We start from the raw sequence: 72,089 nt of genomic DNA, 5'->3' as shown, positions 1-72,089 counted from the left end.
TACCTTGGCTATAAACATCTGGTCATAGACCAGGCAAGTGCTTATAAGTTCTTCGACCTTAGGGTCGGTCCCGCACTAATGCCATGGAGCTATTCAATGCGTGATCATCGACCTTAGGGTCGGTCTGGCATTAGTGCTTTAGAGCCACTCAATGCACGATTCTCGACTTTAGAGTCGGTCCAGCATTAATGCCATGGAGCCATTCAATGCATGATTCATCGACCTTAGGGTCGGTCTAGCATTAATGCCATAGAGCCATTCAATGCGTGATTCTTGACTTTAGAGTCGGTCCCTGACTAGTCAGTGTCATACACAAGTAAGTCATGCCACCAATCATATATCACATGTTCCGTATCCATAACAAGGCATTCAGCATGCTTACTAAACAGGTATTCGTACTATTAGGACCATGCGTAAACACAGAGGCTCAAGCTCTGAACAATATCATACTCGGTATATAAAGCATGTCCTAATCACATGTTTCTCATGCATCATATGCAATATCCAGCAATCCAGCATGCACCAATAACAATCATGCATGTCACGTTTAATAGTCAACCAACATGCATCAAGAATAGCCATGCATGTCATACATAATAAACAACCGACATGCATCAATAATAACCACGCATGTCATACTCATTAATCAACCAACATGCATCATAATAACCGTGCATGTCATACATAATAATCAACCGACATGCGTCAATAATAACCATGCATGTCTCATATACACAGGGTGCAGTTTTCTTACCTCAAAGTCGAGCTAGAACGATTTAAAGAACGACCCTTGAGAGCGATCAACTTCTAGTCCATTAGCGGTCACCTAGTCATAACCAAATATTAAACCTCATCAAAATGAGTAATTAAATACTTCCAAACCCAACCCAAGCCTCCGGAATATCAAATCCCACTCAACTAGGTAGTAGGATCGATCCTAGGCCCTTAGAGTTAAGTTTCCATCACAAAAACACACTTTTGGGAAATTTTTCCCTTAAGGGTCGCGGCCCTACATGGACCATGCCGCGGCCCGCCCCCCTGTCAGAGCCTTCACCACCTTCTTCAAGCTAGGGTCGCGGCGCCCAAGAACAGGGCCGCGGCCCAACTTCGCACCAGCCATTTTTCTTCGTTTTTCCACTTCTAAAACCTTCCAAAAACCCATCTAAACATCTCCAAATCATCAAATCAATATTACCAAACTTCTCAATGGTCCAAAGCCACCAAAACCTGAAGCTCAAACCAACCAAAAACTCAACAATTCACAAAGTCCAATCCTAAGCTTAAAAACTTAAGAAACTCAAAACTTAACTCAAAAAAACAGAGCACACCTTAAATTCATAACTGGAACTCACCTCAAACACGGTTTTGAATCCCCTTTAATGGCTGTGACAAGTTCCCTAGCTTCCCCCTTTGATCTCCAAGCTTAACTCCTCAAGGTGGCTCTCAAAATTCAAAGAAAAGGATGAAGGAAAGTTTGTACGGGAGAGAAAGGAAGAAAGGATGAGGTTAGGCTCTGTTTTGCTCTGTTTCTACAGCCTTCCAAACCCCCAAAAACTGATATAAATCCTTAAGGTCAAAAGACCATAATGCCCTAAAAGCTTCTAAACACTCCCAAGGGTAAATTCAGCATTTCCAACTATACCGTTAATTATAATTAACGCTCTCCAATTCCCGCTAATCTCAACATTCCCAAATACCAATAAATCATATCCCATTACCCTTTAATTCCCGGTAATGCTCTAATCATTAAATTCACCCCGAGACTCACCCCGAGCCCCGAACTTAAACCCGTTATGACTAGACCGAACACTTACATCTCATGATCGTCTCATGTCGATAGCTCGAACCAATCCACCTTATAGTGTGGCTATATTAATTAATCACAATCATGCACCCAAAATATACAATTACGCCCACAGTGGCCAAATTACCAAAATACCCTCACAATAATAAATTCTCCCATATGCATGCATCCACCATCATATAATAATATAATTCACGTAAACATGCATATAATCATTAAATACTATAATAAATCAATTATGGCCCTCCCGACCTCCTAATCAAGGTCCTAAACCTTATTAGGAAATTTGGGGCATTACATTCTCGGCGTACGGACTTCGTCTATGTCAAAATATTATCATCACCAAGACAAGGTAGTCGACATAGATATCAGGGTAGGTAGTTCAATGACAACCTACATACTTCCAGGATCCCCACAAGATTTATAATTAGATACAAGAATCAAGCAAGTATGGTCAAATGGAGAAAGAGTATTAGCACTAAACCAGAGAGGTGTCTTCGTTTTCTATCACTATAGCTTAGATTACACATGCGTAATTGGGGACGTTCTACTGCCATCTATATGACACATTCGTACAATCAACACATCTCACTTGGTTAACCCCATCTTTCATGCAAACAATGACGAAATAATACTTTCTTCATCAACTAAGGCGCCAATGTGGTCTGTACTTTAAACCTATGTATTTTAAACTAAATTCCAAGTAAAGTTACAAAAGTATAATACGAATAATTCATCAATTAAGCATCTTCTAAATAAGGTGACATTAATTTTTTTTAATCGTTAACTTACACAGAATATTAGTTGCAACTAATGACGCCTAAAAAAACGGTCTAAAAGTTTGCATAATGATTTGCTTTAATAGAAAAAATATATTAGTGAAACTCATAGTGCATTATTTCTTTGTTTTATGTCTTATCGGTTGTCTACACCTTTGCCTCTTAATTGATTAATCAATTTCAAATAGAAAAAAGATAAGTTCTTTTTATATTGTTATTTGTGTATAACAATATAGATGGTAGGATTAAGATTTGATCATGAGCGCATTCCAAGGGATCAAATGTTGATGGGGTTGTACTTCTATAACTCAAAGTCTCATCTTTTTACTGTGTCTATATAATGTATATGTGTGTTTCCCCTATAATAGTTAGCAATTTCATAAATATATAGTCACATACTCTTTCTCATGTTAACTTTCATCTTTTATTGATCATTTTTTTCCTTTCATTTTTATCATTACTCTCATCGAGTTTTATATTGTTTAACTAATTTGACTTGAAATTATGTACATTGTGAAATTGTCTTTTGGCTCTGTCCAGAGTGTGCACTAATGAACAGTTTTGATGTACAAAAAATACAAATTAGATGCAGTCTGCATTCCTCTACATCAACTGATTGGACTAAAACTCTCATCATTGTATCGTGTAAGGTTAAAATCTCTTAACCTACTATTTGCTCCCAAACTTTCTAAAATTGGACTTAAGCACAGTTCAACTGTCACAATAGAAAGCAGTAATAACTGCAGTTTAAGTATTTGCCAATTTTAGTGGTTCAAAATGATCTTTAGACTCAAGCTAGTAAATAGACTCATCTTAGATCTCATCTTGTATTCAACATTGACAAATATTGTTCTGGGTTCTTGTATTATGTTGGTGAGAGTTTGAAAATTAAAAACAAACTTCTTATTCAAATTATATAACTTTGTATTGATTTAGATTTGTGCTTACTAAAGAGTGTTAGTCCCATCCAATTGATTTAGGTCATACTTGTTTGAACCAAGTAAATTTCTTATGTTGTTAACATGAGTACCATTTATCTTATTCTCATTTGGTCTAAAAATGTATTACTAGTGCAATGTTGTCAACATGAGTAATGCAGTCAATAAAGCTCTCTATGATGATCATGAGACAACTAAGGCTCATGAGGTGTGGTCATTGAATTCCAGTCATTGTTGGATTTTTTACTTTTTTACTTTTAGCTACAACATTATTACTCACCACTCAATTAAATATTACTTAGTAGCATAAAAATGTTACTTATACGCAAAAAAAAAAAAAAAAATTACTTCAAGGTTTTTTACTTTTAGATACAACGTTATTACTGACCATTTCATTAAACATTACTTAGCCGCATCAAAAAATTACTTACCCAATATCATAAATAAGTTCAAACACAATAGATATTTTATCTTATTGCCCTCGATTGTACAATTTTTGGACTGCAAATTACTTTATTGTCCTTACTTTTCAAAGTCATGCCAGCACAACTTCTTTGATCCGGTTTACATAACCGGTTCATCAAGTATAAAGTTTAAAAAAGAAAAACACCAAAATTGTTCAAAACTTGACAATTGGAAAATTAATTGGATCCTACTATAATTTTGTAAGTTCAAAGCTTAGATTACACAATCGTGATTGAGGATGTTCTACTACCACCAATAAGACATATTCGTACAATCGACACATCCCAATTACTTGACCCCATCTTCCATGCAATCAATAACAAATTAATAATTTCCTCGTCAACTAAGCCGCCAATGTGGTTTGCAATTTAAACCTATGTACTTCACCGTACATGTCAAATGAACTTACAAAACTATAGTACGAATGATTCATCAATTAATCATCTTTTTATATTGTATGAGATTACATTTTTATTCTCCATTTATGACAGAAATATTTCAATCACACTTTTTTTTACGAAGTAGTGACTCCTAATCGAGCAACCATATAATTATTATAACTTAAATATGGTACGTTTAGTGGTATTATTATTATTATTATTATACTCTAATTGCGTTACACATAAGGGGATTATAAAATTACTTATGCAAAGGGAAAGTCTTACATACCAAATACCAAATACCAAATACCATATAATGGCCAAAATTTAATCTAAATTAACTATACAACCTAAAGCTACATAATCAATGACAATTCATTCTTCTAACCATTAAACAAGTCAAAACGGAGATATTCACTAAGACAATTCATTTGTTACTCGCAAAAAAACAAACAATAATTACTTTCGATTTTTTTACTTTCAGCTATTATATTATTACTAACCACTCTATTAAATATTACTTACCGACATCAAAAAGTTACTTATACGCAAATAAGTTACTGAGAAATTCATTACTTTTAGATACAACATTATTCCTCACTACTCCTTTAAAAATTACTAAGTGGCCCCTAAACATTACTTTTCCAATATCGTAAATATGTTTGAACACAATACTAATTTTACCTTATTGCCCTCCACTGTAGACTTTTTTTTACCTGCAAATTGCTGTTTTGCCCATACTTTTCAAATCATGTTAACATATTTTTTCACAACTGATTTTCATTACAGGCTGATCAAGTATAAAATTTTAATAATAAAAATATCAAAAAATTTAATAGGTTCACACTTGACGAGGACTAAAGAATTTGCAAAAAAAAAAAAAAAATAAGCATGAAATAAATTTATAAAACAAAAAAGGTGTTGCAATCATTTATATTATTTTATGAGACTTTTCTATTTGTTTTGTGGAGCAAGAACTTGTATGGATGGGGAACAAGAAATTCTAAGGCGTTTTTTTTGTAAAGCAAGAGTCCTTTTACGTATATCTAAAATATAAAGACTAATTTCAGGAACGAACGAACAAAGAAAAAAGAAAAAAGATCTCATTTCTCAAACCAAAGTTTCTCATAGTTATCGCTATCGTCATCGTCACGACAAGTAAGTTTCAGTGACTGTCCTCTTAACTGTTTTTTCTGATTAGGGTTTTGAAGATTATCATTTCTTACTTTATTACTTCCCGAAAACTTAAAACCCTAAAAACCCTCCTTTTCCCTCCTTCGTTTTCTGTCATTATAGGGTTTCTGGGATCTTCGAATCGGTAGCCCTTTACCATGGCCCACCTCGGCGGTGGTGCTGAGGCTCACGCCCGATTCAAGCAGTATGAGTACCGGGCCAACTCCAGTCTGGTGCTCACTACAGACTCTCGCCCGCGCGACACCCACGAGCCCACCGGAGAACCGGAATCTCTTTGGGGCAAAATCGATCCTAAAAGCTTTGGGGACAGGGCTTACAGGGGGAGGCCACCGGAGTTGGATGAGAAGCTGAAGAAATCCAAGGAGAAGAAGAAGAAAGAGCGTGACCCGCTTGCCGAACCCGGTCCAGCTCGTCAGGCCAAGAGACGCCGACTTCAGGAGGAGAGCGTCCTTACTACCACGGAAGAAGGCGTTTACCAGCCCAAGACAAAGGAAACTCGAGCTGCTTACGAAGCCATGCTCAGCGTCATTCAGCAACAGTTGGGTGGGCAGCCCCTGAGCATTGTCAGTGGTGCAGCGGATGAGATTTTGGCTCTTCTCAAGAATGATGTTTTCAAAAACCCTGAAAAGAAAAAAGAGATTGAGAAGTTATTGAATCCCATTCCCAACCAGGTATTCGATCAGTTGGTTTCTATTGGTAGGCTTATCACCGACTTCCAAGATGGGAGTGATGCTGCAGCTACTGCTGTAACCAATGGCGGTGATGATGCTCTCGATGATGATATGGGTGTTGCTGTAGAATTTGAAGAGAATGAGGATGATGAGGAAGAGAGTGATCTTGATATGGTCCAAGAGGAAGATGAAGAGGATGATGACGATGTGGCAGAGCCAAATGAATCAGGGGCTATGCAAATGGGTGCTGGGATTGATGATGATGATATGCAGGAAGCAAATGAGGGTATGACCCTAAATGTCCAGGACATTGATGCTTATTGGTTGCAGAGAAAAATTTCTCAAGCTTATGAGCAGCAGATTGATCCACAACAGTGCCAGAAGCTTGCTGAAGAGGTGCTTAAGATTCTAGCCGAGGGTGACGATCGGGAGGTTGAAAACAAACTGGTGCTGCACCTCCAGTTCGACAAGTTCCCTCTCATTAAATTTCTGCTGCGAAATCGGCTGAAGATTGTGTGGTGTACCCGTTTGGCGAGGGCCGAGGACCAAGAGGAGAGGAAGAAAATCGAGGAGGAAATGGTTCAGTTGGGTCCTAATTTGGCTGCAATTCTGGAACAGTTGTATGCGACCAGGGCCACTGCTAAAGAGAGGCAAAAGAACTTGGAGAAGAGTATTAGAGAGGAGGCTCGAAGGTTGAAAGACGAGAGTGGTGGAGATGGTGACAGGAGCAGGAGGGGCCTAGTAGTTGACAGAGATTCAGACAGTGGTTGGTTGAAGGGTCAATTGCAGCTCCTTGATCTTGATAGCCTTGCACTTCAACATGGTAGACTTTCTTCGAATCATAAATGTATCCTTCCTGATGGATCATACAGACGCCCAAGTAAAGGGTATGAAGAAATTCATGTACCAGCGTTGAAGCCGAAACCATTTGATCCCGAGGAGAAGCTTATAAAGATATCTTCCATGCCAGAGTGGGCACAACCGGCTTTCAAAGGTATGACCCAGTTGAACAGGGTGCAGAGCAAGGTGTATGAGACTGCCCTTTTCAAGGCAGACAACCTTCTCCTTTGTGCTCCCACTGGTGCAGGAAAAACTAATGTTGCAGTGCTCACCATTCTTCAACAGCTTGGGTTGCACATGAATAAGGAGGATGGTACGATAAACCACAATGATTACAAGATTGTATACGTTGCGCCTATGAAAGCTCTTGTTGCTGAAGTTGTTGGCAATCTGTCTAATCGTTTGCAGCATTATGGTGTGACGGTGAGGGAGCTCAGTGGTGACCAGACTTTAACTCGCCAGCAGATTGAAGAAACTCAGATCATCGTCACAACTCCTGAGAAGTGGGACATCATTACAAGGAAGTCAGGTGATCGTACGTATACACAGCTTGTGAAACTTCTGATTATTGATGAAATTCATCTTCTTCATGATAATAGAGGTCCTGTGCTTGAAAGTATTGTAGCTAGAACTGTCAGGCAGATTGAAACCACAAAAGAGCATATCCGGTTGGTTGGTTTATCGGCTACGTTGCCAAATTATTTAGATGTGGCATTATTCTTACGGGTTGACCACAATAAAGGACTGTTCCATTTTGACAATAGTTATAGGCCTGTCCCGCTTTCTCAACAGTATATCGGAATCATGGTAAGGAAGCCATTGCAGAGGTTTCAATTGATGAATGATCTCTGTTATGAAAAGGTGATGGCCGTAGCAGGTAAGCATCAAGTTCTTATATTTGTCCACTCAAGGAAGGAGACAGCCAAGACGGCTCGTGCAATACGTGATACTGCACTTGCTAATGATACACTTGGTAGATTTTTAAAAGAAGATAGTGCCAGCCGTGAAATTCTCCATACACATACAGATCTTGTAAAAAGCAATGATCTCAAAGATCTTGTGCCTTATGGTTTTGCAATTCATCATGCTGGTTTGAACAGAACTGACCGACAGCTTGTGGAGGATCTCTTTTCTGACGGACACATACAAGTTTTGGTCTCCACTGCTACTCTTGCTTGGGGTGTGAATCTTCCTGCCCATACAGTGATTATTAAAGGTACACAAATTTATAATCCGGAAAAAGGAGCCTGGACAGAACTAAGTCCTCTGGATGTTATGCAGATGCTTGGTCGTGCCGGAAGGCCCCAATACGATTCATATGGTGAGGGAATAATTATTACTGGACACAGTGAGCTTCAATACTATCTTTCTTTGATGAATCAACAACTTCCTATTGAAAGTCAGTTTGTTTCCAAATTGGCTGATCAGTTGAATGCAGAAATTGTACTTGGTACTGTTCAGAATGCCAGAGAAGCTTGTAGTTGGCTTGGGTACACTTACTTATATGTCCGCATGATTCGAAATCCCACACTGTATGGTTTGGAAGCTGACGTTCTCAAGAGGGACGTAACATTGGAAGAGAGACGAGCTGATCTGGTAAGTTTTACTGCTTTTTATTTACGCATGAATAGTGTTATTCAGGGAGTAGGTTCCTTATCTTGCAGCAGGAGTAAAAAAAGGTGGCCAGGGAATGATATTTGTTTATAATTTCTTGTTATAGTTCTGTTTATTTTGTCTATTTTCTGTGTCATTTTTTTTTCCTTAAGAATCACCGAGGTCTTTGATGTATGTGATTTTTCAGCTTAATATCCTGTCACATGTTCTATTTGAATACGCTCTCACTTTTTGTTGTTGTTGTGATTCTTTGCAGATTCATTCTGCTGCTACCATCTTGGATAAAAACAACTTGATCAAGTATGATAGGAAAAGTGGATACTTCCAGGTTACAGATTTGGGTCGCATTGCCAGTTACTACTATATAACACACGGAACAATAGCTGCATATAATGAGCATTTGAAGCCTACAATGGGAGATACTGAGCTTTGTCGTCTGTTCTCACTCAGTGAGGAATTTAAATACGTGACTGTTAGGCAGGATGAAAAAATGGAATTAGCAAAGCTTCTCGATCGTGTTCCAATTCCTGTCAAAGAAAGCCTGGAAGAGCCTAGTGCCAAGATTAATGTTTTGCTGCAAGCCTATATCTCTCAGCTGAAGCTTGAAGGGCTTTCATTGACATCCGATATGGTGTACATAACTCAGGTTTTTATCTTAGCCTTTGTTTTAATTTATTTGTCTCTTATTACCAGAAATAAAAGCTAGAACTGGCAGCAGATTGTTATTTTTCCTTTTCGGTTTATTATTATTTATATATATGTTTTTCTTTCTATTTATAGAGTGCTGGGCGGCTTCTTCGAGCTCTTTTTGAAATAGTTTTGAAACGAGGATGGGTGCAAGTAGCAGAGAAGGCTTTGAACTTGTGCAGGATGGTAACCAGGAGAATGTGGAGTGTACAAACACCCCTTCGCCAATTTCATGGAATATCAAATGATATTCTAATGAAGTTGGAAAAGAAGGACTTGGCTTGGGAAAGGTACTATGATCTCTCATCTCAAGAGCTTGGGGAGCTAATTCGTGCCCCAAAGATGGGAAAAACACTACACAGGTACATTCACCAGTTTCCGAAATTAAACCTTGCAGCCCATGTTCAGCCAATTACTCGCACTGTTTTGAGGGTTGAGCTCACTGTTACACCCGACTTCCAATGGGAGGACAAAGTTCATGGATATGTGGAGCCATTTTGGGTAATTGTGGAGGATAATGATGGTGAATATATTCTTCATCACGAGTATTTTTTGCTAAAGAAGCAGTATATCGATGAGGACCACACTTTGCAGTTTACAGTTCCAATTTATGAACCTCTGCCACCCCAGTACTTCATTCGAGTTGTGTCAGATAAGTGGCTTGGAGCACAAACTGTTTTGCCTGTTTCCTTCAGACATCTCATCCTGCCTGAAAAGTATCCTCCTCCAACAGAGTTGCTGGATTTGCAACCATTGCCTGTGACTGCTTTGAGAAATTCGTTATATGAAGGTCTTTATGAGGGTTTTAAACATTTCAATCCTGTTCAGACTCAGGTTTTCACTGTTCTCTATAATTCAGATGACAATGTATTAGTAGCTGCACCAACTGGGAGTGGGAAGACCATATGTGCAGAGTTTGCCATATTGAGGAATCATCAAAAGGGGCATATGAGAGCAGTGTATATTGCACCCATTGAAGCTCTTGCTAAGGAGAGGTACCGTGATTGGAAGAACAAGTTTGAAAAGCCTCTAGAGCTGTCTGTTGTTGAATTAACTGGGGAAACAGCTACAGACTTGAAACTGCTTGAGAAAGGAAATATTATAATTAGTACTCCAGAGAAATGGGATGCTTTATCACGCCGCTGGAAACAACGGAAGCATGTCCAACAAGTTAGTCTGTTTATGATAGATGAACTTCACTTGATTGGAGGTCAGGGTGGTCCTGTCCTAGAGGTTGTAGTTTCTAGGATGAGATACATAGCTAGTCAGGTTGAGAATCAGATTCGAATTGTTGCTTTATCAACCTCTCTTGCAAATGCAAAGGATCTAGGGGAATGGATAGGAGCTAGCTCCCATGGCCTTTTTAATTTTCCTCCTGGTGTGCGTCCTGTGCCATTGGAAATACATATACAAGGAGTGGATATAACAAATTTTGAAGCAAGGATGCAAGCTATGACAAAACCAACATACACTGCTATCGTCCAGCATGCCAAGAATGAAAAACCAGCTATAGTGTATGTTCCTACCAGAAAGCATGTCCGGCTCACAGCTGTGGATCTGATGACTTACTCAAATGCTGACGGTGGAGGAAAGCCACCATTTCTATTGGGTTCATTGGAAGATCTTCAGCCCCTTATTGATGGACTCCATGATGAAATGTTGAAAGTGACCGTAAGTCAGGGGGTTGGTTACTTGCATGAAGGCTTATCCAGTTTGGATCAAGAAGTTGTTTCTGATCTTTTCCAAGCTGGACGGATTCAAGTGTGTGTCATGAGTAGTTCAATGTGTTGGGGAATGCCATTGTCGGCTCATTTGGTGGTTGTGATGGGAACCCAATACTATGATGGCCGTGAAAATGTCCACACAGATTATCCTGTCACTGATCTGTTGCAGATGATGGGTCATGCTAGTCGGCCGTTGCTAGATAACTCCGGTAAATGTGTGATTCTCTGTCATGCACCTCGCAAAGAATATTACAAGAAGTTCTTGTACGAAGCATTCCCAGTTGAAAGCCATTTACACCACTACTTGCATGACAATCTAAATGCTGAAGTTGTTGCTGGAATTATTGAGAACAAGCAAGATGCTGTGGATTACCTTACATGGACCTTCATGTACAGGAGGCTTGCACAGAATCCTAACTATTACAATCTTCAGGGAGTTAGCCACAGGCATCTTTCTGACCATCTGTCAGAGCTTGTGGAGAATACTCTGAATGATTTGGAGGCAAGTAAGTGTGTGGTTATCGAGGATGACATGGATCTTTCTCCTTCAAATCTTGGCTTAATTGCCTCATACTACTACATCAGCTATGCTACTATTGAGCGATTTAGCTCCTCTTTAACTTCCAAGACAAAGATGAAGGGTCTTCTAGAAATTCTGGCTTCTGCTTCAGAGTATGCACAACTTCCTATTCGACCTGGTGAAGATAATCATGTTCGGAGGCTAATCAATCACCAGAGATTTTCTTTTGAAAATCCCAAATGTGCAGATCCTCATGTAAAAGCAAACGCTCTACTTCAGGCCCACTTCTCAAGGCAACCTTTGGGTGGGAATTTGGCTCTTGACCAACGAGAGGTGCTCCTTTCTGCGAGTAGATTGCTACAAGCAATGGTTGATGTGATTTCTAGCAATGGATGGCTCAACTTAGCTCTTCTTGCAATGGAGGTTAGCCAGATGGTGACACAGGGCATGTGGGAACGTGATTCCATGCTTTTACAACTTCCTCACTTCACAAAGGAGCTGGCGAAACGATGCCAGGAAAACCCAGGCAGAAGTGTAGAGACAGTCTTTGATTTGGTAGAGATGGAGGATGATGAGAGGCATGAGTTACTCCAGATGTCGGATTCACAGTTGCTGGATATTGCCAAGTTTTGCAATCGTTTTCCCAACATTGATATGAGTTATGAAGTATTGGAGGGTGATAATGTGAGAGCAGGGGATATAGTTACATTGCAAGTGACTCTTGAGCGGGATCTTGAGGGGAGGACAGAGGTGGGGCCAGTAGATGCTCCGCGGTATCCCAAGGCAAAAGAAGAAGGGTGGTGGCTTGTAGTTGGTGATACGAAAAGTAATTCGTTGCTTGCCATTAAAAGGGTTTCCCTCCAAAGGAAGTCTAAGGTGAAGCTTGATTTTACAGCTCCCACTGAAGTGGGAAAGAAGAATTACACTCTCTATTTCATGTGTGATTCCTATTTGGGTTGTGATCAGGAATATAGTTTCAGTGTTGATGTGAACGAAGCAGGGCCTGATGAAGAAGATTAAAGCTGTCATTCTGGTTTTTGTATCTTAAACCCCCATAGTAGTCTTTTTGCAGTGAAGACAACTTTTGACACTACTGTTTTCTTTGATTTAAAGGTGTAATTTTCTACTAGAACTAGTGATGCAACCTTGCACTAAATGATTTTTCTTATACTTTTGCAATATGTTTCTTGCTCAAGAAGATAGAATGGAAATCTCAGTTTCAACTAGCTGACTGATTTGTTCTCTCTTGCTGTGCATGAAAATTAGCGTTGCCCTCCCAGTAATTTTTTAATGTTCTCCGCCAGTTTCATAATTTGGAGGGAATAGTGACAAGTACAGCTAACGAAAGTTGTCCAGAGGACCTTGCTTGAGAGAAACTTCTACCAGATCTTTTATACTCGTTATGAATATGGAAAACTACTATTATTATTATTATTAGGTAAGAATTATAACATATCACTATTCTTTTCCTGTGTTACGTTGGACATTCTTACTAACTGAACTTGATTGTGTGAACATAAAGAATGCTACATTTTCTGTCATCTTTATCATCAAAATTTGATTGTGATTATTCTTTATGTATGTTCCAGGGCCTTGTCATGTACAACTTCCTTTTTTTCCAAGATGCGACTTAATATAATCACATTGTGGTTTTAGTGAACAAGTAATGGGAATTTGAATCTGGTGAATAAGTAGGGTTGTGGTTTGTTGTTCTAATTAATGTATGTTTTCTTTTTTACTTGGCAGAACTAATAAAAGTACATGTTTTTTTATAATTCAATTTATTCTCATTGCATAATGTTGATCATTTTGATCTTGTATTATAATTTACAATAGCCTCTATCAGAAAGATACCCTCAAAACGGTGGAATTAAAACCCTGATTACTGTAGATTTGAAAGGCAAAGCGTATGAGTCTACTCTATTATCTTATAACGCGATATGTATGATAAAGAAGAGAAGTTGATACTGTAAATTTTTTGTTTCGTGATGGAGTTGCTTATGCAAAATGCCACTAAATTTCTCATTTATGATCTCTTCATGGAACACTCCATCAGGAGTTCAGGACCCTAAGACTGAGCATCTAATATAATATTTGTCACATTCTGTATCTGAAAATCATCTACCTTTTAGCAATTTTGGTTAATAGTATTGGGAAATGAGTTAGATTTCTCATGTCCTTAATACTTAAAATTGTACAATTTAAAATGCCTTTCCAAAACTACTCGTGATAAATATCGAGCCATCATGTCCTTTCATCAGTTTTTTTTCTTTCACTTTCACCACAATAAGCAAAAGCTCCATTCTCTCTCCTTCACGTTCTCACTCTTTCCCTAACATTTTCTTTTTGACTCTCCCTCCCCGTGTAGTTACGTCATTGAAGAAGCTCACAAACTTTTTTTTCCATAAATCAAAGAACGACGAGGAAGAATACAAAGTTTCTATTTGAATTTAAGCAATTATCTAGTTCATTTATCATCTTTTCAATCAATTATATTAACATTTACACGTGAATTTGTGAACCTAGAGTAAAAAAGATTGTATTACAAACATGTGATTCATGTGAACCATAAACATAATATATAAAGGACATATGCATAAACATACAAATTATAGGCATATATATAAATATAAGTAGCACAGATATATAAATTTCATATTACCGAGATGTGCACCACAAGTATTAAAATATAAACTAAAGTATAAAATGTGAGCCAAAAACTATGCGACAGAAGCCGGTGAAGAAAACATGAGAAAAAGAAAACAAAGAAAATAGTGTATAATATTAGGGAATGGAGAAAATGAGGGCTCAGTGAGAATTTTGCATTAAAATATAGGATACATTGGGGACAAACGATGAGTAATCTTTCATAGGGCATGTAGCAAATTCATACCAAAATCATAATTCAAGGAGTTAAATGAAAACATATTAGTCATTAAGTGGCCCTAAAAGAAACAAATAATTAAAGCTAGGGCAATTTCATACCAAGGCAAAAGTAAGAAGGTTAAAAAAAAACAGTTTTGCAAATTGGGGTCATGTAGAACTGGGCTTTAGAGAGCAACAGGTTTCTTCCCAAGTTAAAATTCTATAATAGTTTTATTGGTAGCAAGGAATGGTCATGTAGATGTGGTAACATTTTTGAGGTAGCAATCGATATTAATGATTCTAACATCAACAAAAATTGTCATTCTGACCCACTAAAATATTTGAATAACATGTCCTTTAAAAAATGACTAAATAGGACACAAGCTTGGTTTTCAGATGGGGTATTCAATGCTCTTACTTTTTGCCAAGTTGATGCAGGGAGGTTTTCCATGCAATCTTCCCTGTTTTTTAGTCTCTCTACAACTTCACATGACCAAAGCTTCCCCTGAATGAACCATAAAGCGGCCGTGACCTTCTGAAACTGAAGATATCATCAATTCTGACTGAGCCGGGCTGTGCAGGTTCAGTTTTATCTGTTTTGTAGTCGGAAGAATGGAGGTTCCCAGACACTCGCACACTCAATTCCTTCTTCTGAGGTGCCCCGACTTTTACATTTTCATTGAAAAAATCTATTAGTTCTTGTCGTGTGAGCTGCTTTAGTGCTGCAACCTGTTTCAACACCAAGGAAAAGATTTAACCAAATTATAATACTTTTGTTCATGTTCTTAAACGAAATCTTTCTGTTCTACAGCGTAAATTCCATCTGTGTGCACATCACGTATGATATCAAATAGAAGTTCTTACCTCAGCTTCTCTTCGATCGAACTTGAGGGTCCCATCTGAAATCTCTCGCCAGTAAACTCCAGATTCTTCCCTTAAGTTCTTGTGTTTCTCAAGCTTCATATCAACTAAAGCATTTACATTGCTCTGTAACAATCAAATCAGCAATTATTTTACACCCCATAAAATGACCAAGCTTTCTCTGATGCATATCATTCCAAAATTACCATGCTGATCATCATAAAGATGATAACACCCTATATCCACCTAGTTTTTGACAAAATATGGACCGAGGATCAAATACCACGATGGATTATAATCTCACCTTGAATTCATCATCGGTCATTTCATAGAGTTTAGTCTCAAACATCTTGAGGAAAGCTTCTACTCTTAAATCTATTTGTGCTGGACCCTGTCAAAAGGAACATATATTTTACGAGATATTGTAACAGCAAAACCAGTCATAAAAGTTTGAGTATGCGATATAGTACCTTCGCCGTGGATTGGATAATGAACTGTAATCCACGAACACCACTATCATTCCTGCATTAAAAATTGTCAAATTTTCACTTTATATTTTAGTTTTTTACTCTTCATTTCACAGAGAGAGAGAGAGAGAAGAAATTGTGTCCACTATGTGTGTGATGATAACAATAAACTATTACAAATTACAAACCTTGAAAGCAAGACAGTGATGTAACCAAGTTGCTCAACTGATCTAAGCTGGTGGAAGGCTGGTTGCTTTGCAATTAGCGCAAATAGCTGAAGTTTCGCATTCATTCTAAAATCATCTTGATGAACCTATATTTCAAGATGATTGAATTAGAAATATATATATATATATATTTATATGGAACCTCAGAAACAGTGTGCCCTTTAAAAAAAATTTGTTCATCACTTCTTAGATTCAGAACTGGGACAATGATCTTCTAGAATTAAAACCTAATCATGTCTGATTTAGCATGAAGAATACAATGTCTTAATGTAGCGCTATTTTTTTATTTATATATTTTAGTTTTAAAATTTAATGAATATGAAAACGAGATAATTGGTTTCTAATGTAGACAGACGAAAAACCTGAATATAATGGACAAGAGCAGAATTATCATCACTTGGATTAAGGCCTTCCACAGGGTAGAAGTAACTTGTGCCATTTTCAAGCTTCACAATTCTGCTTGTCAAATGTTGGGATGGGAATAAAGGTCGGCAAATAGGATTTGAATCCTTGAACAGAACATCCTCTATGTGCAGGACCATTGACTCAGCTTCACTGCGTTCAATATTTCCTGAAAAATGGAGGGAGGTTAGGGAGTGTATTTTAAAATCCGAATAATAAGGTGTTTAATAAGAAAATATTTCTGTGAAAGTGAAAGTATGTACCTGCTATGTAACACTCAAAGAAGGCTCTTGAAAGCAGTAAAGGAACAAACTTAACAAGATCATCAGCTTGCAGATGAGGAAGAATTTCAAGTTCTTCCATCCACGGCCATGTGCCATCTTGTAGAATTAATGAGCAATAGTACATAGCCTGCTGATAGGGCTGTTGAAACTTCAAATTTTGGTACTCTTTTGTTACCATTTCCTGATAAGAAAGAGAGATAATTATTGATACAACTTTCTAAAATTATTCAGCATTTCTGTTGTTTCTTTAAATTAGGATCTTAATGTCTAACTCGACTATCACCATAACAAAAATTAATCATGATGCTCAAAAGTCAGAATGTAGCAATATAATATAAGTAGCATTCAAAATAAAATTTGTACACAAAAAAAATAAGCTTTACCTTAATTACAGAGAACCTGTCCGGTTTCACTTGGAAACTTGCAATCTTTCCAACCACAGTTTCCAGTAAGATCCGCAACTTGTGATTATAACCAACTAGAGTTACCTGCACAAGTGACAGTTACAAGAAAATAAATTCATAGATCATCCAACCTCAGACATGAGATTATTTGATTGAGAAACTTTGTTAAGATGCCAAAAATGTATATCTGGCTTTGGCACAACCCCCGTCAACTTTCAAAGTTTCGAATACTTTCAGGCCAGATTCTGACATAATTACATGCAAAAACATACACCTCATTATCACTTTCACAACAAAGGATAACGAACTCTTTACTTGGGAAGTTAAGACAAAGTTTACTTCATCAAATAAATATCATACTTCACACCTCAATTACGTAAAGTTTGTTTTATCTTTGTTGAAATTCTCAGATTATGCAGGAAATCAGTTATGAATTAATTCTTGGCTTATTATTTAGTTATCCAGCCTGTAAATACTAAACATAATATTTGTAAATTATTTGCTTCCCTTTATTTTTATTTTCTTTTCTTCTTTCGTTCTTTCATTTCAAAAGGTACGAAGAAACAAAAATTATGGCAAGTGGCAGCCATGGTCATCTGTTGGCTGATTTGGTTAGAGCATAACAAAAAAAAAAAAAAATTGAACATACAGAGGAGAATTTTCCCAAGCTGTGGGATAAAGTTAGATATTTGATAGCTTTTCCGGTTTTCTATGTAAAAGAGTTGAGGGTTTATTTTTTGCTGATTTAGCTAGTAGATATTAGCGTTCTTTTTTATGCAAACTCTGTTGTTGCATAAGAATTTCTTCTTGTAAACTCTTTTCTTTAATCTCAGACTCGTTTTCATTTCGATTAATACAAATTCAGTTTCTTTTCAAAGAGAAAAAAAAAGGTTAGAATTAGGAGATCTAGCTCCTACTTTTTTTTCCCTTCTTAGTTTGTTTTATTTTTCTTGTTTCCTGCTTGTATTTTTCTCTATAAATTATGATGTGTAACATCTGCTCTAATGCAACACAGAGATTATTGTTCTTCATACCTGTAAAACATGGTTTAATTTCCATTCACAAATACCATAAATTTATAGCTTTAGAAGACATAAACAAGAAGATACCTGGAATCCACTATCCGTGTGGCTTATTCCATAATAAAGCCCAGCAACACGAGCATAATAAGCTGAAATAGAAGTGCTCAAATAAGATTTTTTATTAAGAGGGTAATGAATACAAATAATAAAAGTGGTCAGCTGAGGCCATTGGAAATACTCCTTTTAAGGAGAGGTTCAAACCAACAAAAGTTTCCTCGTCTTACCATATTCATTCAAGTAGTCCATCAACAACTCTGTAAAAATATTGCTTAGAACTTCTGCTTCTGGGGAGTCATTAGCATGGGGACAGCTGAAGTCTATCTTAACATAAGCTTTAGGAGTAAGAAACACCGTATCAGGTTTGTACCACAATATCGAATATGGCGACTTTCTTACGAGAACTGGATATTTGACCTGTTTAAAAGGTCAATTTCATGAGATCATAATAGTCAATTGTGTTCAATTTTAATTATATTTTCATATGCTAATTACCTCTTCATGCACATCTTTAATTGACAAATCAGTTGGGATAAAGACATTAGGGGCTGGTAGATGCAGTTCTCCATTAGGAGCAGAAAGCATCCATTCCTGCAATAGGATTTTGAAGATTATACCATATTAAGAAAAAAAAAGTCTGAATTACCTATTTAAGTTAGAAGAGAAAGTTCCATAAAAAAATGTTAGAAGAGAACGCATCAAAACAAGATTTAATTTTCTATGAACACGCAGATCCCTACAATGTCATTTCAACACTGATGAATACATACTAAAATCACTTAGGATGCAAAAACAAACCTGAATCATGGAGCCAGTAATTTTCTCAATGGAATAGGCAGTTGAATACCATGGCTCAACTTTATCCGTATGGTTTTCAAAGTTCTTTGACTCCCAGAAAATTCTGTAGAATGGATCCCATGTTACAACATCTACCAGAGTTTATATACCAAAAGGAATTCTGATAGACTACTAAACCCATACTACAAGTTTAGAAAAGTTCATTATCTCAGGTTTATTGATTATTCAAACTAATTCTTACTATATAGGTAGTTCTCTAATAAGCTAAACCAAGCATATCATACTTAAGTTTGCAATAAAATAAAAGGCAAATAAATAAAAACATAATCAAACTGGTATATTGACCAGTTTAAGGTTCATAATGATTAGTTTATAGCAACCAGCAGTGATAATCTTACCGCACATTGTTTGGAGTAAGATCATCCAGCACCTTCTGAATAATGCTTGGACTGAATATAGACGGCAATGATGAACCCACAAGCCAATCTTTGGGGGGATATAACTGTAAATCATTTAAAACCATCACACAAGAAAGCAGCAAGCAAGAAAAATGTTTCACCTAAAATACAAATGCTAGAATTCCTATTGTCCAAACCCCTCAAAGTGTATTCTTTTGTATGACTTATAATTTTAGACAAAAATACAATACTGCTACAAACTGAAAACCATGAAGGAATTAATTTAAAGTGTCGAACAATTTCATAGAAATATGGGAGTTTGGAGCTCTAATAATGCACACTTTCACTTTGATCAATCGGAAAACCTAAAAATTTCACAAAAATGGATCCCAACCCCTAACCCCACCAGCACCTTCCACTCCACCCAAAAAAACCACTATTCATTCTTCGTAAGTCATACAAATTATGTATAAAAAAAATGTAAACGTAATCATCATTCAGATTTTTTTTTTACAGAATTAGATTCAAATTAAAATATGCCTGATAATACCTCCATATTGGTTGAAATATTGACGACATAATCAATAGGACGAATCTTGTCTTGATAATGAAAATGTGTCTCAGAAACAGCTGCAAGCTTCATTAAATAACAAAAAACAAAAAACTCAGAATCTTCTAAAGAACAAGAACTTTGAATGTGAATATAAAAACAGAAAGAAAACACAATTCATACCAGCTCTATACACAAGAAAAAATCAAATCAAATCAAATTATACTGTAAATTTTGCAAATGCATACCTCCTCAAATACCCAACTGCAAACACCAGACTGCTGTACTAGAGCAATATATTTGAAAAGCAAACCTATTATATCTTGTGTGTGCTCTGCAATTCAGTCAAAAGACATCCAAGATGGTCCAGAAAACAAAACAAGTACAATGTCAACCACTCTAAAATGAAAAAGTCAGATCAATTAATTTTCAACACTAGGCTACTATTTAAGACAGCATTGGCACCATTGAACGAATCTATATAAATATATAAAAAAAACTAGAAAGAGAACGAACCTTGACCAGCATCAGTAAGATCAATCCCTACTTTAAAGAAAGAAAAATCCAATGACCAATCCCCTTCACCTGCAGACAAACCAGTTGCCCATCCTGCAGTGTTTTCAATAGCAATTGAATCAGGTTGATGTAGGATTATTAATTATGCATGCACATTATTTCAACCCTCCTATACTCAAAATTGAAAGTTAAACAGCAAAATATATGTTCCAATTGTCACTGAACATTTTTGTCTCTTTTTCAAAACAAAAAAAAAAATAATTGTCACTGAACATCTCAATTATAGACTTCCATCAACTTCTCAACCAATTCAGTTCTAAAACTTGCATTAGCTTCCTTGAAGTGTTAGATTAGTCCATTTCTACATTTTTGCACCACCATCTAATCCACATTTTCAGATAGTATAGGAAACTTTCATGTTCAGCAAAAAATTCCGAACTGCAGATTAATCTTGGTTATCATATCAACCTCAATTACCGCTACATCTTTTCAGCCTAACTTAATTGCTAAAAAAACCTCCTTAATTTATGTACTATTTAAATAATCAAGCTGAGAGTCAAAACAAATGACCAAAGCATACGTATTTACATGTACAACAGTTGGAAAAAACAACAAAGAGAAAGAGCGAGTATGAAAGTTGAGCAAGAACATAGTATCTTAGAAAACAAAAACTGACAAAATGTGACTGAAAAGAGAGACAGAGACAGAGAGAGGAAGGAGAAAAAAAATCAAAACATACAAGCTACCCAAAAGGTTACCATTACAAATGACGAAAAATAGAGAAAGAGCTTGTACTATACTATCAAACACGAGGAAGAAACAGTGTAGCAAATGAACTAAAGCTCTACTTAGAAGTCACACAGCAATTTTTAAACACAAAACGCACCCAATGTTTTTAAGATGTAAAACAAAGATCCCTCTCCTTCATGGCCAATAAGATGACCAAGATACCTGCAAGGCCCTTCCTTGTAATGGTGAATTTCTGGAGTAATGGGCCACACAATTCTCAACTTATGACCTTGCTTGATCGGGACAACTTTAACAAGAATCTGAAACAAATAAAACAAACAGCGCAGCAAAATTAATCATTTAATATTTTCACAACATAGAGCATAATTTTGTCATCAAAGCTTTCTAGAAATGTGGCCGGGCAATCATTCAGCTAAAAAAATCAACCGTACCAGTCATACCTGTAGGTGTTCTGATGAGCAAGGGTGGCCAGGATAGCGGGGGCTGCTGCGATCTTTGTTTTTAATATCTAAGAACTTTTCCTCCACAAGGGCTTGAATTTTGTCCAGGTTATCTGACAATATACGTGATCCAATTATATTAGTACCATAATCATCATAATTCCATAAAGTTACCCAAGCTACAAAAGCCTTGCTATTATAATAAATAAAGCTACTAACCTTTTCCATATACAACCAGATGCATGAGGTTCGCTGAATAATTTTCTTCATATAGTTTAATCAGCTCCTGTCTAGTATCCAGCCCTTTTGCTTTTGGACGGACCTCCAAAGTGTCCCAGTTCCCTATATAGGTGAGAAAATGTGGGAATTGTAGACATTTTAAACCAGATCCAACAATGTTACCTCATAAGACTAAGTCTTACTGTTAACAGTCAGAAAATAAAAAACAAAAATCAAAACATTACCAAAGGATGGTTCAGCTTCCTCGTCTATAGGAATTCTCTTTTATTGTATTTATGTTGTATTAAAGATGGTTTGATATGGAAAACTGTATATAAGCTCAATTTCTAGGTTGTAAATTTACACAGGAATAAGAAAACATTTCTTTTTCCTCACCATTTTATATGGTATCAGAGCCGTAAGGCTTTTTTCTTCTTCTTGGCAATTTTTTTTTCTGTCCAGCTTCGGTTGTCCTCTCCGGCGCCGGTAGCTTCTGTTCAGCGGCACAGCTCTCCTCGGCAGTCTCCAGGCGCAACTCTCGGCAGTACACTTCGGCGTCTTCTCCCGTCGCACAACCTCCAACGGTTGTCTGAAGTTCTCAGCCAGGCCAGTCTCCAATTTAGTCTCCGGTCGACCAAGCCAGTCTCCAGTCCACTCTCTAGTCGGCCAATCCGTAGCCTCGGTTGTGTCTTTCTTCAAACAGAAAAAAGGGCACAAACTGCCTCAGTCTGTGAGCCTAGGCCCCTTGACATACAAACTGCCAAAAATCCCTTTGACAGATCCATCCCCACTTGCCAGCCCTAGCCATGTGTCAGCATGTCAGGCAGTGAAGAAATCTCCTCTCAAACTAGTGGGCCTAACTCAATTCCAGCCCAAACTCAGGCTCAAAGTCAGTCCTTTGGCTCCATTTATAGTCATGATACCAGCTCTCTCCACATCACGACCCACAAACTCGATGGTAGGAACTATTTACAATCGGCACAGTCACTAAAGTTAGTCATTTGTGGACATGGAAAACTCGGATATCTAACCAATGACATTCCTGCCCCTCCACTGACTGACTCAACCTACAAGGTATGGCAGGCTGAGAATTCTATTGTTTTTGCATGGCTTACTAATTCAATGGATCCAAAGATCAATCGCAGGTATTTATTTTTTAAATCTGCTAAGGAAGTATGGGATGCTGCTAAAAAGATGTACTCAGATCTTGGGAATCCCTCTCAGATTTTGAAATTCGTACTATACTCAAAGAAATCAAGCAAAGTAATCACACTGTTACCCAATACTTTTCAGACTTACAAGACCTGTGGCAGGAACTCGATTTGTAACTGGATACCATTCCTTTATGTGCTACCTGCACCACTCTTCAGCGCCAACAATTAGAAAATGAGCGGGTTTTTGAATTTCTTATTTGGTTGAACAGTAATCTTGATTAAGTTTGGGGTCGTTTGGTGAGTCGTTCTCCGTTTCCTGACACTGAAGAAGCTTTCTCTGAGGTCACACGTGAAGTAGCATGTCGTCGCGTCATGCTCACTACTCCAGAATTACTGCTCGTAGAGAGTTCAGCTCTTGTCTCAAAGTCTGGTCCACCACCGTTTGGCAGATCGAATCCTGATCCTCCACCTAATCGCAAGGGTGATCGACCTTGGTGTGATCACTGTCAACGTCACACTCGCTCCACTTGTTCGGAAATTCATGGTAAACCACCAAATTGGACTCCCCGTCGCCAAAATAACAGAAAGGCCTACCAAACCCAGATTGAGAGTAGCCTACTCATAGTGGTACTGCTGCCCCTTCATTCAGTAAGGAACAACTCGAACATTTATACACACTCCTTGGTCAATCCTCCATAAAACCAAAGTCTGGTCCCGATTCTCATAGTGCTTCTGTTGCACACTCTGGTAATTTCTCTTCCGCTTCCCGTACACCATGGATCATCGATTCAAGGGCGACTGATCACATGACAAGTTTACTTCATTTGTTTGATTCTTATAGTCCCTGATCTACTGCCTCTAGTGTTAAGATTGCAGATGGTAATCACTTACCTATTGCAGGAATTGGCACCATAAAATTGTCTGTTGATTAATTTCTTAAATCAATTCTCTTTGTTCCTTCTTACAATGCAACTTAATCTCTGTTAAAAAATTAACCTCTGATAATCGCTGTCTTGCTAAATTTATGTCTGATTCTTGTCAATCTCAGGATCTATCATCGAGGAGGACGATTGGCAGTGCTAGGATTCGTGACAAACTTTATTTCTTTCAGCACCCGAACAAAGAGTTGCCTTATCTGCACTGTTTAACTTCAAGTTCTATTTCTAATTCATCTTTGATTCAACTTCGCAAAAAATTATGTTGTGGCATTGTCGACTTGGACATCCAAGTTTTTTATATTTAAGACATTTGTTTCCTTCTTTGTTATTAAATAAAAATGTTGCTGATTTTCAATGTGATATTTGCCAAATCACTAAACATACTCGTGTTTCATTTCCTCACAAACTGTATACACCATCTAGCCATTTCTCTCTTATTCATGGTGACGTATGGGGACCATCCAAGGTCACGACTTCTTCTGGTAAGCGTTGGTTTATTACATTCATTGATGACCATACACGAATTACTTGGGTGTACCTTCTTAGGCACAAATCTGAAACCTGTCAGGTATTCCAAAACTTCCACAAAATGATCCAAACACAGTACCAGACTTCTATTTGGACACTTCATACAGATAATGGTATTGAATACTTCAATACCACTCTTGGTCCCTATCTTCTACAACATGAAATTGTTCACCAGAGCTTGTGTGTGGATACTCCACAACAAAATGGAGTAGCCGAAAGGAAAAATTGTCACCTCTTAGAAGTAGCCCGTGCTATCATGTTCAACATGAATGTTCCAAAATATCTTTGGGGTGATGTTGTACTCACTGTTACTTATCTAATCAATCGCCTTCCCAGTCGGCCTATTCAATTCAAGACACCATATTCTATTCTCCAGTCTCTATATCCTCACATTTCCATAATACTCTGCCAGTCAAAGTCTTTGGGTGCACCACCTTTGTCCATGTGCACTCCCAACACCGGAGTAAACTTGATCCTAAAGCCATAAAAACAGTTTTCTTAGGATATTCTCCTACACAGAAAGGCTATCGCTGTTACTATCCCCTCACCAAGAAAATCTACATCTCCAGCGATGTAAACTTTTTTGAAAATACTCCATACTTCACTCCCACTTCGCTTCAGGGGGAGCATATTCATCACGAGCAAGAAGCTCAGTGGTCGTGGGGTTTAGAATTACCCCTAGACTTATCCGATCCTCTAGAGAATGAAATCATTCCTGAACCAAAAAATCTTCCACCTTCTTTTCCATCTTCTCATGGCTCTCAAGATCAAAACATGTAGAAGAAATTCGGGTGTATACCAGAAGAGAAAGAAATAAACAAGTGACGAATTCTCATCACAGTCAAGAGGCTGATCCAGTTAAAAGACTGGGCTGGGTCAGTTGATGATAGCAAATTTACATCTGGGTATTGTACAATTGTATGGGGCAATGTGGTAACATGGCGAAGTACAAAGCAAACAGTGGTTGCAAGAAGTAGTGCAGAAGCAAAGTATAGAGCCATGGCCCATGGAACATGCAAAGCGATATGGATCAGACGCCTGTTAGGAGAACTGAAGATTGAATATGAAGCTCTCATTCAGCTTTACTGTGATAATCAGTCTACCATCAGAATTGCACACAACCCTATACATCATGACAAAACTAAACACGTGGAAGTAGATCGTCACTTTATTAAAAAAGAGAAGATTGATGGGGGAATTGTCAACATCAAATATGTTCATACGGATCAACAGTTGGTTGATATTCTCACAAAGGGGTTATCCGAGCACGTATTTGATTTCCCAAGAAAAAAAGCTTGGACTCATCAATATCTATAGTCCAGCTTGAGGGGGAGTGTCAACAGTCAAAATAAAAAACGGAAATCAAAACGTTACCAAAGGATGGTTCAGCTTCCTAGTCTATAGGAATTCTCTTTTATTGTTTTATGTTGTATTAAAGATGATTTGATATGGAAAATTGTATATAAGCTCAATTTCTAGGTTGTAAATTTACACAGAAATAAGAAAACATTTCTTTTTCCTCACCATTTTATACCTACAGAATTTAAATATTTTATTAAAAAAAAAAAGAACAAACACAATTAGTTACAAATAGCAAAAAAGTGAAAGAAAAGAAAAATGTAGCAAATATATACTGACAAAATGGTATCAAGCAAGCTTCAGAAGTAGATCAGATTGACATAGCAAGAAATTACAAGCAAGCTGAGCATGATTGACAACTTTGCACTAGATTAGGTTAGAATTCAAATCTATTGGATTTAGACAGTTGGATATCAATACGTTTATTTAAGAGTCCTAGATGCACTCTTCCAAATTATCAAAGCAAATTAATTTCTTTCATCAGTTATCAATATGGTATTAAGCTAGAAAACACTTAAAACCCTGGGCTTTTATGTTTTCAAAATCTTAGCCACAATTTTTTTTCGACATTAACATGTAGAAGAAAGCCTTTATTGGTTCAACTAATGATGGTCCTTCAACCAAAGACCTCACCTTCTCCTACACCCACTTCACTTTTTATAACTTACAATGACACTGGTTCTCTTCCAATACATATGCTTCATAGTCAAAAAAATTTCCAATGGTTCTAGTCAACTATGATTTGCCCTACGACAAAGGCAAGTTCACTATATAGATGGCTCTATACCTCCACGAAGAAAGGAAGACCCCACATTTCATTCCTGGAATTCAAATAACCATATGGTTATGCCTGCACTTATTAATTACATGGAGGAAGAGGTTAGCCAAACCTTCTGTACAAATCTAAGACCAGTATGGGTGGCAGCTAAAGGTCATGTATTCCGATTTGGATGATATTGTTGAGGTGTTTGAGATCAGGAAATGGATTCGAGGTGTTCCCCAAGGAGATCTTGTTGATAATATTTCAATAATTTGACAAAACATTGGCAGGAACTAAGGGCTTGCTTGGATTCATTTTTTATTCTGCTGTTTAATATTTTTTAAAACAAAAATTTGGATGTTTTCTTTAAAAGTATGCTTGGCAAGCTCTATTTCTTTGAGTATGAAGATGTTGAGAATAAACAACCCATCACCAATTTTTTTACTCTTTAATTATGTTTTCTACAAATCCAGGATGAAAGTATGAAGACATCATAGGTTACAACATCTTAGCTTTCTATCCTTAAAAAAATCACCCCAACTTATTTAATAAAAATCACATTTTTCAGTGTGGAGTTTGTGAATTCACCAACCATTCTCAAGTTTCTTACTCCTTTAGTCCATTTAACAGTCTGTGATGTACTCTTCCAGATTACCAGTGCAAATTAATTTCTTTCCTAATTACCAACATCTTTCATAAAATTCAAGTTACGCCGAACTTGACAACTGCATTTGATGAAATTATTAGACCATTATTTGTTTGCAGCAAGAACTACGACCCAATTTGTAAGTACAATAGATGTTTTGGCTATATGGGGAAAATGGAAGAAAACATATATATATAAGATAAAAAGCTACGGAAAAAAATAAAATAAGGTGGAAATAAGAGTGAAGAACATAGTAGCCTTAGTAGTTAATGTCCCCACTCAAATTAATTTCTGGCACCTAGATATTGCTTTCAACTTTATATTAATAAAACATAATTTTGAAGCAAAAAGGCTACATATGTACCTGTACTGAATTTGTGGAATGGATGACTTTCTGAACTCAAATGTTTCTGGAGCTGCACCCAATCAAATTAAGTCATAGGTAAATTTGATATAACGTCACTGAAACAAGACATCGCTTTCAATAGAGATAGTGTAATAGCCCTAATGGGTTTATAACATTTTATACTCCTGAGTCTTAGCTAAATACCACATACAACACTGTTTTTTAAAATTCCACAATAGACCCTATGATTGTCAAAACGAACAAGAGATAACCTTTGACATGAATCTAGTTAACTTATAGATAAGGTTTTAATAAAAATCTCAAAATACCTTTATTTAAATTATATTAATTGATTATTTAAATTAAATTAATATTAAACATAATAACAAAATAATTTTTAAATAAAAAAATCAAAACTATAATTAAATATTCAAACATTTATTTATAATTTATTTAAAGGTTGCTTTGGGGGTTCTCATTAAAATATTGTCAAAAAATTGACTAGAATTAGGTCAAAAGTTACATTGGTTTATTTTGGTAATCACAAGGTTTGTTGTGAAATTTTTAAAACATAAGGTTACGTTTGGTATTTAGTTAAAATACAGGGGTATAAAATTGTTATAAACCCTCCACAAAACGATAACTGGTTTAACATTTCATTAAAAGCAATATAAATACCAAAAAGCATGCGCAGTTTAGAACATGAGAAACAATACTTTACTATGACAAAAAATTAAAAAAAGAAAAAGAGATTTATTTCTCATAACCGAAAATCCATGAAAGGACAGTTCTATAGGATACCAAAATGTAGTAAGTAATCCATAGGAAAAACACTCTGTTACAACAATGTTTTTATCACAGCTGTTAAGTTAGTTAGTTTTTTCTGTTTTCAGTTATTTTGTTGTACACCTAGCTTTGTCAAGTGGCTATATATAGCCGTGTATCACTTTGGATAATTGTAATCAAAATCTTAGGAATGTAATAGAGGGCAGAGTAGAGAGTAGAGAGAGCAAGGGACTGTAATACTCAAGTTGAAGACCAAGATTTTTGTTCTTGGAGCACTCATTTTGAGTTGGTATTTGTATGGAGTTCTCTAGTGTGATCTGAACATTGGTGTTTGTACTTCTCTTATGATTAATGAAACAGAGTTCTTGAGGGGAGCAGCTGGAAGTAGGCCATTACTGTTGAGGCCAAACCACGATAAAATTTCTTGCCTTTTGTTTTTACTTTCTGTTTTGATTCACAAGTTTTAGTTCATTTGTTTTGATCTAACCATTAACAATTGTTCTGTTCAAAGTTAAGTTTGTGTTGTGGATTTACAACACAAAAAAAAACAAACTATGTTACCATAGCCAACTTCACTTCCATCTAACAAATGAGCATCCACCTCTATTGTCTTAAACATGCAGTGTATTAACAGCCGCCGAAACATAAATGTTGAAAAATATTGACAGACTATTTTAACATTTACCATACCAAACATAAGGTCATTTTAAGAAGCATACACACAAAAAGAACAGTAAATAACTAAAATAAATAAAACTGAAAATACATTTCATGACATTAACTTAGTATATTTGACAGTGTTCAATGTCACAGAAAGACTCCATAGAGAATCACGACCAAGGAAAAACTGGTACCTGGTAGATTCTCCAAGCATCAGACAGCAAGTTTTTCTGATTTTCTGGAACATACAAATCATAAATTATTTAATTATCTGTTAGCCATCATATATCACAATTGCTTATACCTTAAAACAAAACAAACTAGAAAAACAAAAAAGAACAGACAATTAATCAACAAAAGGAAATAAAAGATTGAACATGATCAGAACATAAAAGCTAACCCGAATCAACAGCTTTGATTTCCCTTGTTGTAGCATCAGCAGACATCAGAGGTTTGATAAAGAACTGAGCAAATCTGAACATAAAAACAGAGATACTTCTAGATCACTATTATCATGGTTGCACTACAATATTAACAATATGAAAATGATTGAAGCATCAACCTGTCCACAGCCTCTTCAAAACAATCAGCATTCACGTCAAAATAATAGTTGGTGTGCTCACTAGCTGTGAAGGCATTTGTGCTGCCCCCGTGCTTTATTTGTTTCAAGAAGAAATCACATAAAAAATACAGAACAAAACGATGAGTTGGCAATATACAAGTAGATGAGCACACATGCACTAAAAGACCAATCAGAGATTTTCCCTGTTTAAGCTTATATTGTATATGGATACATTAAGGGATCAAGTACATGATACAAGTCAAAATCTAATTACTTAACTAACAACAGTAATAGTATTAGTAATAATAAGAGCCATGACAAAATAAATTGAACTCAAAATAAGAAAAAGAAAGGAGTCAATCTGCTTAAGCGCATCTCCAAGGGAGCTCTCTATTTTTTTTTAGTTAAAATAGCTAGTGACTTTTGGAATACCCACTCCAATCACACTCTCTATTTTAGTTAAACATAGATTATTTTAAAATTACTGTTGAATTTTCTTAATGTAATTTATCCAATAAACTTTACTTTTTATTTTATGTCGCGATGTTAAAAAATAATATTTGGCTAGTCACAAAATCTCTCTACATTTGTAAAATTAAAAATGTTATAGTTAAAATGGCTAGAATATAGTTTAGTCCATTGGAGTAATAATAATTTTTTTTAAAAAAAAAAGTCATATTTTTAATATTTTAACTAAAAAAGAATATAAGAGCAAGTCCAATAGGGCTAGCCACACTCTATTTTTAAGTTAAAATAGCTAAAACTATTACTTATTTATTGAATGAAAAATACTGAAATAATTTCTATTTTGTTTAAATAGAGTGGGATTTGAGTGAGTGGTTCACACAAAAGTTACTAACTATTTTAACTTTCTAGTTATTTTAGCTCAAATTTAGCTAAAAAAAATAGAGTACCTTGGAGATGTTATAACTAGTCCCTATGGATTTGCTCTAACATACTAATATTTGTGTAAAGTCCCACTTCATACTTCAGGAATTCCTTCCAAGAAATAATATTCTTTAGATTCGTAAACGACCCCATAACTAGCACACTGTTTCAAAGGATAACTTAGTGACAACTAAAATTTCATGTTCTAAACAGAGTAAGCATATGTGATCATATTTTCGCAAGAATTTCCACCCCTACATTAGCAATGAAACCTTGGTCTGGGGTGGATGCCTGTTCTATTATGATTCTACTTTCAATTCTCTAAAATCAAAACTTTTCAGTCTTTAAAAGTCAAACTATCATTTTAAATAAAACACTGACAGAACAATCTATGGCCTTCCATATACATCAGTTAAATTGTAGACAAAAGTAGAACAAATTATCTGTGAACAAAAAAAAAAATCTGTGAATTTTGAGAGTAAGCACCTCAGTAATGTACTTTGAGTAACTGTCCTCCAAAGGATACTTTTCACTAGCATAAAACAGCATATGCTCTGCCAAACGAAAATCAATATCAATCAATAAACTCCTAAACCTTGTGGTTCTGATAATACGCAATCAAATAATGGTGTTTACATATCATACATAATTGAAACCAATACAAATTACCATACACTCGTAATTAATCCAAATATCATGTATTTCAACATGAAAATTTTCATCATAGACCAAAACTACTACAGAAAAAAAGAAATTTAAGTGAAAAATACTCACTTTTAGAAGTGATATTAAAAAGAAAAACTCACAAAAAAATAAGCATGGTCTACTAAATTTGAGTTTTTATGCTTAATGAGGTGTCTTGAAGCATAAAAAATATTAGGTCTTCAAATCATTTTAAAAAAATGTCAAATCTTTTGCAATTCCAAAACTACCCCTCCTATAAATTTTCTCGTCCACTTCTCTCTTCTCCAACTCATTCTTCTCAACTCTGTCTCTAGAAAAAAAACTCATGGTTACAATCAAATATAAGAGAACTCAATGTAATAGCAAGTATTCGTCACTTAGGATACTAAAATACTGCATTTCGAACAGATATGAACATGAGTTTTGAGTTTTTTTCTTCAGATCTGAAATTTTGAAATCTGCAGAAAATCGACGTGTTTCGATAGTGCTCGATGTCAGCTCAATGGGGCCTTCAAAATCAAGATTTTCATGAAAAACTCAATAGTGGTTCGATGCGATTCTTGCAACATACGTAATTTTTCACTCGAGTGTACGTTTGAAGTGATTTTATTTTATTTTAGGTATTGTTTCAAGATATGTGTATATATACATTTGGGAAATGTAAATCTTGAAAAAAAATGCAAAATGCAAAACATACCTCATGTTCAAGATATGTTTTCAAGTTCTAAACTTTGAAAATGTGTATGAATATCTAAAACGTGTAGATCTTAAAAGAATACCCAAAATAAATAAAAAACCACCCAAACGGACACCAAGTGAAAAATTATGTCTCTCACAAGAATTGCATTGATCCACCATCGAGCAACGTCGATTTTTTCATGAAAATCTTGATTTTGAAAGCCCCATCGAGTTGGCATCGAACACCACCGAGTAAAGTCAATTTTCTACCGATTTCAAATCTGAAAAATAACTCAAAAATCATGCCCAACTTGATGGTGTTCGATGCCAACTCGATGGAGCCTTCAAAATCAAAATTTTCATGAAAAAATCAATGTTGCTCGATGATAGTTTGATGGTTGCTCGATGGTAATTCGATGGTGGTTCGATACAATTCTTGTAAGAGACATAATATTTCACTCGAGTGTGTTTAGGTGATTTTTTTTTTATTTATTTTAGGTAATTTTTTGAGATCTACACGTCTTAGATGTTAACATACACATTTTCAAAGTTTAGAACTTGAAAGCATACCAAAACATATCTTAAACATGAGGTATGTTTTGCTTTTGTATTTTTTTTCAAGATTTACATTTTCTAAATGTGAATATACACATCTCAAACGTATAGATCTTGAAAAAATACAAAAAAAAAAAAACTATTCCAAACAGATAGTCGAGTGAAAAATTACGTTTCTTGCAAGAACACCATCAAACCACCATCGAGAAACATCAATTTTTTCATAAAAATCTTGATTTTGAAGGCCCCATCGAGCTCACATTGAGCACTATCGAACCACGTCAATTTTATGCCGATTTCAAAATTTCAGATTTTAAAAAAATCACAAAAAAAACCAAAAAATGAAGCTCAAATCTATTCGAAATGCTAGTGTCCTAAGTGAGAGAAGAGAGAAGAGAGAAGAAGAAGTGGATCGGAAAAATTATATTTTGGGTATTGTCAAAAAAAAATTTCGACATTTTTTTTTTATTGATTTAAATGCTCAAACATTTTTTTTTTGAAACCACTCATTAACTCATTAAGCATGAAAACTCAAACTTCCCTTCCCAAAACTATGAAAACAAAGAAAGCTCTAAATCAAAAATCATACAACCAACAACAATTCATTTTCAGCAATCGTAAATATTTTGGTTATTATTATTATATTTTTGAATTGTAGTTGTCCACTTTTTCCCCTGCTGTACCCCTCTCTTTCATAAGAGACCTTTTCTCCAATTGTATTTGTAGATTACACTGTAAATCTTCATTTTCGGTTCAGAAAGCAAGAAAAGCAAAAATCGAATAAAAATACCAAGGAAATGGGCGAGGCCTTCGAGGCCATCGGGGTCACAGAACGATCCAATGCGAACATCCATGGAAGCAGCACACTACAACGCAACACAACCAAACAAAATTATCAAAAAGTTGAATCAAAATATTGAAAAGCAAGCAAAAATAATTTCGAATTCTCTTGAAAATTCAAGAAAAAAGAAGTTGAAAATTGCCTTATCTGTATCAGGATCGCTGATTAGGAGAACCTGGAGAGAGTTAGGGAGGACGATCCTCCTGTACTCCCTCTTGTCCGTACGTGCTTTCACAATCTCCCCTATCTCTCCCTTCCCAACCGCCATTTTTGTGTATCTCTTCGTTCTTCTGGTTCTTGGTTTGGAAAATTTGATTGGTTTCGTAGACTCAGAATGACTTTTGTTTTGCTTTTGATACCTGCCCTTGTTTGACCAGAAGACCTGCCCTGTTACGATTCTCTGGGTAACGTCTTCCTTCGTTACTGTAGAGGCGTGTAGAGGCGCTGCAATGTAAGCTCATGCTCAGCTAAGCATGCCACATTTTTTTTTTTTATCTCAATTATTTTTAGGTTTTTACACATTTAAATAAAAATATTTTATTTAGTTTTTAAAGTAAAAATTGTGTAATGAGTGAAAGTTTTCATAATATTACCTTGTTTACCAAACCTTTTTTTTAAAATATATATAAGAATTTAGAAATTTATTAACAAAAATTAAAACAAATTAACCTAATGATCAAACTATTTGTGGGTCCATTTTGGTTGTCCATCTTATTTGTTGGTGAGTTGAATCTGGTTTGGGGCTTGGCAATGAGTGTGAATTTGTTTGCGAGGTTGGGGGTACAAATCTAGTTTGGGGTCCCAGTATTGGGTTCGATTCTGGTTGGATTTCGAATGGTCAGCATGGTGGTGGCTGGGAGTGCGATTATGCAATGTGATAGTCTTTCATCATCGCATTTAGAAAAGACCTATTGATTTAAATATTTGTGGCATTTGATCTGTTGGTGGGTTCGTTTTGGCTGAGGCTTTGATATGTTGGTGGGTTGAATCTGATTTGGGGCTTGACAACGAGTGTAGATCTATTTGCGAGGTTGGGGTACAAATCTAGTTTGCGTTTGAGTATTGGGTTTGGTTTTGGTCTTTTGGTTGGACCTTGGATGGTTGGCAGATTAGAGTGGTTGCAAGTGTTGTGGTGCAAATGGTGTGCGATGGCCTTTCTGTTGGATTAGCTTATACAGGATCTTTGTTTATTTTCATGTATATCTAATATTAAACAAATTAATACGAGATAGCCTAAAACATGTTTCTAAAATTGAATTCAAGATAAACAAAGAATAGAATACTTACAGTATACGCAGCGGAATTAAGAGTTCTTCTTTCAATTTCTCTAACTCTTGTATCCTTTCTGTCGCAGAGTATTACCAAGAAACTGAACCGATCTTCTATTTTCTTCACGATCTTCCAATGTATCCTTAGAACCACCTAGACTAGTGTGGGCAATTCTCAACACATGAGATAGATATAGAGAGAAGAAGAGAAAATAACAAAGAGGCTTAGAAAATGACTTGTGTTTAGAGAGAATATAAAACTATCAGAAAATCTGAGTTGTGACTTATCTGTCATCTCTAAAATCTTCTCTCTAAGCACTCCTTTTATAGACTCCTTTTATTAAAAAAATCAATAAAATAACAGCCATTTTGAAACCCTAGGTCGAAATTATCATGGGCTATAGGCCCGTGAAATTTCCCATTTGATTATAAGCCCATTGGACTTAAAATCAAGGTCTGTATTATTTTCTATTGATTTAATTAATTAAATAATTATTTAAATCCCTTATCAAATTAATTATTTATAATTTGAACCTTGATTTAAATTTATTTATTAATTTAGATACCAATTTATCTTAGTTAATACATCTGCCATAATTTATCTTTTCTTCTCAAAATTACACAACTCTGTGAAACTATCCAAAATTGACCTGGTCAACTTTGATAATTCTAATTGATGATTAAATCAATTAATTGAGACTATCTAGATGATTTTATCCAAGGTACAATGGGGACCATGGGCCTATGAAATCAAGCTTCAATAAGTTATCATAAATCTAACAAATAAATTTACTAACTTATTAATTCATCGTGACTCCACTATAGACTTGGAATTGCACTCTTGAATTCATAGAACGCTCTATAACAAATATAGATACGCTATTAATTATCCATTGTTACAACCATAATTGTCACTCAATCCTCTATAGACAGTCTACAATGAGATAGGACTAAAATACTGTTTTACCCCTCCTTGTATTTTATCCTTAAAACACTTAGTTCCTTGTAAATGATATTTCAGTAAACTAATTTAATTACTGAAATGAGATCTCTATCATTTAACACCTTGAACCAAACTAAAAGGAAACTATCGTTTCACTTCTTCATCAGAAGATATAGATGTTCATATCTATGATTAACACTCCCACTCAATTATACTACCGAGTTCCCAAGATGTAAGTATGGGCTAGTCCGTAGGGTAAGCTGGTAACGAACAAGTCAAAGAACTCAAATAATACAATCAGTTAGAAACTAACCACTCAGATTTGAGATTGAATTGACCTATGGTCAACTATATGATATGACTAGAATAGATAATAACGGTATGTTTACTTATTGTAATGCCCCAAATTCTCCGTTGTGTTTAATGGCATGAATAGTAGGCCGGGAGGGCCATACTTGCTTAATTATGTTATTAATTGATAAAATGCATGTATATGTTGATTATATTATGATATGATGTGAAATGCATGCATGTGAGTCTATATTTCTTAATACAAGGGTGTGATGGTAATTTGGCCCGTTGAGGGTAAATTGATTATTTGAACGCATGTTGGTGATATATTTTGAGACCACATTATGATGTGGGTTTGCTCGAGCCATTTGGCATGAGACGATCAAGGAAATGTTAATTGTCGGTTTGGTCATAACAGGTTTAAGCTCGGGGCTCGGGGTGAGTCTCGGGGTGTTTTAATGATTAGAGTGTTACCGGGCATTTAAGGGTAATGGGATGTGAATTATTGGTGTTTGAGGATATTGAGATTAGCGGGAATTGGGAAGCGTTAATTATGATTAACGGTATAAGTGGAAAGTGCCAAAATTACCCTTGAAGTGGTTTTAGAAGCTTTAAAAGACCTAGGGGTATATTGGTCATTTGGGATTTGGATATATATGGTTTTAGATGGCTGTAAAAACAGAACCAAAAACAGAGTTTTCTTCATCCTTCCCGTACTTTCATCTCTCTCATTTTCTTCTTTGGAAGTCTTGAGCTCAAAGGGTGGAATTAAGCTAGGGAACTTAAAGGTTGAGGTTGTAGACTTGGTTCAGCCATTGGAGAGGGTTCAAAGCTGGTTTGAGGTGAGTTTTATCCTTTTTTTTTTTTTTTTTTTTTTTTTCTGGTTTTGCCTTATTTTAATGTTAGTTTTCAACTTGTGTTTTATGGAGGATTGTTGGAATTGATGGAGGTTTTAATTGGGGTTTGTCTTGGGTTTTGCTAAGGGTGTGATATAGAACAAGATTAGGGGCTGTATTGGAGGTTTGAGTGGTGTTTGAACTGGGTTTGATGGGTTGGTTCCAAGGGAAAACGCAAGGGAAGAAAAACAGGGGTTTTGGCTGAACTGGAGGTTGCGCCACGACATGACCAGGGTGAGCCGCGGCCCTTGGGGAATGCTGAGTTTGGGCGCCTCTGTTTAAGGGGCGGGCCGCAGCATGGCCAAGGAGGGTCGCGGCCCTTAGTGGCTTTTTGGCCAGAAATGGCTTTTTGGCTCGAGGATGCAATCCTAAGGCCTCGGGGTTGAACCTACTACCCGGTTGAGTAGTGTTTAATGTCCCAGAGGTTAGGTTTTGGTTTGGGAACCTTTTATTGTTCATTTTATTGATGGAATCCCATAATTGGTTATGACTAGGTAACCGCTAAAGGACCAAAAGGTTGATCGTTCTCAGGGTCGTTCTTTTATTCATTTTAGCTCGAACCAGAGGTAAGAAAACTGCACCCCAAGTGTGACATGCATGGATATTCGTGAGGCATGTTGGTTGTGAAAATATGGACATGGATTGAATACAGAATGCTTAGCATATATTGCTCACTTGTGCATGTCCTTACTCAATAGTCAGATTTGGCAAAGGTGCTAGTATCAACTGTGAGGCTGTAACTCATTAGTCAGGTTCAGCAGTGATACTGGGCACTGGTCATGTTGTACTGACTCATCAGTCAGAATTGGCAAAGGTGTTAGTGTTAACTGTGAAGCTGTGACTTATTAGTCAGGTTCGGCAGTGATACTGGACACTGGTCACGTAGCGCTGACTCATTAGTCAGAACGGCCTTAGCGTGTATCACGCAAGTCAACAGAGATTAGATCTAATCGACTATTAGCATTGAATGACTCAAGGAGCATTAATGTCAGACCGACCCCGAGGGTCGATGAATGAAATAAGTGCTTGGAGGCTAGTGGCTTACCTAGCAGCCACTCTCCCCCGCTAGAATCATGTGATGTTCACTCGCTTGTTTGAAAGCTTTATGTTCAGTGTGATTATAATGATAATCATTTGACAATGTTTATGAAAAGTGTTATGTTTTCTTGCTGGGCTTTGGCTCATGGGTGCTATGTGGTGCAGGTAAAGGGAAAGAAAAGCTCACCTAGCCTTGAGTGGAGAGCTGATGTGATGATGTGTACATATGCGGCCGCTTGACCACCACGGCCAAGGAGTTCTCAGAGGAACTAGGGGGTTTACTCTATTTTTGCCGCTTAGGTCGGCGTGATTGTAACTTTACAACAATAATGACCATTTTGTACTGAGAACAACTTGTAAATGTTTTGTTTAGCTCTACAGAGCAGTTTGTAATGAAAATCCATTTCCTTTTTATTGGTTTTATGCCTTAACCTGTTAATTACACTTAGAGCACGTTTTTTACCAAAGGACTCGGGTAGCGAGTCAAATTTCTGGTCCACCGTTTACCGTAACTGTTCTGGGGTAGCCAGGGCGTTACACTTATCTTATCAACTGTCAATATCGGTCCTGTCCGATGTAACAAATACATCTGATCTTATCTACTTTGCTAATGTTCTGGAAAGAACATAACACTGTAATGTGTATGTAGATCATATCGTAGATTGGCAAGTCAGTGTAAATCCAGTGCACTGACTAATCTTAGGACTAACTTATTTTGAACATATAATCATATTTATATTCCACTGTGATTACGTCACTATAAATAAGATTAGCTATATGCTCGGGATTTAATAGAAGTTTATATTAAACAAATAATCATGAAAATAAAACATGTGAGCAAAGTGATTGACCAAGTCAAAAAATGATTTCTATTCTTTTATTGATAAAAAAAATGAGATTACAAAGAATTTGAGTTTTAATTAGGGCATAAAACCCCAACACTTTCCTCGTCGGAGTTCGATACTAGCTTCAGGGTTTGGGGTATCCTATGTTGGTTTTGTTGTTTGTTTTGGTCGTTTTAGTTCTTTGTTTTGTTATGTTCATTCATAAGGTGCCCCTTTGTCGGTGGCTGTAGACGATTTTAATAATGTCATTTATACCTACTGTCTTTGATAGGATGGTAGTTTTGTTGCTCTGTCAACTTGGCCCTTGTCATTGTTGGAAATTTATGGCTAACACTTTCTAAATCAACAATGAATAATGATAATAAATCAATAATACAAAACCTAGATACTAATCAAGAATCACATGCATTGTATGAAGGCAAATATTGATATTGAAATAACCATATTCAAACTATGAATGCAAATCTTGATAATCAAAGATCAAGTAATTAAATGACTATAATATAAATTTAGAAACATTTAATCATCAATACTAACAATAATAAACACAATTAAAGAAGTAAATCATAATAGAATAACACAATTACAAAATTAGATTTTAGAGAGATACAACCTTTATTTTGGAACCAAGGCTTGCTACTATAAGTATATTGTTGTCCAAAATCTTTATTTCAAGCCTTCTTTTAGTTGCTTGAAGCTTCACCAATGTGGAATGAGAAGTGGGATTAAACAAGTCTTGGAATGCATACAAGTTAAGCAATGCTTAATGAGTTTCTTGGAGAAAATGAATGTTCTTTGAGAGCTAGAGAAAGAGAGAGAGAGAGAGAGAGAGAGTTGTAAAGTATGATCAAGACTTTACAACTTTGATCACACTTTACAACTTTAAAAACTCTTATTTATAGTATAGGAACCATCATTAAGTCTAACCAATAAGATTAGAGCTTTGAACACATCATTTGAAGCTAAAACCACGTAATTGTATGGACACGTCAGGCGATGCGGGTAGGCTATGTGTCGCCTCCCTGTAGGCAATTCATCGAGTATTTCACACTTTAGACGATGCATCGCCTACAAGGAGGTCTAACTTCTTAAAAGTGACGTTAAACACCTCCAAATGCTCCCAAACTTTTTAGGCATGCTTAGACACATCATGGTATCACTTTAGACCCATAAAAGTCAATTATAGATGCCTACAATAAAATCTCACATTTTCACTTCAACTTAAGTTAAAAATATTTAGTGTTTGCACCACATTGTGTAAACAACTTAATCATTATATATAATCAATCTCAATGGTTTGCTCCCCATGGAATTAAGTGGTCCAATTCATTAGAAATTTTTCATTTTAAAGATGTCTTAGTATTCGAGATGAGTACACATTTCTGTCACTAGATGAGATTAATGATTGTAATACCCATTGGGTAAATGAGGCTTTGCCTCTTTAATCTATCCAACTATTTGTGCAGGACTTTAATCTCATAATCCTATATCAAACAAAAAAAATTGCGACAAACCAACAACGATGTCAAGTACTCTGAGGTCGAGTTTGGATAGGTTACATTTATATAGTAAAATTAGATAGTATTTTATTAGATTAAAAAAATCTAAGAGAAAAATTATATAAGATTGAATAAGTTGATCATTTTCCAACCATAAATTAGAAGAAAATAATTTAGATATAAAGTAGGGAAAATATCATTTTGGCCCCTGTGTTTTGTCTGAATACTCGATTGGCCCCTATGTTTTGTTAAATGACAAAACAGACCCTTTGTTTTGTAAAATGGAGAAATATGATACCCTGAGCTCGATTTTGGTCAAACAACTTTTCAATATGACTAAAATGCCCTCAATTGTTTTAATTCCTTTAATGAATTTTATTTTTTCTAATACATAAAAATAATTTATAAAATATCTTAAATAAAAAGGAAATATAAAATATAATTGAAAAGTAAAAAGTAAAAAATCTATCCCACTTGTCGAACTCAAGTAAGCTTCTCCTTCGTCTTCAGGTAGTCATCGAACATAGATGAAGGTCTAAGGCAGTCGTCTTCGTCTTCGTCTTCACGCAGTCGTCTAGGGTGTTTAAGATTTTTGTGTTGATTTAGGGTTTTCAATCTTAAGCTTTTTGGTAACAAGAGAATGACCTCCTACAGCTACAACTTAGTGGGCGAAAATGGTGTAAGATTTAGAAATAGGAGATGCAGTTGTGGTAAAAAATGTCTTGTGAGAATTAGTGAGTCAATAACTAATCCAAATTGTCTTTACTTATGTTGTCCATTTGGGGAGAAAGGGTGTAATTATTTCTCATAGCGGGGCGATGGCAGTTTTGGGAAAGAAGGTTTTGAGAAGGAAGAAAGAGAACAAGAAACAACTTCATATCGACATGATTCAAATGCTCAGAAAAGATTACAGAACTTGAAAACCAAGTTAGCTGCTGGGAAATTGTTGTTGAAGATCTTGGGAACAATATGTTTGTTTTTTATGTTCCTAGTTTTGTGTATGGTAATGAAGATGTAATATTTAGTCTTTCTTGACTTAATTGAAGAAATTATTGTCAATTTGGTTCCATATAAATTTTTCTTTGTTTCAATTTGTTGTGTTAGACATAAGTATTATAAACCAATGACTAAAACATCATAAAAGACATAAAAAAGGCATAGATAGGTTGTTTATGTTCAAAAGGCATAAAGTAACCTCCTTAATTTCAGTGTCAAAGCACTAACCAACATAATACAAGTTGTTTACTTTGCAATGGCATACATAAGTCTACAAAATTAGTGTCCAAAGCACTAACCAACAAAATACAAGCACAAATTAAGTATCAAACACTACTACAAAAACATGCTTTTATGACACTTTTCAGGGCACTCACCTAGATGTGAGCCCTAAAAACATCTCATGGACTTTTTAGGACACTCATTGTGAGTCCTTAAAGAATCTATTTTAGGACACGCGGTGCGAGCCCTAAAAACTGACGTGTGTCCTAAAAGTTTGAATTTTTTTAACAAAAGTTCCTGGATTTTTTGGACACTCATTGAGAGTCCTTAAACAATTTATTTTAGGACACGCAGTGCAAGCCCTAAAAACTTATGTGTGTCCTAAAAGTTTGAATAATTGTTTTTTAACAAAAGTCTTATTATATATTAAATTAGAAAAGAAAAAAAACACTCAACCCATTATATATCTCTCTCATCCTTGGATTCCCTCTCTCTTCCCCCATTTCTCTCTCTCTCTCTCTCTCGCAAGCTTGCTGCCCAGCCACGAACGGTGGCTCTCTGGCCACCCCCCACCTACACGCGCCGCCCCACCGTCTTCCCCGGCCCCCAAAACCCCCAGCCCTGCGAGCCTCTAGCCTCACGCGCCCCTAGCCCTCTCGACGGAGCCTCCAAAGTTCGGCGACCATGTGGGTTTCCAAAACATTTTAGGCATTTTCTGACCACCTTGAGCCACCCCGAGCCAAATGACCACCACCACTACTGTAATGCCTCGAAATCCCTAATGCGGTTTAATGGATGGATTAGTAGGCCGGGAAGGCCATAATTGTTTTATTATGCCATTAAATGATTATATGCATGTTTATGTGAATTATATTATAATATGATGTTAAATGCATGCATGTGGGTCCACATTTGATTATTAGGGTATTTTGGTAATTTGGACCGTTGATGGCATATTTGTGTATTTTGGTGCATATTGTGATTTATGGATGAGATCCCATCATTATGGGGATATATTCGAGATATTCGGCATGAGACGGTCTTATGTTGCAAATTAGCAATTTTGTCATAATGGGGTCAATTATTGGGATATTAGATAATGAGAATGGTTATTTGATGATATATTGGGAGTTATTGAGATCAGGAGGAAATTTTGGGAGTTTTGACTATTTTTTCCCCGAGGGTCTTTTTGGGACCCCGAGCATTAGGTATTATTTGAGGTTACTTAAGCCTGAAGTAGTCTAACAGAAAGAACCTTACGTTAAAAACATGTTCTCTCTCTCCTGTTAACCTTTGTGACCATTCGTGGCAATTTCGAAGAAATCTTGAGTTCTAGGAGTCAGAATTAAGTGAGGATCGAGGCATAGCGATCCTAAGAAAGATTAGAAGCTTCTTGACCGAAGGATTTAATGAGAAACAACCCAATCAAAGGTAATCCAAGCTTTAAGTTTTGAGTTTTAGAGTTTCTAAGCTTTGATTTGGATTTTGTATATCGATGAGTTTTTGATTCGTTTGAGCCTCGGGATTTGGTGATTTTGGATCATTGAGAAGTTTGGGAACTTTGATTTTTGGATTTGGAGATGTTTAGGTATGTTTTTGGAAGGTTTAAAATGTGAGAAATTAGAGTTATGGTAGGTTTCCCAGGTGGGGCCGCAGCCTTGCTCTTGGGCGCCGTGGCCCAAGCTCGAAGCTGAAGGTGGTGGGTTTTGTGTGTGCTGGGGGCGGCGGCACTGGGTATATGTGCCGCAGCGCTTGCTCCTAGTTTGGCTGGGGGTCGCGGCTCAAGGTTTTGGGGCCGCGACTCATGAGGGTTTTTTAGGCCAATTGGGTGTTTTGATCATGGGAACTCAATTTTAGGCCTCGGGATCATTCCTACTACCCGGTTTAGTGGGATTCGATGTCCTGGAGGCTAGATCTTGGTTTGGGAACCTTTGTTTTTCATTTTATTGATAGAATCCCATAATTGGTTATGACTAGGTGACCGCTAAGGAACTAAAAGGCAGATCGTTCTCAAAGGTCGTTCTTTTATTAACTCTAACAGAAAGAACCTTACGTTAAAAACATGTTCTCTCTCTCCTGTTAACCTTTGTGACCATTCGTGGCAATTTCGAAGAAATCTTGAGTTCTAGGAGTCAGAATTAAGTGAGGATCGAGGCATAGCGATCCTAGGAAAGATTAGAAGCTTCTTGACCGAAGGATTTAATGAGAAACAACCCAATCAAAGGTAATCCAAGCTTTAAGTTTTGAGTTTTAGAGTTTCTAAGCTTTGATTTGGATTTTGTATATCGATGAGTTTTTGATTCGTTTGAGCCTCGGGATTTGGTGATTTTGGATCATTGAGAAGTTTGGGAACTTTGATTTTTGGATTTGGAGATGTTTAGGTATGTTTTTGGAAGGTTTAAAATGTGAGAAATTAGAGTTATGGTAGGTTTCCCAGGTGGGGCCGCGACCTTGCTCTTGGGCGCCGTGGCCCAAGCTCGAAGCTGAAGGTGGTGGGTTTTGTGTGTGCTGGGGGCGGCGGCACTGGGTATATGTGCCGCAGCGCTTGCTCCTAGTTTGGCTGGGGGTCGCGGCTCAAGGTTTTGGGGCCGCGACTCATGAGGGTTTTTTAGGCCAATTGGGTGTTTTGATCATGGGAACTCAATTTTAGGCCTCGGGATCATTCCTACTACCCGGTTTAGTGGGATTCGATGTCCTGGAGGCTAGATCTTGGTTTGGGAACCTTTGTTTTTCATTTTATTGATAGAATCCCATAATTGGTTATGACTAGGTGACCGCTAAGGAACTAAAAGGCAGATCGTTCTCAAAGGTCGTTCTTTTATTAACTCTAACAGAAAGAACCTTACGTTAAAAACATGTTCTCTCTCTCCTGTTAACCTTTGTGACCATTCGTGGCAATTTCGAAGAAATCTTGAGTTCTAGGAGTCAGAATTAAGTGAGGATCGAGGCATAGCGATCCTAGGAAAGATTAGAAGCTTCTTGACCGAATGATTTAATGAGAAACAACCCAATCAAAGGTAATCCAAGCTTTAAGTTTTGAGTTTTAGAGTTTCTAAGCTTTGATTTGGATTTTGTATATCGATGAGTTTTTGATTCGTTTGAGCCTCGGGATTTGGTGATTTTGGATCATTGAGAAGTTTAGGAACTTTGATTTTTGGATTTGGAGATGTTTAGGTATGTTTTTGGAAGGTTTAAAATGTGAGAAATTAGAGTTATGGTAGGTTTCCCAGGTGGGGCCGCGGCCTTGCTCTTGGGCGCCGTGGCCCAAGCTCGAAGCTGAAGGTGGTGGGTTTTGTGTGTGCTGGGGGCGGCGGCACTGGGTATATGTGCCGCAGCGCTTGCTCTTAGTTTGGCTGGGGGTCGCGGCTCAAGGTTTTGGGGCCGCGACTCATGAGGGTTTTTTAGGCCAATTGGGTGTTTTGATCATGGGAACTCAATTTTAGGCCTCGGGATCATTCCTACTACCCGGTTTAGTGGGATTCGATGTCCTGGAGGCTAGATCTTGGTTTGGGAACCTTTGTTTTTCATTTTATTGATAGAATCCCATAATTGGTTATGACTAGGTGACCGCTAAGGAACTAAAAGGCAGATCGTTCTCAAAGGTCGTTCTTTTATTAACTCTCGCTTGAATCAGAGGTAAGAAAATTGCACCCCATATGTGACATGCATGGTTATTCATGAGGTATGTTGAATATTTAAATGTGGACATGGATTGAATATTGAATGCTTAGCAAATCTTGCTCACTTGTGTATGGCACTGACTGAATAGTCAGAATTGGCAATGGTGTCAGTATCAACTGTGAAGTTGTGACTCTTTAGTCAAGTTCGGCAGTGGTACTGGGCACTGGTCACACAGTGTTGACTCATAAGTCAAGAACGACCTTAGCATGTTTAACGTAAGCCAACAAAGATTAGATATAATCGACATCTGCATTAAATGACTCAGAAGAGCGTTAATGCCGGCCCGACCTCAAGTTCGATGAATACTATAAGCGCTTGTCTAGCCAAAGGCTAGTTACTTAGAGCCACAGTGATTATTTAGTCACATGGTAGTGGGTGCCGAGCCCCGTAGTGACTTACCCATCAGTCACTCATCTGTTAAAGCTAGTGACTTACCCACCTGTCACTCATCTGTTTAAGCCAGTGACTTACCCATCAGTCACTCATTTGTTCAAGGTAGTGGCTTGCTTGTTAGTCACTCATTATGGTTTACTAGAACCTCAAGTGCTAAATCACTCATCTAATTGGGCTATAAGCTCCTTCATGGTTGGTGTAACCACAAAGTGATATTCACTCATCTGTTTAGAGCTTTAAGCTCTGTGTGATTATAATGATAATCATTCGATAATATTTATATGCATTATTGTGTTTTTTTGCTGGGCTTTGGCTCATGGGTGCTATGTGGTGCAGGTAAAGGGAAAGAAAAACTCACCCAACCTTGAGTGGAAAGCTTAGGTGGTGCTGTGTACATATGCGGCCGCTTGACCATCACGGCCAAGGAGTTCTCAGGGGAACTTGGGGGTTTACCCTATTTTTGCCGCTTAGATCGGCGGGTTGTAAGTTTTCAAACTGTAATGACCATTTTGCATTGTAAATAGCTTGTAAACCTTTTTATGGGCCCATGAACAATATTATGTTTTAAATAAAATATATCCCTTCCTTTTGATTGGTTTTCCACCTTAACCTGTTAATAACACCTAGAAGCACGTTTTTAGCCAAAGAACTCGATTAGCGAGTTAAATTCACGGTTCAACGTTCACCGTAACGGTCTTGGGGTAACCAGAGCGTTACAACTTGGTATCAGAGTGTGCCAAGGTTAGGGTTCCTGTAGACTGGTTGGGCATGTACACTCACCACTGAAGACAAGCTCAACTCATGGTTTGGTAACTATTTATGTAGTTATATGTATAACTGCTTAAATATAGTATAAATGCTTTACCTGTTTACATGAGACACCATGCTAAGACTGTGCCCTGAATAATGCATCTTCATGTGTGCTAAATAGTACTGAAATTGCTGGAACATACTCATTAGTATTGTTCATTGTGAATTATTATGTGATACATGCTAAGTGAAAAATGTTATAATCATGTATCCATTTGTGTATTTGTATAACTGTGGAATTTGGTGATTATTTGTTGATCTTGGACCGTAAGGCGGCAAGAGGTTTAGTTATTACTACCTGACTGGCCGTATTGACTATTGTTTCAGCAAGGTATAAGTTGATAAGAATGAATCCACGACAGACAGATACATCAGCTGGCTAGAGTGATCAAGGCCAGAATAATAATAACCAGGGTCAAGAGAATGACTAGGGACAGATTTCACAGCCAGCTCCTGCAAACTTGCAGCAGTTGTTTAATGATCTGCAGGCTACAGTGTTAAGACAGGGAGAAGAACTCCGCCTCCTGAGACAATAGCAAGCTCCTGCAGTAGCCAGTGTATCTGAGGCACCTCCTGTATCGGTGCCAGCAGATGAGAAGCTGCCAGAAGTTGGTAATAAATGAGAGCCTCTCTATGAAAGGTTTAGAAAGCAGCAACCTTCAGTTTTTAAAGGCAGTGCAGATCCTGCCAAAGCTGAACAGTGGATGAGCATGATTACCACCATCTTGGACTTCATGAGGGTGGCTGGTAATAAAAGAAATTACAATTAATGCAAATATTACAAGATTGCACATCCAAAAGGAAGTAAATGAAAGTATGCGACCAGACTAGTCGCACCTAAGCGTGATGCTTGATAAATCAATGACTTTTTGGTCGATAGTCGAACATGATTCATTCACTTAAAGTTGTCACGTGCCCGCCACGTGTAGGTCAATCCTTTCGCAGAAATCCGTGAACATATCACTATCAAACTGCATGCCATTGTTTGAGACAATTTTTCTTGGCAACCCATAGCGACACACTATGTTTTTTACCACAAAGTCCAACACTTTCTTGGTTGTTATGGTTGCAAGTGGCTTAGCTTCAGCCCACTTTGTGAAGTAATCAACAACCACCACGACATATTTGACACTGCCTTTTCCTGTGGGTAAAGACCTGATTAAGTCTATTCCCCATACTGCGAATGGCCACGAACTTTGCATCTGCTTTAGTTCATTGGGGGTTGCTCGTGGTATCTCGGAGAATCTTTGACACTTGTCACATTTCCGAACAAAATCCACAGAGTCTTCATTCATTGTTGGCTAGAAGTATCCTTGCCTTAGGATCTTTTTTTATAAACTCTGCCCCCCAACATGATCTCCACAGAAACCTTCATGGACTTCTCGCATTAAATCCCTGGCCTTTTCTTTTGATACACACCTTAGAAGTGGCATTGAGTACCCCATTCAGTATAGAATTCTGTCGACCAGGATAAACCGAGCAGCCTACCTCTGAAGGGTCCTTGCTTTGTTTCTGTCCATCGACAACACTTCATGCGCCAAGTACTCAATGAAAGGTGCCATCCACATATCTGTTGCCTGAATTACCAGAGAGGTTTCTTCTGCTCTGATGCTTGGTGCGGACAGCCGTTCAACATGCACTATATTCAGCGTGTCAGCATCCTTTGCACTTGCTAATTTGGCCAAAGCATCAGCGTTTGAGTTCTGGTCCTGAGGTACTTGCTGGAGAGTATATCTTTCAAACTGTGCCAACAAATCCTTTGCTTTGTTCAAGTAAGCAACCATCTTCAGACCCCTGGCTTGATATTCTCCAGTAATTTGATTAACCACCAACTGGGAGTCGCTATAAATCTCAAGTGATTTTATGTTCATGTCCCTGGCTAATCGTAAACCTGCGAGCAGTGCTTCATACTCGGCTTCATTGTTGGACGTTGTGAAGTCAAATCTGATTGCGCAGTGGAATCGATGTCCTTCAGGGGTTACCAAAATCACCCCGGCTCCAACGTGGTGTTCATTAGAAGAGTCGTCTGTAAACAACTTCCAAAAGGGGGTTTGGTTTTGAGGATCAGGCTCTTCCGTCTATTCACTATCTAGAAGCCCAGTGAGCTCTGCGACAAAGTCGACTAGAGCTTGTCCTTTTACTGTTGCTCGTGGTTAGTAGGAAATTTCAAACTACCCAAGCTCAACCGCCCATTTCAATATTCGACCAGCGGCTTCTGGTTTCTCCAGAACTTGCCGTAGGGGCTGGTCAGTTAGCACTGTGATGGGGTGAGCTTGAAAGTATGGCCGCAACTTTTTGGAGGCTAAAATCAAGCAATAGGCTAATTTTTCAATGGGAGGATACCGTAGTTCTGCACCTATTAGCCTTTTGCTTATATAATATACGACTTTTTGCACATTTTCCTCCTCTTTTACCAAGATAACACTAGCAGCATATTCTGTGACCGCCAAATAGATGAACAAAGTTTCTTTTTCAACTGGCTTTGATAGGATCGGTGGTTGTGACATATGAGACTTCAGAGCCTGGAAAGCCTGCTCGCACTTCTCTGTCCACTCGAATTTTTTATTCCCCCTAAGTAGATTAAAAAATGGGACACATTTGTCGGTCGATTTGGAAATAAATCTACTTAGAGCGACTATCCTCCCAGTTAAACTTTGAACATCTTTTATCTTTGTTGGCGATTTCATATCGACCAGTGCCTTGATTTTTTCGGGATTAGCTTCAATACCTTGTGAGTTCACTATAAATCCCAAAAATTTCCCTGATCCAACTCCGAAGGAACACTTGAGGGGATTCAACTTCATCAAATATTTGTTCAAGACTGTTGACGCCGTTTTTCGTCAACAGTGAAAGGAGAGCACGTAAACAATAACTGATAATGGCCAATTAAAATATATCAATACAAACACACGATTTTTACGTGGTTCAGCAGTTAAATCTGCCTAGTCCACGAGTCTCTGTTATTAAACTCAAGATTATCTCTGAAAATTCTTAAGCATGAATTCTTCAGAGTTTTCTCTCCAGGTTCAGAATTTCGGTCCTTTACAATGGTGCATGGCCTCTCTATTTATAGAGAAGGCTGCAGAATACTATCCCACATATTTTGGGTAGTTACTCTTTTCGTGTAAATAAAATAAATGGCTTTAAATGCCCACAATCAGATATAAAAGGAAACGTCCCCTGAAGACCAGGGGACGTATAACTGACCAAATAATATCCCACGATTCTAGGGGATTTATAGTAATAAATGAGGATTACATCTCGTATGGACAACACTTATAGATATTCAAGGTTTTTATCATATATCTCCAAGGCCTTAGCTTCCCAGGTTTCTCGCCATCTTTCGAGCTAGAGACATCTCCCGAGGTCACATGGCTTTCGAGATTGTATGTGCGTCGAGCTCGGGACCCCTGATCCGAGGTCATCCCTGAGGATGGATGCGTCTCCGGAGCTACTTTTCGAGATCATGAACACTTCGAGGTCACCATATTCGAGGTCGTCTATGTCTTGCAGGCTCAATATTTAGTCCTGGAGCATACTCTAAACCTTACGAGTCCAATTGTTTGTGAATCCAACTTTCGAGGTCATATTTAACATAGCTCGAAATCTGGGTATAACATCTTGCCCCCTCAAAAGTATTTGTTCGAATCCTAAGAGAAGGAAACTTTTGAAATACTTTCTTTGAGAATTGTACCGTCATACACTTTTGAAAATGGACACGCGTCAGCTGGGTATTGCTCATTTTTGGTACTTGAGTACCTTGGAAACATGCCCACGATCATCCGTCTGCCACCTTTTCGGCGCCATCTTGTCATTGATCCCCATCCGTTGGATCTAGTAAGGATTTCATTCAACGCCCCGGATTAATCCCCCTTTTTCCATCTATATATACGAGACCCCACTCTTCATCTTCTTTTTTATCTTCGTTCACCAAAAGCAAGAAAAGAAGAAAAAACGAAACCAGAGACCATCCTATAAAGTTTCCATCCCGTGCATGTTTTCTCAGCCAAAGAAACAAAGAAACCCTGGTTTGTTTGAGTCCGTGAGTTCTTATTTGCAACCTCTTCTTCGATCGACAATCTCTCTGCAATCGCCATTATTTTGTTAGTTTTTGTTCATGATGTTCTTGCTGTGTCTGTGTATGTGCTAGTTTACATCTTTAGCATAATATGATAGGAGATTTCTATCCGATAGGCTCTTGTGTTTTTTTTAGACTCCTAACATAGAATTTACATCACTGGTTCATATCCAGTTTTGATGTTTGAGCAAGATTCCTGTTTTCTGGGTTTTAAATTTTTAAGAGACTTTTCTTGTGCACCAAGATTTCGGGTAAAAGACATGGGCCTTGACAAATGCACGAAACCCAATGCTGCCTTTTCTAGTTAACCGCCACTCTTTTTTCCCTTGATTTTCGGGATTTTCAAAAAATTATCCACTCCCCTTCCTTTCCCGTGGAACGCACGTCCTGACTATTTAATAAGGGCCTTAATATATAGCTTGTTTTGTTCCTAAACCTCGAGCTCGTAACTTCGAGCTCGCAACTCTTGCATGCATGGCCCTCACCATTTTTTCTTTCTCGCTAGATGTCACAGAATCTGGAAAGACGGTGGGGGTCGTTGCTGGCAATCCCTTACGAGCCAAAAACCCCGAGCCCAGAATCGCTGTTCGCCCGAAACCAACGTCGGATAAGGGAGTACGAGCTTGCGCTCGAGCAAGAGGATATTCGAGCTCATTACTGCCGCCAGATAGACGAGGTCATAGAGGGGAAGAGGAGAGTTCTTTGGGAGGCCCTCTATCCGGAATCCAATTCAGGACCTAGGCCGATTCCCCTCGACCCTGCATTAAAGTTCACTGTCGCATACCATCCAGGAGAGCTCCAATTTTCACTAATAGGGGAACCTTCTTCCTCGCAGCCGAGGAGAGAAATGTTTGAGGCCGAGCACTATTGGAGCTCGGTTACCACAACTAGTCAGATAACTGAAATCCTGTCTTTCCACGGCCTCAGCCTGTCAGGCTCCTTGAAGTGTCGAGCTCCGGCCGAGCATGAACGAAGTTGTTTCGCCCCTGGGGGCCATGACGCCAGGTTGAAGTACGCGGCGTGGAGCCAGGAACACATGAGGGCGGGAGCACTATTGCCCTTGAAGTATTTTTTCAAGGACTTCACGGATTTCTTTGGGTTGGCCCCGTTCCAACTCAACACCAATTCTTACAGGGTGCTGTCTGCCCTGAGGTCCTTATACCACGAGATGGGGTGGAAAGGACCTTCGCCTCAAGAGATTTTATATCTCTTTTGTCTGAAAAGTAACCCCTCCCGAGCTCGGGGAGGGGATGGCTTTTATTATCTCTCGAGCTATCCCAAGGAGAAGAAGGTCTTTGAAGATCTTCCCAATCATCCGCCTGATTTCAAAAGGGCCTTCTTCTGGACAGACGGTCTGTCCCCGTCTCGATACTACTCGTTCAGGCGGAGTCGTAAGTATTCTCGTTATCTTTATTTCTGTGCTCGAAACATTAGCTCTTAAATCCATACTTAGCTGAAATGTGTCTTGCCCTTCAGCCAATTTTCAGCGTCCCACTCCTGACGATACAATGAAGGGGCACAGAGAGACCCTGCTCCAACTCCCCCATGGAAGGAGGTCTCTCTTATACCTTTTGCACGAGGATAGGCTCCAAAAGTGCAGACTTTTGGGGGAGGGCCAGTCCACCTTTGACTGGTCCAATAAAAAATATGAACACTGGGAGCAGGTCCCCCCGCCCATAGGCGCCCTTCCTCCGAGGAGAGAAACGAGGCCACCACTCCCAGTTCGCCTGAGGAGTCCGCTGTCGGGGAATGAGGCTAATGATGAAGCCTCGAGCTCAAATTCGGATGAAGGTAAAGTCCTCCCTACCTCGAGAATGTGGTCCCCCACCTTACTAAAACATAAGCCCAATAGGTTAGTCTCATGCCCACAGGATAGATACCACTTCTACATATGGAGTTGGGTAGATGACTGTGTCCATAGGTTTGATAGTGGGCTCGGGAAGTACGACACCATGTATACCATGAACGAGGTGTGGAACGGGATAACTGTTCAGTATGGGACCAACGATTATAGGGACCTTTCGAGGTTATCGCCCACATATAGGGAAGGCACTCCCCCCGCCTCCTCTGAAGATGGGGGAATTTCATGGTCCCCAAGCTCGAGCTCGGGGGAGAGTTCCAGTTAGGTTTTTTCTTTACCTGGTTTTCTTCTCTCTTTCCAAACTTATTATCATTGTCTAACTTAGATTGGAACTGCGCAGGTGCCATGAATCCCGATCTCGACGCTGTGCTTTTTAGCGATGGGGGAGCCGGAGCCCAGAAGAGCAAACGTCCGAGAATACCACGGAGGTCCGACCGACCATCCAAGGTTCCCAGATACCACGAGACGACCCCCCCGGCCCAGACTACTGCGAGCACAACCACGGAACCGACTGTCCAGGTTGATGCGTCTGGCTCGACCGTGCCCCTCTCGCTTCCTCCGACCAATACTCAAATAACAGTCGGTCGGCCCCCGAAGAAACCTTCTGTCTCCAAGGTCCAACTGCCGACGACCCGACCTCATATCGAGGAGTTCGTGCTTGATGGCACTGCTGGGACCCAAGGGGCTATGCTCAGCTCGGATGTCCTCTCTCGAGTGGGTCAGAGCTTTTCAGGCTTCGGCGCCGACCATTGGGACCTCGTGCACAAGGCCTCGGACTGCAATACTCTTTACAACAAGAGTATCGAGCTTACCGCCGCGGTAACCTTCGCAACTCTCCTTTAAATGTTTGTACCTCAGCTCGCGATCTAATTCGTTCTTTGTATTTCAGGCCCTTGTCGTCTCAGCACAACTTAACCATAAGCTGACCAACGAGGTGCACATGAGCATGTCTCTGGCCCAAAAGTCGAAGGATCTCGAGCTTAAGATGGCTGACGAACTCAAGGACTCGAAGTCTGAACTTGAAAAAATGAAGACCCGTCTCGAGGAGCTGGAGAGGACGAATGCCGAGCTTGAGCAGGCGAAGACTCGTCTCGAGAAGGCCAATGCCAAGCTCGAAGAGGAGAAATCTGTCACCTTCGACTTCATGGAGAGCGAGAAGGCCCGCCTCCTGGACGAGTATAAGGAGCAAAAGGAGAAAGCGGTCGACCAAGCCATGTACAAACTTTGGGCTGATAATGCTGACCTCGATACCAGCTTCCTGGGGCCTTTTGAGGCCACATATGTTGAGCGGTGGAATGCCCGTCTTGAGGCAAGCGAAGCTACTCGAGAGGCTGCTCAGAAGGATAGTCATGCTATTCGTCCTGGGGGGTCCGGTGCTACTGATGCTGAGAAGGCCAAGGAGACTCCTCTTCCTTAAATCTGATCTCGGGGAAATCATTTATTGGGGCTGCGTCCCCCTATTTTTGTAACTATTTTAATTTATGCCCACGGGGCTGATACAATTTCTTTAAATATTACTTATATATGCTTTACATTTCTTGGCTCGAAATTTTTTGCACATTTTTTTATGAACGAATCATTTATGTTTATTTATTCATACAAACATATTGTGGATTTAAGTTCGAAGCTCAATGCATTCATGCACAGTTTGTTCAAATTATCCGCTTCCGACCTCGTTATTTTTCAAAGTCGGATATTACTTTAACCATGAACCCAAGAGTACTTATATGGTATGTAATGTGAATGATTTGGTTATATATTTTTTGCTTAGTCACTTTTCCTCATCCTCAGTCTTTGCTCCAAGGTTAAGAGTTCGAAACTATTTTTCTTTAAGATATTCCAGCCTCGATCTCGACTTATTTCGAAATAGGTTTAGGTTCCTACTTATCATCGATTAGTTTTTTGGCTGGTTTGTTCCAAACCTGTTAAGTTTGCACATCTGGTTAACTCCAAACGTTTTCGGTTTTTGATAATTCGGTTATGTCCGAACTATCTCAGCTCGCGTATTTGGTTATATCCAAATACTTTATATGTTTTTGATAATTCGGTTGTGTCCGAATTATCTAAGCTCGCATATTTGGTTACATCCAAATACTTTATATGTTTTTGATAATTCGGTTATGTCCGAACTATCTAGGCTCGCGTATTTGGTTATATCCAAATGCTTTGTGTTTTTTTTGTATATGTTATTTTATTTTTTAAGCTGATGGTATATGTACCAATGATGCCCCCTTAATATCCTATGAGTGTGACCATAGGTTATTAAATTAAGAGAGATTGCAAAAATAAAAAGAAATAACATATTTGAGCGAAATGGATCTTTTATTTGATGAAATTCAAAAACAAACAAACTAATACAAATAGAAACTCATGGTTATAGGCAACACTTTTCCTATACTACTGATAGTAAGGTCTAAGGTGTTCGTCATTCCATGCTCGCGGTACTAGGCTCCCGTCCAATCTCGCAAGTTTGTACACACCAGGTCGGATGACTGACTCTATCTGGTACGGTCCTTCCCAGTTCGGCCCGAGCACTCCAGCTGCCGGATCTCGAGTTGCCAAGAATACGCGTCTTAACACCAGATCTCCCATTCCGAATTTTCGATATCGAACCCTCTTGTTGAAATATCTGGTAGTTCGTTGCTGGTAGGCAGCATTTCTCAACTGAGCCTCTTCTCTTTTTTCTTCAATAAAGTCTAAGGTTTCCTCGAGCTGAGTATGGTTTGAACTTTGGTCATAAATCTGAGTTCGGATCGTTGGGATATCGACTTCTATGGGCAACATTGCCTCGCAGCCGTATGCTAGAGAGAACGGGGTATGTCCTGTTGAGGTTCGAGCCGTTGTCCTGTATCCCTAAAGGACTTGGGGCAATTCTTCGGACCACCGTCGCTTTGCTTCCTCCAACTTTTTCTTTAGAGAACTCTTGAGAGTTTTGTTCACAGCTTCGACCTGGCCATTCGCTTGAGGGTGAGCCACTGATGAAAAACTCTTTATTATGCCGTTCTTTTCGCAAAAGTTGGTGAACAAGTCGCAATCGAACTGGGTTCCGTTGTCGGATACGATCTTCCTCGGCACCCCGTATCGGCACACGATGCTCTTTACTACGAAATCAAGGATCTTCTTTGAAGTTATAGTTGCCAATGGCTCAGCCTCCGTCCATTTTGTGAAGTAATCCACGGCGACTACAGCATATTTCACTCCGCCTTTGCCAGTCGGGAGAGAGCCTATGAGGTCGATGCCCCATACCGCGAAAGGCCATGGGGATGTCAAAATGGTCAGCTCGGAGGGTGGGGCTCGGGGTATCGTGGCGAATCTCTGGCATTTGTCGCATTTCTTCACATACTCGAAAGAATCTGTTTTAATGGTTGGCCAGAAATATCCCTGGCGTATGATCTTCTTGGACAGGCTATGCCCCCTGGTGTAATCTCCGCAGAACCCTTCATGAATTTCTTCAATAATTTTCTTAGCTTCGGGAGGGGTTACGCACCTGAGTAACGGCATGGAATATCCCCTTTGGTATAGCCTTCCATCCAAAATTGTGTAACGGGGAAGTTGATACATCAACTTTCGAGCTTAGTTCCGATCTTTTGGAAGAACTCCGTTTTTGAGATATCGGAGTCATCCAGGTCGGCTCTGTTTCGATCATACACACATCTTCCTCTTCTGGCTCGTTAATGCTAGGCGTTGATAGGTGTTCTATGGGCACAACATTCAGCTCTTCATTTTCGGCGGACGTGGCGAGTCGAGCTAAGGCATCTGCATTTGAGTTCTGCTCGCGGGGAACCTGTTCGATTGTGTAGAATTCGAAACATTCTAACGCGGATTTTGCCTTCTCCAAATAAGCTGCCATTCTCGTGCCGCGAGCCTGGTATTCACCCAAGATTTGATTAACCACTAGCTGGGAGTCACTGTAGCAATGTATAGCTTTAGCTTTGAGCTCCTTAGCTATACGAAGTCCCGCGAGTAAAGCCTCGTATTCGGCCTCATTATTCGACGCTTTGAAGTCAAATCTTAGGGCAGAATGAAATCTGCTTCCCGCGGGGGTAACTAAAATGACCCCTGCCCCTGCTCCATTTTCATTTGACGAGCCGTCGACATAAAGTTTCCACAGCTCGTGGGCCGTGGTTATTACCTCGTTGTCGGCTATACCAGTACATTCCACTATAAAGTCCGCCAATGCCTGTGCCTTAATGGTCGTTCTAGGGTGGTAGGTGATCTCGAACTGACCGAGCTCAACAGCCCATTTAAGAAGCCGACCTGAAGCTTCTGGTTTAGACAGGACTTGCCTAAGTGGTTGATCAGTCAGCACATGGATGGGATGTGCCTGAAAGTAGGGGTGGAGCTTATGGGATGAATGAATTAGACTAAGCGCGAGTTTCTCCATCAATGGATATCTTGACTCTGCCCCCAGTAATCTTTTACTGATGTAGTAAACAGGTCTTTGCACCCTCTCTTCTTCTCGAACGAGCACTGCGCTTATTGCGTGTTCAGTGGTTGAAAGGTATAGGTACAATACTTCTCCCGTTTCAGGTTTTGACAGGATGGGTGGTTCCGCTAGGTGCTTTTTGAGCTCTTGAAAGGCCAGCTCGCATTCCTCTGTCCATTCAAACTTCTTACCTCCTCTCAGTAAGTTGAAAAATGGAAGACCACGATCTGTAGATTTCGAGATGAATCTGCTTAGGGCTGCCATCCTGCCAGTCAGACTTTGGACATCTTTGTGCCTTCGAGGTGAGGGCATGTCAATCAGGGCCTTGATCTTGTCGGGGTTAGCCTCGATTCCACGAGAGTTCACAATAAAGCCCAGAAATTTTCCTGAAGATACCCCGAAAGTGCACTTATGAGGATTTAGCTTCATGTTGTATTTCCTTAGCATGCCAAAGCACTCTCCGAGGTCATCAACATGGTTCTTGTTGAGTTGAGACTTTATAAGCATGTCATCAACATAAACCTCCATGTTGTTCCCTATTTGTTCTGAAAACATCATGTTTACGAGCTGCTGGTATGTGGCTCCAGCATTCTTGAGCCCGAATGGCATGACATTATAGCAATATAGCCCTTTATCCGTGATGAAGCTCGTATGTTCTTGGTCGGGGGCATGCATGGGAATCTGGTTATATCCAGAATAGGCATCCATGAACGACATCAGGCCATGCCCCGCCGTGGCATCTACGAGCTGGTCAATCCTTGGTAACGGAAAACAGTCTTTTGGGCAAGCTTTGTTGAGGTCTGAGTAGTCAATACACGTTCTCCACGTCCCATTGGGCTTTGGGACCAACACCGGATTGGCTACCCAGTCAGGGTAAAAGGCATCCCTAATGAATCGGTTCGCCTTCAACCTGTCAACCTCCTCCTTTAGCGCCTTCTTTCTGTCTTCGTCCAGCTGTCTTCGCTTTTGTTGCTTTGGGGGAAAGCTTTTGTCTATGTTTAGTGCGTGGCTTGCTACATTCGGGCTTATCCCCACCATGTCTGAGTGCGACCACGCGAAGACATCCTGGTTTTTCTTCAAAAAACAAATTAATTGCTATTTTGCCTTGTCTTGGAGGTGTTTTCCGACCTTCACCTTCTTCGAGGGATCAGCTTCCTCGAGCTGAATTTCTTCGAGCTCCTCTAAAGGTTCGAGGTCAACCTTCTCCTCAATCCTCAGATCGATCTCTTCGTCAACCTCTAAGACCGTTCCATCTTTGTTTTGTATGATGACGAGTGCTTGAGCGTTCGTTTGTTTCTTTCCCCTCAAGGAGATGATATAGCATTCCCTCCCTGCCAATTGGTCTCCTTTTAATGTCCCGACTCCGCTAGGGGTCGGGAACTTAAGGGCCAGATGCCTTACTGATGAAACTGCCCCCAGCCCGACCAGGGCGGGTCTCCCGAGCAGCACATTGTAGGCAGATGGTAAGTTTACTACCACGAACTCCATTATCTTGGTCACCGAGACTGGATAGTCTCCCAAGGTCACGGGGAGCTCAATGGATCCCATACAGGCAGTTCCTTCTCCTGAAAAGTCGTACAAAGTAGTTGCACATGCTTTCAGGTCGCGAAGGGAGAGTCCCATCTTCTCGAGGGTTGCTTTATAAAGGATGTTGACTGAGCTCCCATTATCTATGAGAACTCGGTGGACCCTTTTATTGGCCAGCTGAAGAGTAATGACCAGCGGATCATGATGAGGGAACTGAACATGGGAAGCGTCTTCCTTGGTGAAGGTTATCGGTTGTGTTTCAATCCTCTGGGTTTTTGGTGCCCTAGGTTTGGGTTCATAAGGAGACCCGTCCCCTGTCTTTAACTCGTTAACATACCTCTTTTGGGCACTCCTGCCCCCTCCTGCGAGATGAGGCCCTCCCGAGATGGTTATTACATCCTCTCCATCAATCGGCGGGGGCCTGTCTTCTTCCCGAGCTCGGGAGTTATTGTTTTGCGTCGTCGGGGGCACGACTACTCTCTGGCCCGCGGCCGTCTGCCCAGTACTCTGGTTTTTGACATACTGTCGGAAGTAACCTCTCGAGATCAACCCTTCGATCTCGTCCTTCAATTGCCGACATTCATCAGTTGTATGCCCGGTGTCTCTGTGGAATCGGCAATACTTACTGGAATCCCTCTTGGATTTTTGATTTCTCATTGGGTCCGGACGCCTAAAGGGGACCTGGTTTTCATTAGCCAGGTATATGTTCTCCCGAGACTCATTGAGCTCGGTGTATACCCTATAAACGGAGAAATACCTCTCCCCTTTCTTTTTCTTTCCTCCCTCAGCTTCGGGGTTACTTCCTTCGTTCTTTTTCCTCTTGGAGGGGTTCTCCGAGGCAGGCTTTGGTGCTGCTGGGTCCGCCGAGGTTGAGGCAGAGTTGATGTTTATCGTTGTAGTTTCGGACTGGGAGGTTGCTTTGAGCGTCGACCTCGCTTCCTCTACATTGACAAACCTCTGCGCTCGTCTGTTAAACTCGGTTATTGACCTTACCGGTTTCCCTTGCATGTCATCCCAAAGGGCACTTCCCGGTAATACACCAGCTCGGATAGCCATTAGGTGTCCACTGTCATCCACGTCCCGAGCTCGAGCTACTTCCAGATTAAATCTTGTTAGGTAACTTTTCAATGTTTCGCCCGGTTGCTGCCAGACGTTAGTTAAGGTGGATGCTTCTGGTCTGACCCCTACCATTGCTCTGAACTGCTTCTTAAAGTCTTTAGACAACTGCTCCCATGAGGTTATTGAGTGTCTCTTATACTTTTCGAACCAACTTTTGGCAGATCCTGCCAATGATGTTGGAAACAACATGCACCTGAGCTCGTAACCCACGTTATTGGCTCTCATGATAGTGTTGAACGTGCTCAGGTGACTACACGGGTCGGTCTTTCCTTCAAACGTAGGGACGTGAGGAATCCGAAACCCTTGAGGAAATTGAGTGTCAGAAATATGGGGAGCAAACGGCTCGAGCTCCTCATCAGAGTCCTCATATCAACCATTTCCTCGTTCATTCTTTAAAAGCCTAAAGGCTCTTTCGAGCTAATCGATTCTTTCTTGGACTGGGTCAGTAGGAGGTGCTGTCTGGAATTGACTGTCATTGATCGTGATTCCAGGCTCGCGTCTCCGCGAGGGATCTCTACGCCTATTCAAGCGATCCCTCAGGTCCGGATTTGTTTGATCTCCATTCCCCCGACTCTGATTCAGATGATTTCGTAGGTCGGGACGATTCTTGCGACTTCCAGTATTCTTACGACCTCGGTCGTGTTTACTGACGGACCTGGTCTCTCCGGACTCATCACTGGTGAAACTCATTGCTCGGTTATTTCGCGATGGATTCTTCCCACGTCGCCTCGTCTCCGCAGTGCGAGACCGAGATGTCTGACTTCTCTCAGATGGAGCGCCTCTCCGCTCCTGGAAAGTCTCCCTGTTTCCTTGTCTTTCCCCCGCACGCCCTTGATCCTGATCTCAAACAGGTTGAGCGTTTCTGTGTGGGGGCGAAGGATATCTTATGGGTGACGGAGGGAACCGTATAGGCGACGGTGGCTGCCACCCTTGTCACGGCCTAGAGGGTCCAGAATTTGCCCGAGATGGGTCAGTCGCATTCGGTGCGCTCCCAGGTACCTGAGTCCGAGCCTCTGCAGGGGTTCGGTTATTCTCAGTTCCTGCAGGCACTTCTATAGGCAGGTTAGCCGGGGCCCGAGCTCGAGTATTCCTCTGGGGCCTAGGTGGAGCGGATGGCTCCGCTGGTGCCGGAGGTTGAGTCGGCCTCCTTGTGGTAACATCCTTTCGTGGACGCCCGCGGGGTCTCCGGGGAGGAACATGCACGTCCCTTGGAGGAGGGACTTGGTTTTCGTGCGGAGGCGGGGGCTGAGCCACCTGCACCTCTGCGGCTATCCTTGTCAACTCCTCATTCCGTTTGTTGGCTTCTGCCAACAGCTGCTTCAGTTGCCGGTTTTCAAGTTCCACAATAGGAACATATCGCTCAGGATTGTAGTACATATCCTCATCTCTTGGTGGAGGAGGTGATCCCCGGGAATCAGAGGACCCACTTCTCTCTTCAACATCCGGGTTCTCCATTGGTTGTTTTCCAGGACGTCTTAGGTAATTTTCCTCAGGTGTGTTCTGATTGTTAGTGGCCATGACTTTTTCAGGGATGAATGCTTAAGGCTCTCAATGAAAGCACCAAACTGTTGACGCCGTTTTTCGTCAACAGTGAAAGGAGAGCACGTAAACAATAACTGATAATGGCCAATTAAAATATATCAATACAAACACACGATTTTTACGTGGTTCAACAGTTAAATCTGCCTAGTCCACGAGTCTCTGTTATTAAACTCAAGATTATCTCTGAAAATTCTTAAGCATGAATTCTTCAGAGTTTTCTCTCCAGGTTCAGAATTTCGGTCCTTTACAATGGTGCATGGCCTCTCTATTTATAGAGAAGGCTGCAGAATACTATCCCACATATTTTGGGTAGTTACTCTTTTCGTGTAAATAAAATAAATGGCTTTAAATGCCCACAATCAGATATAAAAGGAAACGTCCCCTGAAGACCAGGGGACGTATAACTGACCAAATAATATCCCACGATTCTAGGGGATTTATAGTAATAAATGAGGATTACATCTCGTATGGACAACACTTATAGATATTCAAGGTTTTTATCATATATCTCCAAGGCCTTAGCTTCCCAGGTTTCTCGCCATCTTTCGAGCTAGAGACATCTCCCGAGGTCACATGGCTTTCGAGATTGTATGTGCGTCGAGCTCGGGACCCCTGATCCGAGGTCATCCCTGAGGATGGATGCGTCTCCGGAGCTACTTTTCAAGATCATGAACACTTTGAGGTCACCATATTTGAGGTCGTCTATGTCTTGCAGGCTCGATATTTAGTCCTGGAGCATACTCTAAACCTTACGAGTCCAATTGTTTGTGAATCCAACTTTCGAGGTCATATTTAACATAGCTCGAAATCTGGGTATAACAAAGACGTTGAAGCACTCTTGCAGGTCCCCTATGTGTTTTTCTGCCTTTTTCGAATTAACCAGTATGTCATCAACATATACTTCCATGTTTGTTCCAATCAACTCCTTGAACATGTGATTGACTAATCGCTGGTAAGTCACACCAGCGTTTTTCAAACCGAAGGGCATTACTTTGTAACAGTAACGCCCTGTATCGGTCCGAAAGCTAGTGTGATCCTCATCAGGTAGGTGCATGCTGATTTGATTGTACCCAGGGTATGCATCCATGAATGATAGGATCTCATGCCCTGAAGTAGCATCGACCAGCTGGTCGATCCTTGGGAGAGGGAAACAATCTTTCGGGCAGACTTTATTAAGGTCTGTGAAATCCACGCATGTTCTCCATTTGCCATTCGACTTGGGTACTAGTATGGGATTAGAGACCCACGATGGATAAAATGATACCCTGATGAATTCGTTCTCTTTTAGCTTATTAACTTCTTCCTTTAGAGCCTTCGATATGTCTTTGTCGATGTAACACCCTCACTTATTTTAGTTAAAACCATATTTGAGGTGTTACGTTTTAAAACTATATCATAATTATTTTCACATTATTTACATTAAACATAAAGTGTGTCTCAAACATATTACACATAAGTATTAAATAGCCCAATTTGTTTTCAAAACATAACTCCACACTTTATTACAAACATACACACTGATAAACTGAAATAACCCACAAAAGGTCGATATGTTCATATGTAAAAATCAGGGTCAGGACCATGCTTCAGTTTTCCTTTTTCATTCACTAATTTCTTTCATTACCTACAACACAAGACAACTGTGAGCCTATAGCTCAGTAAGCAAAGTAATGCATGCAATGTTAATGATTACCCAATGTCAATGGACATACACAACTTCTTTTTAAATTTTAGGCCCCTTAATATTGTGCACACTGTTTGATTAGACCAATGCCTGCAGGGCTTGTTACACATATAATATAAAATCCCATGGATTCTCCTCCGGCAATCCATCACCATAGTAGGGCACATTAAAAACCTTATTTCATCGTTGCCCCGTCGGGCTCAAGAGTTAAGGCGGCCACACACTGTGGTGTCAATACATATAACAATAACTCATATGGAGGAGAAATAAAAACGGGAACATGACAAACAATATAATTGGTTCACTAAAACCTAGCCCAAATTATTGGGCTGCCACTATGAGCCTAACTCTAGGCCTCCGTTTACACTTACTTACATTCTCATTTATCTTTTCAAAACAGTGGCACTGAACTTAAACTTCTTATTACAACTTACTTTTATGTTGCATAAAACTTGCCAAGACATCGCATAATTAATCATCATAATATCATGCATGGTCTTATATCATAAAATAATTCACCATATCACTATTATGCCATGCATACAAATTTATGATGAAGTGTCAATGTATGTTAATACCACTTACTCACAACATATTCATATAATGCATACTTTCACATAACATGTAATTCTTGTGTTGCAGTTGAGTACTTTACTTACATTCTGTCCAAAATATATTTCACCGTGTAACAAGTGGTGTCTTAAGTGTTGATGTTCTTTTCTTGACAATGGCATGAATTTCACATCATAATGAAGGTAGTAAGGCATTGAACTATCATTTAAAATATCCATAAAACATCATATCAAATTTCATATCCAAATCATGCCTAAAATGCCTTAAATCACTTAGATCGAGCGTTAGATTTATCTTAGATATTTGGAGAAATTTTGACAGGGTTTCCTCTTAATTTTAGCTATCCCAAAATATCAATATCAATCAGTAATCAACATTAAATAACCTGTCATAAGCACATATCCCAAATACGAACATAATTCATCACAAAGTTATCATATACCGATTTTGATCAAATTCTAATTTCCAAGATCATCACCCAAATTAAATGAGTCTCTACATCTATTCAAACATTTATAAACATATATACCCTCTTATAAACTCAATCAAATAACCAAAAATTAGTTTGTACTCCAAGAACCCCAAAAACCTCATAAAACACAAAATTTCACTTACCGAGCAACTTTTCGGTGAAAACAATCTCTTCTAGCTTTTCTAAACCTCAAACCACTTGGAAACCACCAAGAAATATCTTAAAAAAGATTAAACACCATAGGTAAGCTCTCAGAAAAATTAAAAAACGCTGTTTAACTTCCAAGTACAAGAACTTACCATAAAAAGGCCAGAACTAAGCTTAATCCACTTCTTTGGCTTTGATTTCACTTGGATCTCCTTAGAATTTCTTCAAACCAGCCAAGAAATGGTTTTTGGTTTTCTTTTCTCTCTGTTTTTCAGAGTCCTGGTCGTGCAAAGTGATAAGGTTGATGACAATCCTTTATTTTCAATGATTTGGTCTTATTGTATCAAAATTTGACACCTTTCACCTCATCATTTCACTTTTTGACTTATAAAAACCTTATCACTTCAATAATTTCGACTTAATCATTTTCTAGGCCTATTATTCTTATGTGTGAAACACTCTCACCAAACTTTAGGTCCATATGAGTTCATACCCAATAGTTATGCTTACCCGATTGAGCGTAGCGCACTTATGCTAAGCTCGTTTTGACTTTGTGTCAATACCACTGATTATGTATACCTCCCATCAAGACTTGATCTAATGGTTCTAAAACCATTTTACTTCATCAATGTGACCTTAATCATACCTCAATTATATTTTGCAAATCCACTAATACTCAAGTTTACACCGAAATACTAGTAATCGACATTGTACTATTTTTCACCACTTAACATCTTTTGCCTTCTTTATACACTTTTCTCACTTGATTTCATGCCTTGTCCATATTTTTCATATTTTTTTATATCTTGAGCACATCAAACACCCATAAGAGATAACTCAACCGCCACAAGGTTAATAATATTGAATATACACATAGACATCACATACACAACTTTTATACTTATACATGAAAACACTTATAAGAATATGCATATGCTAAAATTATACATATTGTATGATATGTAATGTAATACAATGAAATCATGTGATTATTGGCTATATTATATCAAAATAATGTGGGTGCTACAGTCGAGCAGCCTTCTTTTCTGTTGCACTGGTGGAAAGTTTTTATCTATGTTCAGGACATGGCTGATAATTGCTTGGTCAATTCCAACCATGTCTTTATGTGACCAGGCAAAGACTTCCTGGCTTTTCTTCAAAAATTCCACCAGCTTTTTCTTTGTTGATGTCTCTAAGTTTTTACCAACTTTCACAACCCTGGTCGGATCTGCTTCATCGAGTTGGACCTCTTCAAGGACATCGATTGGTCCTACTTCTTCATCAAAATCCCCAAAGTGAGGATCTAAATCCATATCCTCACTTTGTGCAACACCCTATTTGATGACGTGCTCACCTGATCGGGCTTGTGTTTCATCGGCCAGCTGCAACTCTTTTCCAGCGACTTCCCTCGATCCTCCTCTCTTTGCTTTAGTAATCAAGGAATTATAGCATTCCCTCGCTTCTTGTTGGTTTCCCAGCACGCATCCTACCCCCGCGTTAGTTGGGAATTTCATGGCAAGGTGCCAGATCGAGGTTACAGCTCGCAAGTCGACCATAATAGGTCTTCCAATTACAACATTGTACGCGGAAGGACAATCAACTACTACAAAAGTAGTGAGTAATATCATGTTTGCAGGCGCCACTCCTACTGTAACCGGAAGCCTAATCGACCCTGTTGGCATGAGCCCCTCACTGGAAAAACCATAAATGGTTTGGTTGCATGGCTCTAGGTCCTTCACTGACAACTTCATTCCTTCTAATGAAGACTTGTACGAGATATTTACTAAGCTCACTGTGTCGACAAACACCTTTTTGACCATCATGTTGGCTATTTGAACGTCCACGACCAGGGGGTTTGAATGAGGAAATCAAACATGCTGAGCGTCAAGCTCAGAGAAAGTTATTAGCTCTTCCTTTGTTCGAGCTTTTTTGGGAGTTCGCTCCTCCATATTTAGCATCTCGATGCCCTGGCCGTGGCATAAGGTCCAAGCGTATCGCTCCCTTGCCTTCCCACTATCTCCTGTAAGGTGTGGGCCACCACAGATGGTTAACAATGTACCTACCACGGGAGCTGGCTGTAAAGGTGGCGAGTGTTGGCGTACGGGCACCTGCTCATTACCCCCTTGAACCTCTCGCTGAGAACCCCCTGTGGCTCGTATGTATCTCCTTAGGTGTCCCTGTCTGATAAGGAACTCAATTTCTGTTGGGGTTTTATGCCCTAATTAAAACCCAAATTCTTTGTAATCTTATTTTATTATCAATAAAAGAATAGAAATCATTTTTTGACTTGGTCAATCACTTTGCTCACATGTTTTATTTTCATGATTATTTGTTTAATATAAACTTCTATTAAATCCCGAGCATATAACTAATCTTATTTATAGTGACATAATCACAGTGGAATATAAATATGATTATATGTTCAAAATAAGTTAGTCCTATGATTAGTCAGTGCACCGGATTTACACTGACTTGCCAATCTACGATATGATCTACTTACACATTACAGTGTTATGTTCTTTCCAGAACATTAGCAAAGTAGATAAGATTGGATGTATTTGTTACATAGGACAGGACCGTTATTGACAGTTGATAAGATAAGTAAACATACCGTTATTATCTATTCTAGTCATATCATATAGTTGACCATAGGTCAATTCAATCTCAATTCTGAGTGGTTAGTATTCTAACTGATTGTATTATTTGAGTTCTTTGACTTGTTCGTTACCAGCTTACCCTACGGACTAGCCCATACTTACATCTTGGGAACTTGGTAGTATAATTGAGTGGGAGTGTTAATCATAGATATGAACATCTATAGCTTCTGATGAAGAAGTGAAACGATGGTTTCCTTTTAGTTTAGTTCAAGGTGTTAAATGATAGAGATCTCATTTCAGTAATTAAATTAGTTTACAAAAATATCATTTACAAGGAACTAAGTGTTTTAAGGATAAAATACAATGAGGGGTAAAACGGTATTTTAGTCCTATTTCATTGTAGACCATGTATAGATGATTGAGTGACAATTATGGTTGTAACAATGGATAATTAATAGCGTATCTATATTTGTTATAGAGCGTTCTATGAATTCAAGAGTGCAATTCTGATTCTATAGTGGAGTCACGAGGAATTAATAAGTTAGTAAATTTATTTGATAGATTTATGATAACTTATTGGTTTCACTGCCAGCGAGCGTACATGTTCGGTCAATCTCCAGGAACCATAAACCTTGGCACGCTCTGATAGCAAGTTGTAACGCCATACTACCTTAGAGTCGTTACTATGTGAGTTATAAATGTGCCATTAGCTCGCTAATCGAGGTTTTAGGTTAAAAGTGTGACTAAATCGAAATAAAACTTGTTGACGCGGTTCTTCGCCAACAAGTAATTAAGAGAAAGAGAGAAGAGGATTAGTGCCAAATATAGAACCGTAACAGATATAAGATCTTGGTGAATCAAATAGGTGACTCAAGACACGTTTTTAAGTGGTTCAAAGGTTAAAATCCTTCTACTCCACTAGTCAATATTATTGATATATTTTGGGTATTTGGTTACAAAGTGTATCTCTCCAGAGACTATTTGTTCCAACCCTTATCAACTCCCAGGGTCCCCATATTTATAGGAGAAGGCACCTGGAAGTTGGTAAGGAGGTCATCCCGTGACCTTCTTATTTGTCATATCAACTCTGTGACATTCATGATTAATTCCTAAACCTGACACATAAGTATGGTCAAATCGATAGATAAGGAGATAATGGGCCGCACGGCCCAATCCAGCCGTGGGTGTCTGAACACGCACGTTCCTGCAGCGTGTCCGAGAAGTCAGGGAGATATCGGACACGTGATGTCAGATATATGCACGTTTATCTTGCGTGTGTTGACTTTACAAGGGGTCATGGCCTCCATATCCAGCTCGTACCACGAGTTGTGCATCTGACCTGACCTTCGACCTTTCGACTCCTTGCTCCAGTCTCTTGGGAGTCTTGGCGAGTCCTTGAGGATTCCTCGAGCTAAGGGGGTACGACCTCAAGACAGGAGCTCCGACCTGGGGGATGTTTATGGACTAACCATGATTAGTCCGAAGCCCGACCTGCTAATCAGCCCGTGGGAAAATCAGAGCGTACATCTGCCCCCCAAGCTCCTACTCGTGGTATATGACGTCGTATATTAGACCATAGTAGGGGCTTTTAGACTTCCTCACAAACTCTTCACATTCCACTCTTTATGCAGGCGCCTGACACGTGGCACATCGTGGGTGGTGACGGTACGTCTTACGAGAACCGCATTTAATGGCCTAGCCTATGCCCATCCGTCGTTTCGTATTTCGAGTGGAAGGCCTCAGATCCCTCATCAGGGCCATCCAAGAGCCTTCTACACGTGATCCTTCACGCATATAAAAGGGGGTAGCCACCCTACGCACGGGCCACCCTTTCATTCGAAATTTTTCAAACCTCTTTTCCTCTTTCCTCTCCATATTCCAGAAGAACGAAACCCTTGGCTCGGTTGCTGCCATTTTCATCGTTCAAGAAGCTTAGGCGCACGGATTTCTCCGAAGCTTTGGAAGCTACTATACCGACGAAGCTCCTGTCAACGCAACACTCTCGTTTACCTCCCAGTCATACACAGTAAGTTTCCTGAACCTGTGTACTTTGAAAACATGCTACTGTAGCTTAGGTAAAAAATTTCACTGTAGCTGCATGCAAGGGTTTTCTGGGTTTTGTGGAGATGGAGGGTGACAGCCCTTTTTAGGTTAGGGTATATTTGTTGTAGGAAATCGCTTTAGAATATGGGTTTCAGGATACTTTTTATGGGGAAAATTTCTGGGTAGGAGTTTTGGGAATTTTGGGTGCAAAACCAGGTAGCTTAGGGAACACGCCTCATAAGCGGTTTCGTAATTTTCTGCCTATTGAAACTTTCCCCCCAAGGCAAATTCTATTCTGAACCCCCTGACACACGAATTCCGAGTAATCTGGGATCTGTTGGGAGTATATGCGCGTGTTCACTGAACCGCGTGGTTCCACTCTCCACGAGCTGGGCTTACCTCAGCTCGTGCAAATAATAATTGCTTCTTCCTCCTGCTTGGGTCGCCTTTTCTAAAGTGTTTTCTTTTGTTTGCTAGGCGACCAGATGGCTCCAAAAAAGAATCTCCCCCAGAAGAACGTTGCAAGCTCGGCCTCCCAGCAGGAAAAAGGAAAGGCGGTGATGCCTAGCTCCCCAATCCCCCGTTTCGGGCCGGCAGTGGAGAAGGAGGTCGAGGTGGCCCCTGACGCATTCTTTGAGGCGGAGAGAATCGTCTCGAAGATAACCGATCAGATGAAGATCAAAAAACTCTTCCTCACTCACAACATCGCGCTGGGGAAAGCATCCGTCATTGCCCGACCTGCTGCGGAGGGCGAGCGGAGCTGCTCGCTGCTCGACGAGTCGTTCGCGGCCTGGAGCGGCGAACACTTTAAGGCAGGGGCCTTCCTTCCCCTGGATCAGTGCTTTGCTGATTTCTTGAACTTTGTGGGGTTGGCCCCATTTCAGCTTCCCCCCAACTCCTACCGTCTGCTGGCAGGGTTGAGGTACTTATTCCAGAAGCATGAGTGGGAGGTCCCCACTCCTGCGGATATTTTATATTTCTTTTGCCTCAAAGCGAGCCCGGACCAGTGGGGGCGAGGCGACGAGTTTTACTATTTAACCTGTTTTCCCAACACGGCGGCGGTCATCAAGCTGCCCAGCCATCCTAATGATTTCAAGGACCAGTTCTTCATGTCGACTAGTTTCCGGAACTGCGAGCACCACTATTTCAATCGTCCTCGTAAGTTGCTCCCGTCCTTAGCTCGCCTTTTAAGCGTTATTTTAGCTCCTCCCATACTCCATTCTGACTCAAACTAATCTTGCAGCCATCTTCGCGAGGACCAAAAAGTCTGTGACCCTCGGGGGCCAATATGACATGCTGGCGGGCTTGCCCCCCAGCGAGAAGGATTATTGCGCGCTCGTGACGGACGAGACGATGGTGTTCTGCAAGCTGATTTTTCCAAATCAGACCTTGAACCTGAAGAGGCCCCAGGGGCCGCCCCCAGCTCGGGACACCAGACCTGTCATCGTGGAGGAGGTCGCGGGTGAGGAAGACGAGGAGGACGAGGTGGCCGAAGTTCCGCTCATGAGGAACAGGAAGAGGACCTTGGACGTCGCCCAGGGCATGGGCGAGGAGAGGATCCAATCCGGAGCAGCCGCGGGTCCTTCTGGCCAAGGTAACTTTAACTTTCTTAGGAGTCTAGATAGGGCCGCTGCAGACCCCCGGCTGGCTAGGTTCAATCCTAGGCAGATCGTCCATCGTCACAGGAGCGATCCGGACTTGAACACACTTCTGCTCCATTGTGTTGACCGGCTCGTGCTGGATCACCAAGAGAGCCGGCCTAGGGGCACCGTAGTAGTAGATAATACCCTAGCTTTTAGGTCGATCCTATTCGAGGAGTATGGGACCAACCTACGCACATGGCCATCACTCCAGAGGGGTATCTATGCTCCGGGGCTTAGGCAGTATGTAGAAGAATCTAGCCCCGAGTCAGAACCGGACCCAGAACTTGCGCCAGTTCGGGAAATAATCGTCTTAGGCTCTTCCAGCTCGGGGGGTAGGGCTCCCTTAGTATTCGTATACTTTTTAGCGTTAACCCTTTGTCTTTATCTTTGTATGATTGCTAACTTGTAATAACCATGTTTTTTGTTTGACAGAAGAGATGTCTCAGCCCGAAGATAGCTTGCGGGGCGTGGTCTTCGGAGGGAACCCCTCAGCCGGGCCAAGACAGAAAAGGCTCCGGGGTTCCAAGAGCACTGCTGAGGTCTCCACCAAATCTCCGGCTAAGGAGAAGGAGAAAACCCCGTCAGCCCAGGTCGTGGGGGCGATCCTTCCTGCTGCCGGAGCACGACAAATGCCTCCACCGCCTCAGCGAGTTCCGCCTGCCGCCCAGGACGTAGGAATGGAGATCGGGACTCCGTCTGTGGCGGCCTCCGATGTACGCATCCCGGTCAATCCCCAGGACCTGGAGAAGATCCCAGAGGCCTTCCGGGGAACGGTGTACGAATCGGCGAACTACGCAGTTAGCCATATCTATAAGTTCACCGAGAAAGAACTCCGGACTATTGAGACAATGAGCCCGGTTGACGTTATGGACTCTTCAATGAGCATGACCCTAACGGTAAGCTGCCCTATTCTTTTAAAGCTTTTGCCATTACACTCTGCCTTATTTTTCCTCTGAGCCAGTTTATCTTTCATTCCTCGCAGGGTGTCGTCGCCCTTCACCGGAGCATCATCAGGGCCAGAACTCAGCTCGATGACATGAGGACCGAGCACCAGGCCACCCTTCAGGAGGTTAAGTCGACTAAGGATGCCTTGGCGACCTCGAAGGTCGAGTTGGAGAAGACCCAGGTCGACTTGGAGAAGACCCACTTGAAGGTCCAGGAGCTCGAGACCTCCCTTCCCACCTCGCAGGCAGACCTCGAGGCAGCGAAGACTGAGATCCAAGTCGCCCAGGCCGCCCTGGAGGCCGAACGGACCATCTCGGAGCAGTCCATGCAGGATCTGTTCTATCACTGTTGGGCCTACAATCCGGAGGCTAACTTCTCTTTCATGCCACCGGGTCTCTGGGCGCGCTTGCTGGTGAAGTTCCAAGCTCACCTCGACAAAGAGGCGCCGCCTTCGGAGACTGGGGAAGCCTCTGGTGCGGCGGAGCAGGATGAAACGGCGACCTCCAAAGGGCCGACTGACGGAGCTTAGGGCGCTTTTTCTCTTCTCTTCTCTATTTTTTTGAATATTTTGAAGTATTTTATGTAACCTTTGCATGAGGTGTTTTCACCTCGAGACAATTTGCCTTACACCTTTAACTCATATTTTTTCATGCTTTTGGCTACAATATATATTTTTTTGATAAACTTAGTTCGTGTTAACCGCTATTTATATCTCGAGCTCTTTGAAAAGAACAGCGAGCGATAAATAGATTTACATCAACGTCTAAGTTTTATGACCCAGTTAAAACCAGGAACTTATTTAGAAAACTTAGTTCGTGTTAACTTTTATCCATATCTCATGCTCTCTAAGAAGAACAAGGAGAAATAGATTTAAATCAACTTCTAAGTTTTATGACCCGGTTATATCCAGGAACTTAATTTGAAAACTTGGTTCGTGTTAACTTTTATCCGTATCTCGAGCTTTTTAAGAAGAACAACGAAACATGGATTTACATTAACTTCCAAGTATTGTGACCCAGTTAAAACCAGGAGCTTATTTAGAAAACTTAGTTCGCGTTAACTTTTATCCATATCTCAAGCTCTTTAAGAAGAACAAGGAGAAATAGATTTAAACTAACTTCTAAGTTTTATGACCCGGTTATATCCAGGATAGGACTTAGTTAGCGTTAACCCTTATCCATATCTCGAGCTCTTTAAGAAGAGCAACGATCCATAGACAAGGATCAACATCTAAGTCGTTAAGGAGACCTGGTTATATCCAGGTACCATATGCCCCCCAAGTAACTGGG

General features: G+C 39.5%; 2 protein-coding genes across 4 annotated transcripts; one reads left to right on the top strand and one right to left on the bottom strand.

Moving 5' to 3' along the window:
* The first annotated feature begins 5,366 nt into the window (after positions 1–5,366).
* On the top strand, positions 5,367–12,842 carry LOC133831445 (DExH-box ATP-dependent RNA helicase DExH12-like). 2 transcript variants are annotated; one of them, XM_062261742.1, is made up of 4 exons: positions 5,367–5,524; positions 5,663–8,667; positions 8,942–9,331; positions 9,466–12,842. In XM_062261742.1, the coding sequence occupies exons 2-4, from the start codon at positions 5,698–5,700 to the stop codon at positions 12,634–12,636; spliced, it is 6,531 nt and encodes a 2,176-aa protein (XP_062117726.1). In that variant the 5' UTR covers positions 5,367–5,524; positions 5,663–5,697; the 3' UTR covers positions 12,637–12,842. The 2 variants fall into 2 exon arrangements, with proteins under 2 accessions (XP_062117726.1, XP_062117727.1); XM_062261743.1 differs by lacking the exon at positions 5,367–5,524 and having other exon boundaries at positions 5,560–8,667.
* Positions 12,843–14,681: 1,839 nt separating this feature from the next.
* On the bottom strand, positions 14,682–33,721 carry LOC133831444 (insulin-degrading enzyme-like 1, peroxisomal). Of its 2 annotated transcripts, XM_062261740.1 has the most exons (26): positions 33,404–33,721; positions 33,211–33,286; positions 30,990–31,057; positions 29,616–29,707; positions 29,454–29,527; positions 29,248–29,291; positions 27,626–27,677; positions 21,877–21,999; positions 21,658–21,770; positions 21,354–21,516; positions 20,468–20,560; positions 20,200–20,285; positions 19,952–20,038; positions 19,402–19,505; positions 19,004–19,106; positions 18,701–18,796; positions 18,433–18,622; positions 18,236–18,297; positions 17,106–17,210; positions 16,702–16,903; positions 16,399–16,607; positions 15,998–16,122; positions 15,813–15,864; positions 15,647–15,733; positions 15,346–15,468; positions 14,682–15,210 (listed from the first exon to the last, which is right to left on the bottom strand). In XM_062261740.1, exons 1-26 carry the CDS (start codon positions 33,527–33,529, stop codon positions 14,959–14,961), a joined length of 2,907 nt encoding a protein of 968 aa, XP_062117724.1. In that variant the 5' UTR covers positions 33,530–33,721; the 3' UTR covers positions 14,682–14,958. The 2 variants fall into 2 exon arrangements, with proteins under 2 accessions (XP_062117724.1, XP_062117725.1); XM_062261741.1 differs by lacking the exons at positions 27,626–27,677; positions 29,248–29,291; positions 29,454–29,527; ... (2 more) ...; positions 33,211–33,286; positions 33,404–33,721 and adding an exon at positions 22,273–24,473.
* Positions 33,722–72,089: the final 38,368 nt, after the last annotated feature.

Source organism: Humulus lupulus, chromosome 4 (genome assembly GCF_963169125.1).
Source record: "Humulus lupulus chromosome 4, drHumLupu1.1, whole genome shotgun sequence".
Taxonomy (NCBI): Eukaryota; Viridiplantae; Streptophyta; class Magnoliopsida; order Rosales; family Cannabaceae; genus Humulus; species Humulus lupulus.
Note: the sequence above shows the minus strand (reverse complement) of the source record. Positions and strands in the feature narration are given on the sequence as shown.

What these genes read in the sequence shown, in the direction of transcription:
- LOC133831445 (XM_062261742.1), top strand. Translation starts at nt 5,698, where the DNA reads ATGGCCCACCTCGGCGGTGGTGCTGAGGCTCACGCCCGATTCAAGCAG. An exon ending in AAGAGAGACGAGCTGATCTG is followed by an intron (nt 8,668 to 8,941) that starts GTAAGTTTTACT and finishes GATTCTTTGCAG; the next exon opens with ATTCATTCTGCTGCTACCAT. An exon ending in ATATGGTGTACATAACTCAG is followed by an intron (nt 9,332 to 9,465) that starts GTTTTTATCTTA and finishes TTCTATTTATAG; the next exon opens with AGTGCTGGGCGGCTTCTTCG.
- LOC133831444 (XM_062261740.1), bottom strand. Translation starts at nt 33,529, where the DNA reads ATGGCGGTTGGGAAGGGAGAGATAGGGGAGATTGTGAAAGCACGTACG. An exon ending in CTTACTCCAAACAATGTGCG is followed by an intron (nt 19,107 to 19,401) that starts GTAAGATTATCA and finishes TCCATTCTACAG; the next exon opens with AATTTTCTGGGAGTCAAAGA. An exon ending in CTTTGAGTGTTACATAGCAG is followed by an intron (nt 16,608 to 16,701) that starts GTACATACTTTC and finishes TCCATTTTTCAG; the next exon opens with GAAATATTGAACGCAGTGAA.